The following is a 70499-nucleotide window of genomic DNA, read 5'->3' as shown; positions in this document are numbered from 1 at the left end:
AAATATACTGTTTTCTCTAAAAATGATTTTTTTCCTCAGAAATATTCAAATTAAAATGAAAAAAATGTACCACTTGCTCCCCTTTAAAATCGATTAATCATATACACATTTTTCTCAAAAATATACTACTTTCTTAGTTCAAAAATATCCAACTTTCTTCTCTACAATATACTACTTTTCCCCTGAAAATAAATACAAATTTCAGTTGAAAACGTACAATTTCATCTCCTATCCATCCATTTTCCTGACCGCTTCCCCTCACGCGGGTCGCGGGCATGCTGGAGCCTATCCCAGCCGTCTTCGGGCCGGAGGCGGGGCACACCCTGAACACGCCCGGTCCTCAGAACTGTGAGGCAGATGTGCGAACCAGTCGCCCATACAAATGCAAAAAATACAAATAAATAATAATAATAATACAAATAAAAATAATCAAAATAATCAATAAAATCAATCAATAAAAATCAATACAAAATATTAAATATATATATATATATATATATCAAATCCTCTCCAACTGAAAATATCCCACTGATATATTTGTCTTCTGGTTGTTGTTTTGTGCGAGTACAGCTCATTAGCAACGGACGCCAGGGGCAGATGGCGCTCCAATCTGCCTCATCGTCATCATGGTCGTCGTCATCATCGCACATCAGATGCTGTGCAACACATGCCTTTTGCCTCATTTTTAGTTCAATTACACAAAAGCGTACACGGGAAGTCTGCCTTTTTGGTTTGAAGCGGCCATTTCATCGCCATGTTGGACATTTCCGGGGGGGTCCTTCAAAGGCAAACTCGTCCGAGAGATTTCGTTTCACTTATCTGTCTATCGTGAGAAAACCCACCAAAAAAAAGTCATGCCCCAAAAGACACAGGAACCTCTGCCATTTTGGGTTGAAACGAAACAGGACAGTCGCAACACCACAATTTCAAAAATTCAGGCCCTAAGCCAGTTTCACTTGGCAGCAGGAAATTTGGTAGACCAGTCTAGCTTGAGTGGACACACAAAAAATGTCTCAAGAAAACACATTATTACGTGTCCGCGCCACCTACTTTTAAATGATACCCGAACTCGAAATATGTCAGAACGGACAACTACGGGTGTCCCCTTTTTTTTTTTTCTTTTGCCTGCGTGTAATTATTGCCGGCGTCAGCGTTGAATCCCTCGGACGCGACTGCGGTGTCTTCGGTACGTTGGCTGCGCTTTCGTCTTAATTATAAAGCTATTATTACGGCAAGGGTATCCTCCGCACTGAATCAATCAGAGTCGCCCACTTTGGACCGCTTTCCTTCTTTCCTGCTCTCTTGTGCAACTTTACTTGTGTCCTCCCTTAACTTATTCTCCTAATTACGCTCGCCCCCTTTGCTAATGAGACGAAAAGGTCCCACCTCCCCGAGCTGCCCAACCTAGAACATGTGACCTTATGCTAGGCTAATACTTCACCATGATTACAAAAGGGAGAAACAAAACAGCCCTGGCCAATGACGACAGTGAATAACGTAATAAAATATGTGGATGTTAATTATTTCCGAGTGTTAAGTTTAGCAGTTGTGTTGTGCTCATTGTTTGCGTTAAATGTATTTTTGGAATTCCTATTTTTTCAAGAAGGGTGTCATATTTTTTTTAATTGAAAAAATAAATAGTATTTTTAAAGTATCTTTTTCAGTAAAAATACATTTTTCAAGAAAGTGTTTGTAAAGAAAAAAAAGTTGATTGTACATATTTTTCAGTCTCAGTTTTCCCGAGAAAAAAAACTAAAAAAAAGTCTGTTTGTTTTTTTCAAGCGAAAGTGTATTTTTTAAAGAAAATACTAGAATTGGTTTAAAAGTACCTATTTATTAAGATATGATATTATTTTGTCAAAATAAAAAAAGTGGCTTAAGTCTTAGTTTTCCAAGAAAACAAACTTTTCAACAGAAAGTTGCATTTACTCAGTTGTTTTTTTTTTCTTCCTGAAATTATTATTATTTTTTAAAGTCACATTTTTTGAGAAGAGAAAAGCGGTAAACGTACAATAACTTTATTTTTTATTTTTAGATCAAGTAGTATTTTTTTTCTAAAAAAGTACAAGTACAGTACAAAAAAAAATAACATAAATAAATGTTTTAGTTATTCTCCTCCTCTGGTATGTCAGTACTATACATTTGTCATACAGTATAAACTACCTGAACAAATCCAATCTTATCTTATCTCATCTTATCTTAGCACTGATTGATTGACTAGCTCGTCAGTGGCTCTCGTTTATTTCTTTAGCGGAGCATAACTCCATTTGCCTGCCAAATTGCGAGTGCGTGCGACAAGGAAAAATTAGCCGGCGTCTGGCGGATTGTTGGGAAAGCTGGCGACAAAATGAGGCGTCTAACCCAAAGTGACGTTTACAAATTACCTGTTAATTCCCAGGAGGGGTGAGGGGAGGGGGGTCCGGTGGCGGTGGTGGTGCGCGGGGGGTGGGGGGGGGGTAAGTGAAGGATGATGGGACTGAGTCGCACCGACAGGAGGGCTAACCGGCTAATGGAAGTGGCTAAATAAGTAACACTTAAAAAAAGAGAGAAGAGAGTGAGGCTTTTTGGGCCATTGTTAGTCAGTGACGCCCACCTGAGAGTTTGCCCCCGACCCCCCCGGACCCCCCGACCAACCGTCAACTGGACTGCCATTAGGAGCGCCGGGCTGGATAATGACATGAAAATGAAATGAAACGACTTTTCACGCGAAATCAGCGATCGTGTGAGACCTTTTGAAGGCCTAGCGGAATGCAGCTTTGGTGGTCGCTGGGGCAAAAATTCGGGCACGGTAGGAGTTCGTTGAGGCCATGGAGAAAGACCTCCGGACGGCTTCGAGGAAATTCTTGTCCACCCTCCGGCGTCTCAGGATGGGCAAGCAGTGCACCGGCAACACTGTTTATAGTGGGGATGGGGCGCTGCTGACCTCGAGAATACTTCGAAGACCTCCTCAATTCCACCGACACGCCTTCCCATGAGGAAGCAGAGTCTGGGTTCTCTGAGGCAGGCTCTCCTATCTCTGGTGTTGAGGTCACCGAGGTGGTTAAAAAGCTTCGCAGTGGCAAGGCCCCGGGGGTGGATGAGATTTTCCCGGAGTTCCTCACGGCTCTGGATGTTGTGGGGCTGTCCTGCGTGACACGCCTCTGCAACATCGCGCGGACATCGGGGACAGTGCCTCTGGATTGGCAGACTGGGGTGGTGGTCCCCCTTTTTAAGTAGGGGGACCGGAGGGTGTGTTCCAACTACAGGGGGATCACACTCCTCAGCCTCCCTGGTAAGGTCTATTCAGGGGTGCTGGAGAGGAGGGTCCGTCGGGAAGTCGAATCTCAGATTCGGGAGGAGCAGTGTGGTTTTCGTCCTGGCCGTGGAACAGCGGACCAGCTCTACACCCTCGGCAGGGTCCTCGAGGGTGCACGGGAGTTCGCCCAACCAGTCTACATGTGTTTTGTGGACTTGGAGAAGGCGACCGTGTCCCTTGGGAGTCCTGGGGGGGGGGGGTGCTTCGGGAGTATGGAGTACCGAACCTCCTGATACGGGCTGTTAGGTCCCTGTACGACCGGAGTCAGAGTTTGGTCTGCGTATCCGGTAGTAAGTCGGACTCGTTCACGGTGAGGGTCGGACTCCGCCAAGGCTGCCCTTTGTCACCGATTCTGTTCATAACTTTTATGGACAGAATTTCTAGGCGCAGACGAGGCGTAGAGGGGGTCCGGTCTGTTGGGCTCAGTACTGCATCTCTGCTTTTTGCAGACGATGTGGCTCTGTTGGCTTCATCAAGCCGTGATCTCCAACTCTCACTGGAGCGGTTCGCAGCAGCTTGTGATGGGGCTGGGATGAGAATCGGCACCTCCAAATCTGAGACCGTGGTCCTCAGTCGGAAAAGGTCGGGGCTGAGATCCTGCCCCGAGTGGAGGAGTTCAAGTATCTTGGGGTCTTGTTCACGAGTGAGGGAAGAATGGAACGGGAGATCGACAGGCGGATCGGTGCGGCGTCTGCAGCGATGCGGACTTTGTATCGGCCCGTTGTGGTAAAGAAGGAGCTAAGCCGAAAGGCGACGCTCTCGATTTACCGGTCGATCTACGTCCCTACCCTCACGTACGGTCACGAGCTGTGGGTCACGTTAGTTAGTCGAAGCCTTGTAATCATCCTGTCAGCAAGCAGCTCATCGTCGCCTTAAGACGACTAAAATCATGGCGAAAAAGCGACACGTGTAAAGAAGGAGCTGGTTTGTTTTGACACGTACGTGCTTATTGTACTGGCCGTACCGGAGCAGCTTAATCCCGAGCGGATGCAAATTCCACTGTTTCTCTTGCGCCCTCCAGCTCGCTGGAGGATGAGGAGGGGGGCGGGGCACCAGAACACGCTCATGAATTATTCATGAGCTCCATGTCAGCCTCTCAACTACATGAAGGGAATTAAACTTGCACTTGTACAAGTGACTCATTAGTGAACACTTAAACCACAGAAAAGCATGGAATATTTTAGCATTTACAGTATCTTGTTTTATTTTTATGGATAATATGACAAAATTGAAAGATGCAGAAATTTAAAACCTGAGCGCCGGTTGGAAACCCTGATTTAAAACCATTACTGCTGTTTGAAAGCCTAATTTGAAACCCTACTACAGGCACGAAAAGGCTCAAAAACCTACTTCGAAAAAGGAAACCTGATTTGAATCCTTAATTTGAACACCACCCCTTGCTTGAAACCCTAACCATGGTTTTCAACCTGTTCCTGGCTTGAAACCTTCATTTGAAACCTTAACCCTGGGTTTGGAAGTCTACATGTAAACCCTAACCGTTGTTTGAAAACCTAATCCAGGCTTGAAAACCTCATTTGAAATATATTTTAGAACTTGAATAACGCTTTAATTATTTTAATTAATATAATAAGTGAATTATTATATTACTTCCTGTAGTTTTTCGAGTGCTCAAATGTGCTAGAATATTTATCACATTATTGTGACAGTTGCATATTTGTATATATTTTCCCATGATTTACAGAATGTAAATTGTATGTAATGTAAAGAAAAATGTGTTACTACACTCAATTTAAAGTTAATAGTTAATTATTATCAGAACGTACCACAATAAAAACAAAACAAAACAGTTAGATGTATAAGAGAAACCAACATTATCTTTGAAAAGAAAATGTTTGCATTGGCTCTCATTCCATGGGGTACCTAATGAAGTGTCTGTTGAGCGCGGTTGTCTAATTCCGCCGGATGCACCGAGATGCTCCCTAGTGGGGGGCGTGGGGGGGGGGGGGGGGGGGGGGGGGGGGCGAGACCATCTGGTCCCCGGCATGCCAGAGTCCCAGGATGGAGGAAGAAGCCGAGTCAGCAAAAAGAAAACGCAAAGAGCAGCAGGACGTTAACGTGTAGCACACGAGGAAGACGACTTTTCGAGATCATCCCCAACAACCGTCCGCCTCTTCTACGGATGGAATCATTCAAATGCGAAGAACATGTTCAAACACAACAACAACCAATTAGTTATTAGATTAGCTATTGTCCTCCTTCTTCGTCTTCTTCTTCTTCACTGTAAGCTATACTTGCAATTTGCCCGTAGTTTGAATCCAGAGGTTTTTGCCCGAGAATGTGGGTCGAATTCCCAATTGTACGATTAATTTGGGGCATTTGACTTGAGACCGGATGAATGATTTATGCCTTTACTGATTTACTGATGTGACCAACAACCTAAAAACGTGTCGCGATAGAAGCCAAAGTTGACATTATCGCGCTTCGTATAGAAACTTAGTTCAAAAACAACTTCTCTTCCTCATTATGCAAACGTGTGGCCTCAGGTAAGGCAACGCGGTGATCGCATCGGCCGATACGAACGTTTCGCGTCGACAATTAGCTCATCTTTTGGGAACATCAAAGCCACGTGAGATAAACCTGCTCTGGCTTTCATGTTTACACGCATTAGCCGCGCCGCTAAAGCCACGTAGATGAATCTGATAAGACCATTTGCCAAGCTCGTTGTGTCGCTAAAATGTTAGCAACAAGGTAAACTAGGCCAAGATGACTCTCTTCATCGTGGTTTGGCTAATGCTAACAGTGTACGTGAAATAGTGGAGCGCTGTGGTCGTGTGAGCTGGCTAATGCTAACATTGTCCTTAAACTGTTGGGACTATTTTCTCACGCACTTGTTCACAAAGAGGTGAACCTTGCCCCATCTATGCTTGTGAATGACTGAGCAATTCAGGGAAGCTCCTTTTCTACCCAATCACGGCACCCACCTGTTCCCAATGAGCCTGTTCACCTGTGGTATGTTCAAAGCAGGTGTTTGATGCGCATTCCTCAACTTTTTTGCCACCTGTCCCAGCTTTTTTGGAACGTGTTGCAGCCAGAAAATTCTAAGTTCATGATTATTTGCTAAAAACAATCAAGTTGATCCGTTTGAACATTAAATATCTTGTCTTTGTAGTGTATTCAATTAAATATAGGTTGAACATGATTTGCAAGTCATTGTATTCTGTTTTTATTTATGTTTAACACAACGTCCCAACTTCATTGGAATTGGGGTTGTATGTAAATGGGGGTGCATGTTGGTAGCGTCAGCTGACTCATGTTAATTAGTCAGTTAATAATTAGTCAAATGCTTTGTGATTGTGTTACTTTGCTAACTAACACTAACGTCATATGGAAAACAGCGGTGTGCTGTGGTTATGCTAGCATGCCAAAGCTAATGCTAACATATGAAAAATAAGAGGTGGGCTGAGGTGGTGACAACTGGCTTCATGCTAAAGATATATGTAAAATAGCGGTCCGCTGTTGTCGCGTTCGCTTGCCAAAGCTAACTCGAACAACTTCCAGTCCTGTGATTGCAAGCGTCTGCTGTTTAGGATTGTGGGTAATGTAGTCCTGACTGTCTTTGTCATCAAAACTCATCGCGATGATGGAATCCATCAGTTCACTTTGTTTTATTTCACCATCTGGACTCTATCAAGCGAACATCTTTTGATTTGATGGCAAACTCGTGGATTTCAACATCATTCGTGTCCAGTCAGCCATCTTGTGGCTAATACGATATGATGGCTTTTTAAAATCGTCAAATCCCGTCTCGATTGCATCATGGCCGAGTTTAAGAGGAGTGGAACATCTGTGAATCATTCCGCTAATTCTTTGGTAGCGAGCGCTCGTTAAGGAGCATTGTTAGCCGTGGTGAGCTCTTGTTGTGGTGCATTTAGGAAATGAGGCAAATAGAGAGCGAGGCATTAAGAGCACAATCAATAGCTCTTTTCATTTGGCTTTAATGCTCGTCTCCATTTTGTCACTCGTTGAGGAGTCGAGCTCGGCGTTACAAGACAGAATGTCTCCGTCATCCCCATTCTGGCACGTTCCGCCGACATTCAGCGCACAAATGAGTATGGATTTAACATCACCGGATGGCGTGATTCCTTTTTTTTTTTCCAAATGAGATATTGAAGTCGATATTTCAAGCTGCGGATATTTGAGGCGGTGCGGTCACATGATACGAGCTGGCGGGTAACACGGCGCTCCTTTAAAATGACACACTGGAGAAGCCTTAAAGGCCCACAGACTCCCAAAATATAGCCAATATTACCCAAATTATACAGCGGTTATGAATTGGACTAGCAAAGGATATACCCTAAAACTGATGCATAAACAAAATACCAACAAACCCTCTCTGGGGTATAAACCACGCTAGCCCAGGATGTGCCGTAACACAACATAATCCTGCAATATACCCTTACCATGTTGTACAAACTATGCTAATCTTGATGAAATATTCAGGGTACAAACAGCCCGGCCCAGATTTGAACCCATGACCTCGTAACAGTGAGGCAGATGTGCTAACCAGTCACCACCGTGCTGCCAAGACTATATCTCCTTGGTATAAACTGGACTAGTTTAGGATGTATCCTATCCAGGGTACATGCCAGACAATCCTAGAATATACCCACCGGCGTTTATCCCGTGTTCTTGCGTCCGTTTTACATTAGCAGCCGTCCAATTCGTCACGAGCTCCCTCATTTGCCGGACACAGATTATGCTTATTTTTCATTTGGACAGAGCGACGCGACGCCAGGTGTTTGGCAGCAGCCGAGTGTTCAGGTGTAACAGCGACGCTGACGGGACATGACGAGCGGCCTCACATGAAGGATGAGGCGTGCAGAAAGATAAGCCCCCCCCCGAGAATACACCCCGCCTGCCAACCTACTCGCCGTTGCTGTAACTTTTCAGCGTAGTAGCCGGAATCTGCTGCGGTTTGTTAATTAGCCGAGCCGGGAGCATATTGGAGATTCCAGCTGTTAACGCGCAAGATCGGCGCGCTTGTATTGGCAAAATTCATTCCCGATCCTCCTCGGGATAATGGCGGCGCGGAGCTGTAACAAGTCCATTAAGCCGCAGCGAGCGAGAGAAAATTAGCATCGAAAGCGTAACAACGAGTTGATTACGGAGCTTGTTTGGTCGCAATAAAGACGCTATGACGTCCTTTTAATCAAAGTTCAGCCGTTGCAAAATGCTGACTGCACACTTGAAATTCAGGGGCAACCTCCGCCAAGGAAAGCACGAAAAAAACATTTTATGATGCTGCGTTACCAGTCCGTTGTTGGTCAATACATGCCCTGCAATTGACCGGCCAGCAGTTTATTGTTGGTTGATATGCGCCCCTGCATTTGGCCGTCGACAATCTGGTGTTCAGATTCGGTAGCAATCGCACAAAATCTCTTGACGTTCGCCTTTAAAAAAAAAAACCTGGAAAAAGCCAAAATGACCACTTCAAACCAAAATGGCAGACTTCCTCTGTCTTTTCTGGCATGTTTTCTTGGGATTTTTTGGTGGGTCTACTTGGACATAGCTGCCAAATTTCACGTTGCTAAGTGAATTTCGCTTCGCGGGCTGAATTTTCAAATTTGGTAGCAATCGGACCAAATCTCTGGTACAAGTTTTGTTTTTGAAGGACCACAAGAAATGAACCAAAAAAGGTTGCGTCAAACCAAAATGTCAGACTTCCTGTGCCTTTTCGTGCATGGCTTCTTGTGACGTATTTGTGGGTCTACGCATGATGGACACGCCTACTAAATTCCATGAAGCTAAGTGAAACCGGCATTGCGGGCTGAATTCTCATATAATGCAAGGACCTGACTAAATGACTGAATTGGTCACATCAAAATAAAATGGCCGACTTCCTGTGTCTTTTCAGGCATGGCTTCTTAAGATTTTTTTGTGTGCTTGGTCAAACTGGTTTCCTGGGCTGCATTTTAAAAAATACAGAGCCAATTTGGAAGGCCAGTCAAAGCCCTAAAAAAATTCATTTTATTTAGACAAAGAAAAACAAAAAAATTAGCAACTTAATAGGATGAAAAAACATTATGCCAGGCTTTACTTTGGTTTGCTTTTCAGCTATTATTTGTGTTGTTTTCATTGCCATTTCCTCTGTCACATATGTGCATTTAGCACAGACAGTATATACAGCTTTAGACTTCTTCAAACGTCGCGTTAGTGCATACAAATAGTGGACGTTAACATATTTGTGTGTGCACTTTAAAGTCGCTTTGTGCGCATTAACCAGTTTGAACGGCATCTTTAATGGTCGGCAAGTAGAAAACACCGCCCGCCGCCCTCTCACTTAGCTCGTGTCCGATAGCACGAGTGCTAATGCGCATAAACAAAGAAAGCGTCGGCAAATGTAACAAACGAAAGGGGCCTCAAATCACAGAGCGCCGTTGACATATGAGCGGACATTTGCATAGTTTCCACCGAGGGGGGAGCGCAGGAATAATTTAATAGTCACGGCATTAAGGAACAAGAGGCTCGTGGCTAATTAGAATGTGCACATTTCCAAATGGGCCGTGATAGCGACGCAAATGATGAAATATCACCGCCGGTCACGTGACCGGTGGCGGGCCAATGGAGGAGCGCCGAGTCACAAGTCATCACGCCGCTAATGCGCACGGAAGCAGCCGCGTATTGATAGCTTCAAAGTACGAGGCGCTAGCTCATTGTGCGCGGCTCATTAGCCTCGCGTCCTTTCAAAGAAGAGCAGAAAAAGCAGGCAGAGTAAACGGCGGCTGTTGTTGTTGTTGTTGTTGCTGCGCTGCCGTTTATTGGATTAGGAACGGCCGGACGTGGACATTTATCAAACCTTAAAAGGACCGCTGATTTCAACTGCGCTTGTCAGAGAGAGAGCGAGACTAAAAGGCACATGAAGAAGCAAGGTGCATGATGGGAAATGTGCACTTTTTCCATGTAGGGGGGTCCCTTATTCAATACATGTAATCAACAATTAAATCAATAATAAATAATTACAACTAATTAATTACGTCATTAAATAATTGACATTTGTGTTTTGGAAATATTGTTAGATTTTTCTTTTATTTTACTTGTTCATTATACATGACAATATATATAATACATGTATTTTTTCTGAAATTGAAATTTATTAAATCATTTAATCCTAATCATTAAACTAATACTAGAATCAAACAACCATTAAACATTTGATATTTTTATCCATATAGGAAATATTTACAGCATTTAATGTATGAATATATTATTCTGTATGATTTTATACAGCTCTGTAAAATAATGATAATCATTTTCCTGACTCTAATCCATGAAATACCGAGAATTTGGGGGGCTTTGCTTTCAAGAAAAAAATAATATTTATTATATATTATAATATTAATATAGTAGTACTCGTAGTACAACTTTATTAACTAAAGTGAATCTAAGTTGTTGCACAAGCAGATTGGTGACATAATAGTGCCCTGGCGGAGGTCATTATTAAAAAAGTCGTCATCTCCGAAGCGTCACGAGTGGAGCGACGGCCCATCGGGGGATCAAAAGGCGACCTTTCGGCGTACGAATGTGTTGTGACGTTGTCAACCTTCATGTGCCGGCGCGCTGTGACGGCCCAGCGAGAGGAAGGAAGGAAGGAAGGAAGGAAGGAAGGAAGCAAGGAAGGAAAGGAAGGAAGGAAGGATTGGAAGACCCACTTTCAGCTCCGATACATTACGGACCTTGTCACGATAACGGCGAGCGACGCAGCATTTTCCACATTCCTCACAATGATATAAATTGGGGGTGGGGGGAGTTAACCACTGTTAATAATCAAATGGAATTCCAACAATATCAGTCTGGGTTTAAAAGGGAGATATTATGGGCTTGTGTTTGGAATCATTGAATAATGCCCTACTCCCTAATTACCATAAAGAGCTTTTCATAAGGTTTGGAAAGGCGCCGGGCTACTTCTGGGTTACCGAAAAATGATTGGCTCGCCCTGACTCGAACTGAAACAATGACAAAAACTCCTTTTGTTTGGGGTTGCACCGCCAGATATACCCTAAAAGGTTAAGGTTCCCCCCCCACTCACCGTTTCCTGAGTTTTTATTTATTTATTTATTTATTTTTAATTAAACTAGCGTAATCTCCGGGTGAAGACAAAAAAAATCGAGTGCATGTGGTCGATAGTTGTCCAGAAAAGGTCGCAAGACTGCCTGGTGGCGAAGTTGACAGGAACAGACTGGGAACCAAACCTCCATGATCGGTTTGTGGAAGACGTTTTCTCACCATCTGTGCCATTAATCCGAGCAATCGAAAAGTCCCTTAACTAGCCAGTACCTTATGATCACTTTAACTACAGTGGAACTTGTTTTTTGGTGATTAATCCATTTCAGAAAGTCTGACTGAAATCGAATTGTACGAAATCCAAAGCAAAATTTCCCATAGTAAATCATGTAAATCCAATTAATCTGTTCCAGACAGAATTATTATTATTATTATTATTTTTTAAATAGACAATAACTATATCTTAACGTGCAAAAGCAGTATGAAATAAAGATAAATGACTAATGTAGTGGATAAATGAACGTTTAGCATCACTTTTACCTTTATTGAAGACTCTTGATGACATGTAAAGCGAGGAGGGGAGCGAGGGGAAGCCGTTGTCCGACTTCTCACTTAAATGTTATAGTGTTTCTTCAGTGCAAGCTTTTATCGAGAAAACCAAGGCAATAACAAGCCTCCTGCTCTGCTAGGCAACACTGCCAAGTTGCTGCGACATCGGCATAACATCCTGGGAAAAATCAGGCCTAAAAAAAGATGTTTTCATGAAAACCGAGCCGATGTACAAAAACTATCGGGCATAGTATGCACCTGATGAAGTTTTAACACATTTTTGTTTACCAGTGGTGCCATCCGAGAACGCTAAGGCTTGTGCCACCCGGAAGTACAAGTGGCATCAAACAAAAACGGGGAGCGACGGCGCAAACTTTGGCAGAAACGAGACGGAGAAGAAAGCATCGAGACCAACGATCTGTAATGGAGGCACCATACGAGAGGCTTTTTAATTATGCGACTCAATCAGCTAAAGACGGCGAGGACGGATCGATGTCCGCTCCATTACGCTCGGCGGGCCTTGGCCTCGCACGGCTTCCAGCCGCCAAGTGACGGATTACGGCCGGCGGGTAATCTAATGGAGCGGCTCCATCCTGAATTCAGCCGGCGCGCTGCTTCCTTGTTGCCTGCATGTCACTTAACTGCGACAAACTCTTGACGGGAACATGTGACAACACCCCCGAAACCTGCCAAAAAGTACTGGAAGGTGCACCTTTTCTTCGGAACAAACGTTACGGCTAAATATCCCACTTCTGACACTCTTTTTGCTATCTTCTACCCTGATTGGAATATAGTTTTTCAGACTTCAAACAAGGATTTTCTGGCTGCCACAGAGCCAGACACTTCTGACACCATTCGTCTCACTTCTGACACCATTCGTCACAAACACATACTCGCGACCTCGATTTGAACCAGAGTTTATTTGGTTGGAAAAATGTTGTCAGGAATTGTTTCTTGGTGCCAAAGCAAAACTCTTATTGATTTTTAATTCTTTGGCAGATTGCAGACACCACTGGCGTCTTACTTCTGACACCATTCGTTACATCAGAGTACCCTGAACCCGGATTTCAATCAGTCTGTTGGGTTGAAAAAATGTCAGTTATCTTTCAAGAATTATTTCTTGGTGGCAAAGCAAGAGAACTACTATTGCATTTTCATTTTTTAATATATTAGCCACGTCGCGCACGTGACTGGCACCTCGCTTTTGACACCATTTGACATAGAAAAATACCCTTAACCCAGTTTTGAACCATTTGATTTTTTATATCTAACCCACAGATGACCAAAGTGACAAAGTTCATCATAGGTCTGTTTATGTCAATTGACAGGAATTATTTATTGGCGTCACAGCAAGTGGAATGATTGTTTGATGTCATGTCAAGAATGCCGCTGATTGACATCCCACTTCTGACACCATTTGTCACCAAACCCTATTTGACTTTCTAATGAGTTGAAATGCCTGGCTTAAGGGTACTTCAAGTTACGCGCGCCGCAGACAGTCTCACGGCAAGGCATCCCACTTCTGACACCACCCGTCACCCCCATCTATGAGACCCGATTCCCACTTCTGACACCAGGACTCTCAATGTTGAAGCAAGACGGTTATTGATAGCGGCGAGAGCTAAAGTACACAAAGTGCGTATACTGAGTGTGCTTGAAAACAAATTAGATGGCAGACGTCTGTTGACAGATCGGACGACTTCGGTGAGTTTGAGTTTCCGTCGCGGCCGCATGAGACAAAACACGTCGATCATGTCTGGACTGCGTCGTGTCGACGGTGTCACGGCAAAGACTCGCTAGCGGACGGGTGTAGACACGCCACGACTAACCCTTCAGAAGAATGACAAAGCAGAGTTGGCGTTTTATTTCTATTCTTTTGAGAGCTGCCGATCGAGGGGTCGGATCGCTGTGATTTCGGGAGATTCATTTCTCCGCAAACAAAGTGGGGCTCGCTTCCAGGAAGACGCGCAGTAAGCCGATCGCACCGCCGGACCTCGAATACCTCGCGACGCATCGATCCGCTGTCATCCTAACGACACCCGACACGGCCGGCGTACAGAAACAAGCAATTTATTGTGGGGAGGAAATAACAATAATAATAAGTCCACATGTGAAGAGAATGGACTCGGAGTGACAGTGCACGTTTGTCTAAATGGAATTTTACATTCGCTCTCTTGGTGGAGGAATTTGTCACTTAACACCGAAAAACACAACATACAGTCTGTAAGTGCATTTTATAGTCGACTGATTTTTTTTTTCCAGGTCTGAACTTTTAACCCATCTGCTATCACTCGTTTCGTAACAGCGCTTAAGCGGAGGCCGCAACTTCTTTTGGAATGACTGAATCCAATCGAGTTTCCAACTAAACAGGCTGTCGTAGGAATTCATCGTTTGGTGTCGCAGGGGGCGCGATGAATCCAAGTAGGCTTTCTGCTAAACCGGCTGCTGTCGAAATGTACCAAGTTCAGGCTTTAAAGCTTAGTTTCGAAGCCCAACCCGAACCCTGGTTCCAAACCCTAACCCTGCAGAGTCTGCCGATCGCGCCACGTGCTTTAGTCTGCCTTTGTTTCTCGCCGTTTTGCTGCAATTGTCCATATAATCCTTCTGTTGTTTTATGCTATGGGACATATCTGGGGTCAAACTGTAACCGAAGAGCCCAAAAATGATGTTTTGAATTATCGGCGCGCAAACCTTTCCAGTGACTCTTTAAAAGGCGACCGAGGCGTCACCACCGTGACCTGACAGCAATTATTTTTTTTCTCGTCGGAGATAAATTTGTGTTTCTCCTCCCATTAGCCGAGCTTTAAATAATAACGTCAAATAAATAGCCTCCATTAGCGCCATCACATTGTGCTAACTCACACGCTGTTTATTATGCTAATGGAACTCGAAATTAAGAAAAAGACCTCTGATGCCAGAGGATTTAATTAATGGGCTTGGGGAGAGAGGAAAAAAAAGGGCGTATAATTCATTTGTGAGTAAGTATGTCTCATTTGCACTTTGTACCGCTGATTGCCTCTGACTTCTTCTTTTTTGCCTCCATTAGATGCGAACACCTCATTATAGCAACGGGCTAATTACAGCTAATACGGCGGTGAGTCATACGAGCCCAACCTCCTTTCACTCTCGAGGAGACAACGTGCTGTTGTCGGGGCAAGCTCACAGCGAATGTTTGAAACCCGTGACCCTCGTTTGAAACCTGAACCCGAGCTTGAAAACCCTACATTGAAATCCTTAACCGTTGTTCCAAAGTGGAACATGGGCTAGAAAACCCTGATTTGAAATCCACGACCCTTGTTTGAAACCAGAATACACGCCGGAAACACTCATTTGAAACACTAACTCAAGCGCACAAACCTAATTTGAAACCCTAACACTTATTTGAAACACAGGCTATCATAAACAAGTCTACATTGCCACCTAGTATAATAACCATAGCCTAAAACGACCGGCTGACATACAATAAACATGTCGACAGTACTAGTTAGTACATTGGCCATATGCTAAAAACACAGGCTAACATAAACATGTCTATATTATTAGCTAGCATAATGAGCGTAGGCTAACATAAAAATTTCCATGTTGCGAGCTAGTATCATGTCCAGAAGCTTACATGAACATGTCTATGTTAGTAGCGGTATAATGAACACACACTTAAATCACCGGGGAACATAAACATGTCTTCAGCGCAAGCTAGCTGGGCGGTAATGGAATGTAAAGAAGAAACGAGGGATATGCAATAAGAGGTAAAAAAGAGGCCGGAACCACTTCCCCCAGACACCAACACACACAAACGGTTTCGGGGCCGCACGGTCATCAGTCGCTGACGTGGTGCATCGTTCTTTTGTCTTCCTTACGTGGAATATGCAACGTATGCTTTATGTATGATAGAAACCCGTTTCCTCAAACTTGAATGACCGGTCCTGAGTGCTTAAGACGATTTAGGTCACCCAAAAAAGATGCTACCACCACAATGTCTGTAACCGTCACACCTTGATAGCAGTAACTGGAGGTTTGCTCGATGTTACCAATACGAACTGAACGAACTTCAGATGGTTGGAACCAAAGTGATCATCAGAAATCATCCATCCCGGTCTGGACGTGAGAGGCCCAGACTTCCCCGTCTCCAGCCATTGCCTCCAGCTCCAACAGGAGGCCACGTTTGGGCTTAAACTGAACTGTAGCTGGTTGAAAATCAACAGAAATCATCTGAAATCATCCATTTAGGTCGGGACAGGGCGGTCCAGTCTTCCAGGATCTCCAGCTGCAACAGAACGACATGTTTCAGCCCCTTACCGCAGGTGAGGGGAGAATCGGTAGACCGACGGGTCAATTGAGAGCCCCGTCATGGATGGAAAACACACTCCGGCTCTCCTTAAAAGTGGAAGACCACCAGACCCGACGTGTCCATGACTTGCATGCAATTGTCAAAAAGACGTCCACCGAGCCACAATGCTCTTTTTCAGAATGAAGGAATAGGGAGTGGTAAATTACAAGGCCAAAAGGGAACGGGCAAAAAAATACAGTCAGGCCAAAGTTTTATATAAACGCAGAAAAAACAAGAGAGTCATTCCAGAGATTAGTCCAATAGATTAGAGCGAAACAACAACTTTCAAAACTTTATGTGAAGTGAATCAAACTAAATGTTTTCTTTCCATTCCTTTTCTTCCAGCCTTGGTCGTAACGACTTGTTTAAGTGCAGCGCATATTTCCACAAGGATGGAGGATTAAAAGATTATTTGCCTCACAAACACACACGCACACACACACACACACACACACGGAGTCATATTTGATAAGTAGCATTAATTAGCCAAAGATAAAAGTAAACAGAAAATGAAAAACATGGCAATTGATGGCAGGGGCTATTAAGAATTTACCTTCTTAATTAAGCCAAGCTTGAGCTTCACAGTGTGTGCGTGCGTGTGCGTGTGTGTGTGTGTGTTGCCGGATGCAAACAACAAGTCATCCCAAGACCATAAAGTGCACATTAGACTCTCTCGGCGTAATCACGAAGGTAATTCACAGCCGCCGCAAATGCGGATAATTAGTCTGCTATTGGTAGAAATGAGGCCATTATTAAAGCCTTCCCCGCGTGATTAACTGTTAATAATGTCGCCTCTTAGGACGGCTTGCGCTGCATCGCGCACGCATTAGCGCCGTCCCGGAAAGGACGTCAGCGACGCCTTTGACCCTCCACACGGGGGCGCGGTCCAGCAAGGCAGGTTTCTCTTTGCCCCGAGGGACTCGCTCTCTTCTATTCTCGAAAATGACGGCGTCCGGCACCACTCTGGCCGCGAGGAACAGCTGCGCGGCGCTAACGAGGCGGGGCCCTGGCTCGGCCTCGCCGAGGCCCCCCCCCCCCCCCGGGGTACATAAACAATGACTTAATGAGAATGGCTGCCATTACTGTAATTAACACAGAGCACGTCAAAGCACTGTCAAGAGTTTCAGGAAGGTCTCGTGTTAGTGGGGGGGGCTGGCGTGCGATGACCAGCGCCCCCCCAACGCCACCGCTACATCGTTCGCCACCACCCAGGACATAAATAGAATTAATGAACACACAAAACCCACAGCAATGAAACCAGCCAACCTCACACTCAAACATTAAATATTCTCACTCATTTGTCCCCAACCCCAACAATGGTCAGCTATAAAAGCGAATATAATTGTTGCTGACTAAAAAAATCGATTTCCCGAAATGAAAGACAGCATATGCCTCATAATTCATGTAAAGACAATCTTATTGAACAAAGAGTCTAACTTCCTAAAACAACTTTTTCGTGAATGTTTTGACCAGTGAAAGATTATAAACTCACAACCATAAATTTCAGTCAAAATAGCACCCAAAAAAATACAAGAAAATGATTCCTATTCTATGAATCACCTGACCTTAACCCCATTAAGAACCTGTGGGGAAAAACAAAATTAATTCCAGATTAGTATGGAAGCCAATACACTCGTTGATGATTACAAATTGTCTTCACTGTAAATTGCTTTGACTATTTAGGAAAATGAGTAAAATCAACATAGGCCTAAAAAAGTTGTGTACAAACATTGTGATTGGAACAATATTTATTAGAACTTTTTGTCAGGCGAACTATAATAAACTCACCATAATACATTTTCCCAACAAAAAAAAAAATTAAAATGTTGATGGCCAAAAACTGATTGTCAAACTAATGCGGATTAGCATAGAAGCTAATATACTGTAATTGTTGATGATCAAAGGCGATTTACAGAGTATTTAGCAAAATGACGCAAAACAGCATATGCCTACTAATTTTTGCAAATCTTAAAAATCTTACTTAGAGGAGTCCAATTTATTTAAACAATGTTTTCAACAACTTTTCTAAAGATTCTAAACACCCCATAATGAATTCCTCTTAAAAATAACGAATCTTTTTTTTTTTTTTTAAAGAAAATAGCATATGTTGAAAGGGATTTTTTGCGAATCGCCTGATCTCAACCCCATAAAGAACCTGTGGATTTGGTTTTTAAAGAATCCAGATTAGCATGAATTTGTTTTATTTTCTGTAAATTCTCAATTTAGGAAAATTACTAAATAGCTCAACATAAAAACAGCATATAGTAAATTATAAAAAAAATGTTTTCGGGAACTTCTTGCCAGGAGAAAGGTGATAAACCCACCGTAATGAAATCTTTCTAAAAGTAGCAAATCCATTTTTTTTTTTTTTTAATTTAACGAAATGAAAAGAGCAATATGCAGAAAAAGATTCATGTTCTTATCATCCCGCGAGAAAGATAGCAACTGAAGCGTCTTAACAAGAAAACAGTGCCGATAAAAGCTTTTCATTTCCTATCGCGGTCCGAGATCTGAACATCAATCTGTGCGTTCTTTATTTGGGCCCCGAAAACCTTTCAACAGCCCAGTTCCTTGAAATGAAAGGCAGCAGATTAAAATATCATTAGGTGCCCCCTAATTGAAATCAACTTGAATTCAATTCTCGGGGCGGTTCAACACGGCCTTGTCTGTTCTTTCTCTCTCCGTGCGTCTGGTTTGTGCCAGTTTGAAGCGCTTCAATGGAGTTTGTGCACCGCTTTGATTGCAGCAGATGGGCCGCATAAAAAAAAAAAAAAAAAAAAAAAAAAAAGCGTAATAATATTTAATAATCAAAACCCTCGCAAACAACAGCCGCCGAGTGAAGTAATCTGCAAAATGTGCGGCGTCATTTGCATAATTGACGCATGTGTAAAGCCCCCCCCCCCCCCCCCCCTGCTGCCCCCCACCCCCTGCCGATGAGTGATGAAGGCAATAAAAGATGTTGCTAAAATTGGGAACAATAACAGCAAAATTTCATCAGGGCCTGCGCACGCTCTGATTAATCTGCTCTTGCAAATCAGCGCCGCGGGGGGGTGCGACAAAGGTGTGTGTGTGTGGGGGGTGGGGGGGGGGGGGCGGGCGGGGGGGTTGCAAGATTCGCAAGGGAGACAGGTGATTAACCCCCCAGCTTGAAGACCGCCTTCCCCCCCAATTAGACGTCTCCCACAATCAGAAAGAAAACTGGTAATAAATGTTGTCCACAGATTTACCCAGCTAAACTCTGTTGCTAACCAAAAACAGCAGCACATACAGAGGTACGTAAACACATTTCAGAGTGCGGATTCCTGTTGGCAACGAGGTCCTGCCACAGCGAGAAAGACGACCTGAATGTGTTCTCATCACAGCGTTGATCACCACACCATCCTGCTTCTTCGTGCCAACACCTGGAGAATCTGATAGCTGACCAAGACAGACAAACCGCGGACCAGCGCAGGCATCGCCGCCACTGACCGAAGCAACCTCTTCTCTCCCTCGGATGACATCGATGAAGCAGGCGAATGGAGCCTCATCAACATCTGGCACCGTCTTCGGCTACAAGAAACCCTTGGTCACCAAACTGAGCGATCACCAAAGAATGATCATCAAGAACTGTGTCTTGTTCTCCGGGTCTGAGATGTAGAAGAAGGCGATCAATAAAGATGTCGTAAGAGCCATCGAGATCACCAAGATGAACGTCAAGAACAAAGTGGAGGAGATATGTTCTCATGGGAACCTCTGAGCAGCTTGGCCAGTGTCCACATCACTGGACACTCAACTCCTTCTACACCACATTTACAACTCCATCCGGCTTGCCAAAACCAGATCTCAACTTAGGCCTGCTGACTTTCGGCACCGAGGATGTGGTGAGGGCCCTCAACAACAGCAAGATGAACAGCACACCTGGCGCCGACAACACTGCGTTGAACAGCTTCGGTGTGCTTTCCAGAGCTCCAGAAGTCATGGTACTGCCCTCAAGCTGTGGAAACACTCCCGCATCCCCAAGAGGAAGCCTCCCAGGACCATGAGTGACCTCTGCCTAGTGGCCCTCACACCCATACATACACAGTGTAAACCTTCACCGTTCTGGAATTGCCCCTTCAGATGAGTCATCTCATTTTCGAGGGCGTCCATGAGAAGAAAGCCGTGGAGGTGTTCATCAAACAGAACATTCTCTCCCAGACCAGTTGGCAGCTCGGTCCCCTCCAACTTGCATACCAGGCAGGCAGAGGTGACACCAAGAACGAAACCTTCACTGACTTCGCTGACACCATCCACAAACACCTGCAGAATATCAACACCTTGGCCACTCTTGTGTTTGCAGACTTCTCCTCAACATTTAACACCCTGAAGCCCCACCTCCCGCCAGAGCGACTCCACCAGAACTTCGACCTGGATGACCGACTCGTTCTCCGGCTCCTGGACCTCCTCACTCACAGAACATACAGAGAGTCCAGATCAACAGCAACCTGTGTGACCTCTTCACGAACTTTGGAGTTTTCCCAATCGCGCGTGTGTGTCAATATTTACACTACTTATTAGTTACGCCAGGTCTTTGGCTATTCTTGCCATTTTGCTTAATTTGTCCAAAATAGTCCCCCCACCCGGGAGGTTCTTGCCGCATGTCGGCGTCTACCCGATGGTAATTAGCGTTGTAATTCATCAAACTTACTGTCTTCGGTGGCCCACTAGGTTCTGGCGTTTTGGTTAACACACACAACATTGTGGAGCGAGCAACCACACGCATGCCAGAGTCCACCACAGTGGTGCTGCTTGTTTTGATTGAACTCAGCAGATAACTGTTCAATATGTACCACTTCTAACCAACCCCCCCCCCCCCCCCTTAAAAGACTACAACAGGTCACGTGACACCCCCAAATGCCATTAAACTAATTATTCATTATTATTATTATTATTTGCTATCTGTAATCACCCGCTATGGCGGTGTCAAATTAAACGTATTAATGTAAGACAATGAGGGTGCCTCGTTTATATTCATCTTTTCTAATTAAGAATTTATCTCACCCATCACCCGGATAAATTTCATCACTGATGCCGCGACAAAAAAATAACCCCAAAAAAAAATCATCAGAATGATAAAGCAAGCCTCCATTTGCATTCACACCATGTCATTTTTTCCTCAAATTTACGAGTCAAGTGTTCACTTTTTGATTTTTGACCTAATTTATAATATAACCTAACATGAAAATGCATTATGAGACTTATAGCTGTCTTTTTTTTTTTTTTTTTTTTTTTTAAACCATAACAGACCTGAGATTGGCTGTGCTTGATCCCCCTCTGGTGGCATTGAGACGTACTGCAAGTAGATGACTGGAAGATACCCTGCAAATACGCTTTTTTTTTTTTATATATAGTCCAAGCTTCTAGGGGGGTATTTAGTCCGAAAAACGTGTCTGTGTGAAAGTGAATTGCAGAAAATCAAGGACAGGCGCACCCGTCACTAACTTCCGACGACTATTCGACTAGTGATGATGTCATCGAATTATCCAATTGCAGGATGCCACCTCAGCTGTGTGAAATCAGAAACGGAGGTGTGAAGTTTTAACACACCCGATACTCACTTCTCCAACCCCGTTATGTCACACCCGATGCTGGTGTCATCAAGATTGCACGATTCTCTCTTGACTGCGTGAAAGCGCGCGCATGATCTGCAATATTCCAACTTTGCTGGGTCCCGTGTGAAAGACACAAGCGAATAAATGTCGGGTCTGCTTATCCGGTTCTGGTTTCCAAATGTTCTGGAAATTTCATGTGGAGGGGTGGGGGGCTACAGGCCCGACAGTGGAACAGCAGAAATCTTGGGACGGGGGTGCAGTAGTATTCCAACTCGCTGAGTGTTGTGTGAAAGGCAAAGACACATTTTCCAGCTCTGATTTGCCAATTTTTGCGAAACTCCGTAGGAAAGGGGCTCGAGGCCTAGCAGGCAAAACGGCATCTGTGTGAAAAGGAAATAATGGAATGCTGGGCATAGGGTGTGAGTGTTAACATCTGAAACTCGCATTTCGTATTTTATTGTGTTGAAAGCAATTGTCGCAGTGCAACATTTAGTTTATAAACCACACCAGACACTGTCGTCGTCTGATTGCGGGATTGCGTAGAGTCGGGGTAATATCCTGCCTTTGCTGGATTGTGTGTGAAAGGCACAGGCAGATAAATACCAGGTTGTCAAAGTTCTTTGAAAGCCAATTTTCTAGAAACTACGTGTGAAACGGGCAAGAAGCATGACAAAATGGCTCCTGTGTGAAACGGAATACTAGAAATCGGGAGACGAGGGTACGAAGTTTAACCCAAACTGCTCAGTCTGTTACGTTCCATTCTAATTTTCACTGAAACTCTGTGTGAAACCATTCCACGTTCCAAGATTTCACATCTCACCCAACGATGCATTCTTCTCAAAACGACGGTCAGGTATTTTCCACCCCGTGAGTGGAAAAACTCTAACAAGTTTCTAACGTCCCGGCTGTCACCCCCTAAACCGCCAAATTGTCGCGTAAATCCCGTCTGCGCCGGCACGACATCGTTTTTGAGTTGAACCTCGTCGGCGTAATTAGGGAAATGTAGGTTGGGAAATAAACAGGCAGACGCCGCAGCAAATTAATTATGCGTGGCGCAAGCTGTCAGGCCGGGGGCCATATGGCCAGTGTGGGAGCATGTATTATTGGGGGGCTTTATGGGGGGGGGGGGGGGCGTGTAGGCCTGCCGCCCTCGAATTCTCACACATATTTGAGGGTGGGGTCTTCTCACCACAGATAGGCCACGCATGTTGTCGAAGCTGGATGGACTTGCTGTAAGAACTTCCTATTGGTGGTCCATTCCCGAGAAACTAAGGCTTGAAGTCTGACTTTGAAACCCAGACCCTCTTTTGTAAACCTAACCTGGGGTTGAAACCCTAATGTGAAACCCAAAAACCCAGACTAGAAATCATACTTTGAGAATCCGAAATTGAAGCTCTAACAACTTAGTTGAAACCCTAACCTTACTCTGAAAACATAACACCGTGTTGAAACCCTACTCTAAAAGCCATAAAACCCTAACCCAGCCTTGAAACCTTGACTCCCTCACCCCTGTCTTGAAACTCTACTGTACTTTGAAAGCCAAACCCAAGCTTAAAACCTAACTTGAAAAACCCTAACCCTTGCTTGGAACCATAAACCTGGTTTCAAATAATAACCCAGGTTTACAAACCTGAGCCTTGTCTTGAAACCTTACCTTGCAAAAGCCCAAAACCCAGACTTGAAGCCCTAACCCTGTCATCAAGCCCTACTTTTCCTTGTCAACGTAAAGTTTAGTTTGAAGGACTCGATTGGATGTGAATTGTTAATTCGATGAAGTACAAGCATGACAAATAAGGTGGGCCAAGTTGAGCTCCTGGAGGACAACGTGCGGGCGGGCGGGCGTGCGTGCGTGCGTGCGGGTGGCGCCGGGTTTCAGGGCCCGCGCCATTAACCTCATTGACAGTGAGAGCAGATTATTGGCATAATAATTTGCATAAACGTTGGCGGGATTATTACGGTGGCAGACGACTAATCCGTGAGCATGTGACGACTGCACGCTGCGTGCGTCTGAGAAATACGCGGATAATCTCCACGGAAAAATTGCATGACAACACATCATCATCATCATCATTATATTGATACCCTAACCCTTGTGTGAAAACGACTAAATTAGTCGAAACCACATGCCTAGTTGAAAACGCTTACACAGGCCTGAAACCTTACTTTCAAATCGTCACGTGTCTAGAAAACCTCCATTGGAACCCCATCCTTGACTTGAAACCCTACTGTGAAGACCCTAACCCGGTTTCCAAACCCAAGTTTGAAACATTTACTCTTGTTGTTTGAAAGCCTGGCACTGTCTTGAAACTCAATTCCTAGTTTGAAATGCTAACCTTACTTTCAAACCCTAATGCTTGTTTTTGGAACGCTAACCCTGTCTTGAAGCCCTACTTCGGAACCTTGTAACCCAGTTCCTTGTTTGAAAAACTAACCCTGGCTTGAAACCCTAATTCCTAATGTGAAAACCTTATTCTCTCTCCAAAGCCTTCTTTGAAAGCCTAACCCAGTCTTAAAACCATACTGTGAAGTCCTTACCAGGCTTTAAAGCTCTGATTTCAAGCCCTCACCGTGTACTGAAACCCTAACTTGAAAGTCCAATAGCATATTTGGGCAAATAGTCATTTAGAGCAGTTTCAAAATTTGCGTGAAGTGGAAGGAGGCCACCGGTCCACGCTGGGCGCTCCCATTACAACCAACATGATTACGCAACACCCTCTGCGCAACACGGGCGAGCTCAAAATGGACACCGCGAACAAATCACTTCGCTATTTCCGGTAATGTTGACATTTACAGTGGTTACTGCAAGCCCTGAACGGCCACCATTTTAGGCAAAAAAAAAAAAACAAAGCACTAAGCCAACAATGTTTATGCAGCGCGAGAAAAATCACAAACGCAATCATATTGCACGTGATGCCTTAAAATTAGCATTAGCTTAGCAGGTGACATGGGGACTTTCATTTTTGTAGTTGAAATAAATACAACCATCAACCGAGGAGGTTTTTAACTTTTATTGGTTTTATTTATATTCTATCGTATGATTTAAAAATATGCATGTTTTACATTTATGTATTCCAAGTTTTACATTTAAATTTGGTACGCCTGCTCAAATGAGATTCACTGTGCAAATAAAGTAAAATTTCTAAAGCTATAAATGCCGTTCATATTGCACGTGATTTATTTGCCATTGTGTTGTGCTTTGTCTCCCTCTACTGGTCCGATGGGTTCCTTGCAGGAAAAAAAAAAAAACTACCACCAGATTCAAACCGAACAAAGATAAGCAAGAAAGTACAAGAAATGTGATTGAATGTTTTATTCAAATGTTGTTGGGACACAGCAGACTTTATACTGGACAATATGTAAAATGTAATATATAGTCATACTGAACCATTTGAAAAATGACAAGTGCATCTCAATACACTTGAAATTGGAGAATACATTTATTTCAGTCGTTCAATTACTAAAAACATCCAAATTAGAATAAATAAAGCGAGAAATATCACTCTGGGTGTCATGAATCCATATAACCTCTGAGTTTCACCTTTTGAATATAACTCCAGAATTTTCCACAATGTTCAAATTCATTCAAATGTGGTGACTGTACACAAGCGTTTTGGGGAATGTGAAAATAGCAGGAGTCATTATTATTACTCCTTGGCCAAAGGGAAGCAATAGAGGTCTGAAACGGGATGGGGCAACGTATCAACCCTTGAGGCACTCCAGTGGTTTCCAATAGAGATACAAAATGATGTTTGATGTTTTACCTCCTATGTGGGGGTTGAAAAAAAACAACAACTCTTCAGCCGCTGCTTCCCGACGACTTCCACTTCTTGAGGATGAGCTCTGCCGCGTCCAGAGTTTCGTCTCGCTGTCGTCATAGATACAAAAAAATAATAAAATCATACATACCACTTGTGTTGTGTTTTAACACACTTTCGATCTGCTTTGATGTTTACCTTGATGAAGCAAAGACGGATATATTTCTCAAAAGCCTTGGTGGATTCCTCCCCTACAAACGCCGTGACAGGAATGGCCGCCAGTTTCTGCATCAAATATGACATGATTTAAAAATACTACTAATTAAACGTTGACATGGTCACGCCGCTTGGAATATTTTAAAATTCAGCCCCTGAAGCCAGTTTCACTTAGCAGCATGAAATTTGCAAGGTGTGTCTTTCGACGCCTGACAAGATGGAGGAAGTACACCATTTTGGTTTGAAGCGGCCATTTTAGGCTCGATTTGGCCATTTCCAGGGGTCCTTCAGAGGCAAACGCACTCAGATTTTGTTTGATTTCTATCCTTTGAGGCGCATATCCTGGCAGAAATGTACAAAAGTAACAACTCATTTAATTTACCTTTTCTTTAATCATCCACTTGACAAACTTGTAGTCGTAGGCTTCGTCGCTTCCCATGTGTGAGAGGTTCTGATCTACGAGTCAAAAAACACAGACCATCTGTTAAAAATGTCGACATCCACCAAGACCTCCACCTCAAAAGAAGTCAGAATACTCCGAAAGCAAATCCTTCCTTCCTTAAAAATATCAATAAATTGATTTATTCATCATTCAGTTTGGCAGAAATGTAGTCAAACGCCCACTCCCACTACTGGTTAGCAGTTAGCCAAACTCGGCTGCTACATCTTGAATACCAAGTATTTGTTCATCCCGTGAAAATAAAAAAATAATCAAACTAATTGTTAATTTTTCCCATGTCGAGGAAATTCTGTCAAACACCTACCCCGAGCGATGACGTGAGCAGTTAGCATTTAGCCTAGCTTGGCTGCGACATCTTGAACATTGTTTCTTTTTGGAAACGCAACACGAGAAGCAGCTCAACTTGACTGGCCAGCGTTAGCGCAAGAGCTCACTTAGCGCTGTGACGTCAGCCAGCATGAAGTAACCTCCCTCAGGGACGACGGGCGACAGTCCGACGTCCCGCAGGATGGCCGCCAGGCGGTCCCTCTTCCCCTCTAGCTCCTCGGCCAGCGACGTGAAGTAGCACTCGGGCTGACCCATCAGCTCGTAGTTCAGGAGTAAACTTTGCGCCACGGCCTCCTGTCGGGAAACCGACTCGTCGTTACAATCCAAACTTATCCTGGGTTACGTTGCGGTATTTTCCTTCCACTTGCCTGTAGTGGTGTCGGGCAGGTGTACAGCGTGTTCTGCATGACGGTCTGAAGATGGCGGATCAGGTGCTCAGGTCCGATGGACCAACCGAGCTAGGTGGGTGGGGAGAGGGTATGGTCGAGGGGTTGGGAGAACAATTCCAATATTACTTAAAGAGACAGGAAGTCCAACACTCTGACCAAGTGATGATGTTAGCAGTTCGCAATTTAACAGTTAGCATTTACGTCTTGAAAACTGAAAATTCCTTCATCCCTTAAAGATATAGTTCACACAAAAAATAACTACTCAACGGAAAATTGTCAAACATGCATCCCTCGCGGTGACGTACAAGGATCAGGAATTGATTCTTGAATATTGATTCCCTATCAGTGACGTGAGCAGTTAGCATTAAGCCAGTCTCGACTGCTGCATCTTGAATATTAAAAATTCCTTTATCCGTTAAATATAACATTTACAAAAAAAATAATCAGTTCATTGATAGTTACCTTTCCCCATCATGGATGAATTTAGTCGAACGCAGATCCCTGGCGATGATGTTAGCATTTAGCCTAGCTCAGCTGCTACGTCTTTAACATTAAAAATTCCTTGATCCCAAAATAATGAAAAAACAAAAAAAACTATCAATTGATTGTTAATCCTCCCAAGAACCGATCAAGGAAATGAAAACAGGCGGCCATTTTAGGGTCAAACTCAAATGACGTCAGTGTGGATGTGCATTGGATGGTTCAAAATAGCACGTCACCTTCCATCCGGTGATGCTGAAAGTCTTCCCCGCACTGCCGATGGTGATGGTTCGCTCCCACATTCCGGGCAGAGTCGCTGCAGAGACGCCAACATTTTCCATCAATCAATTAGCTCTAGCCTGCTAGCCTGCTCATAATGCCCCTCTAGTTCACATTCGCCGTTAGCTTTAGCCAGCTAACATGCTATTGCGCTATAGGACGTTCTGCAAACTTGCTTTTTGACGAGTGAGGCCGCATATCAGCAGCTGCGAGGACCCAAACACAGGGTGACATTTGAGTTCTAAAACAGACAGATGAACCAGGTCATTGGGAGATGAGATCTTGTACAAAAAGAATTTAACATTTAAAAAAAAAAAAAAAAAAAAATCTATTTTAATAATAATTCATTTTTTGTTATTTTGATACTGCAGTTATAATTAATAAAATTATAGTTAACCAACTATTGAATTCAACAATTATACATAATTTTTACAATATTTTAATTCCATTATAATAAATTTTAAAAATCGTTAAATAGAAGAAATGAAGGATTGTTAAATGCAAATGTGAATTTTTTTTCTTTTCTTTTTTATTATCAATAAATGTCCTCAACAGTTACTAAACAAATAATTCGATTTTAGAAATGAACAACTACTTTTAAAATATTCGTAGGTTTATTTTAGTAAAAGCAATTTATCCCAATTATTATAACTATAATGAAATAATTATTTCCCACATTCCAAAAACATAAGTTATTTGAGGACTAAATTGCCCGTAGGTGTGAATGTGAATGGTTGTTTGTTAATGTGTTGTTAGTCTTTGTGTGCCCGGTTCAGGGTGTACCCCGCCTCTCGCCCGAAGTCAGCTGGGTTAGGCTCCAGCACACCCGCGACCCTAGTGAGGATAAGCGGTACAGAAAATGGATGGATGGAAAAAAACGATTAAAAAACTAATTTTAGGAAAAATACAGCTAAATTAACGCAACAAAAATTACAGGACTCTCGGTAATGTATATGGTTTGTGGGCCAGATTAAATGTGCCCGCGGCCCATACTTTGCCCACCCCCTTCCTGAAAAACAAATTAGCGCCTCAAGTACCAATTTTGTGGTGCTGGTGTCCACGGTACACCATCCACTCGTAGACCTCGTCGCTGAAGCAGAGCGTGTCGTGATTGACGCACAAGTCCGCGATCATCTGCAGCTCCTCCATGGTGAAAACCTGCCGGACGAACCACCTTGTCAGAAGGGGGACCCATACTGGTTTTATGGGGGTTTTTTTTGTCTACGTGCCTTCCCGATGGGGTTGTGGGGGGTGTTGATGAGGATGGCCTTGGTCTTGGAGTTGAATTTACTGGCAAGCTCCTCAGGGTCCAGGAACCAGTCGGCGCTGGAGGCGGTCTTCTGGCCAGATTTCTGCCACGTGGCGAAAATATCGTAATGAAGGCGCTAAATGTAGGGCTGGGCGATATGGCCTTAAAATAAGAATATATCATATGCAGTAAAATCTTCCCTTATAAACATGAAATTCCTTCAGGAATTTTCTTTTATTTCTCCTGATACCAAACAAGTTTTGAAATTATTTTTTCCCCAGCAATTAACTTGAATCAACTTCCACAGAATTGATTGAATTTGTATTGCTAATAATGCGAAAATAATTTGTAAATTTTTGCTTGGTTTTAAATTGAAATTAAATAATCTGTAAACTATTTATTTTTAAGGGTAATGTTGTAAAATTAGTTTGATAAAGTGTTTTGGGATCATAGTTGGTGGTATATTCACAGTTGAAACTATCAATATCAGTAGAAAAAATAAACGTTTTTGGGGGGGATATAAATTACTTCCCCCCCCCCCCCCCCCGCTATATGCGGCAATACTTGGTCCCCATTATTACTGTAGTCAGTGGAAAGGGTTTGAAAAGTCACGATATTGTAAACCTTTTCACCATGACGTCACACTTAATTCCGGGTGGCAATACTCCGATGGCACCACGAGTAAACAAACCCTTCAATGTCATTTAACCAAGGCAGAGCCATCGAGATAACAGGGGAAATTGTTTGAACGTAGCCTTGTTTTCTACCACCGTAGTTGAAATGTATGAAATGTCAGCCAAGACGATGTTACATGATGTTAATTGCTAAGAAGGGAGATGAAATGCCAGCTGTAATTTACATTACAACAGGTACGTTGATTCAAACAGATGTGGTGTAAAGTCAGACATTGATCATTGAGGGACTGGCTAATTAAATCTATCCTATTGATTAATGGCACAGAGTGCTCTTTTGACGCTGAAATGGATAGTGTGCTGTCAACCTGATGTTTGCTAGCAGACTGTGAACTACAGAAGCAGAAAAAAAAAAAAAACATCCTGCCAAATAAAATGGATTACTCGCACAGCACTATCTAAAAATGACTGATTGATGCTTACAGGTCGTAGTGGTATCAGCACAGGTTTGCCCCCCGCCATGAGCACCATGGGCACGTAGCAGTCGAAGAAGGGTTCTATGATGATGACCTCGTCGCCGTCCTCCACCAGAGCCTGCATGGTGCTGAACAAGGAGCCGTAGCCGCCCACCGTCACCAGGACTTCCTTGAGTGGGTCGATGGAACGCCCGCACACTTTGCCGTAAACCTGAGAGAGCGCCTTCACCAACGTCGGGTGTCCCTACAGCATCAAGTCAACACGAGATGGACAGACCGTGTTTGCGAAAGCTAATGCTAGTGCGAATGTAAAATAGAAGTTCTGGCTAAAGATAGCATACATAACATAAGTGTGTGATGTGGTCACGCTAGTTGACTAAAACTAACATTATTGGTATATGTAAAATAAAGGTTTTGTTGTGGTTGTGTTAGCGAGATAAAGATAACAGTGTGTAAACGAGTAATGTGATCGTGTTACCTGCAGAAATCTACCAGTGAATGTAAAATAAAAGTTGCGCTGTGGTAGCTGGTTACAGCTAACGGTTAATGTAAAATAGAAGTTGCACTGTTGCCATGTTACGTGGCTAATGTTAGTCTATGTAAAATATAGTATTTTGGTCTTGCTAGCAAACTAAACCTAACAGTGTATGTAAACCAGAGGTTCAGTGTAGTCGTGCTAGCTCTCAAAAGCTAACACTAACGGTGTATGTAAAGTATGTATCTATGATATAGTCTATGTATATACTGTATGTATAGAGGTGCACTGTGGTTGTGCTAGCTGGCTAAAGCTAAGAGTGTCTGTAAAACAGTGATATGACCATGTTAGCTGGAAAAAGCTAATAGTGAATGTAAAACAGAAGTGTGCTACAGTTGTGTTAGGCGGCTTAAGCTAACAGTAGCAGTGCATGTAAAATAGAGGTACGCTGCATTCATGCTAGGTGGCGAAGGAGAACGGCGTATGTAAAATAGGTGGATTATGGTGCGGCTAGGTGGATAAAGTGAAAAGTGTATGTAAATCAGAGGTGCTACTCACAAAGCCTCGTGTGTACTGGTTCATTTTGTCCACTGACACCGCCTGCACCAGCGAATCCTTGATGTAGGGCGGCAGTGAAATATCCGGGAAGCCTTGACCCAGGTTGACTACGGAAGGGTCCGCCGCCAGCGATGTAAACGCCACCCTGGGTTTTACCACCACAAACTTAGGTTAACGTGCTAGCCTGTCAAATAAATAGGAAAAAGACCAACGCTCACTCACCACACGTTCTTGTCCAGTCCTTGGATCCTCTTGGTGTTGCCGTGTCGGGATGCCATTGTCGCACACTGCAACACACTAGCGGCTTAAGCATCCAAAACGTTTTTTTGTTGTTTTTGGATAGCATCTAGCCAAGCTAAGCATTAACGCCTTGGTTAGCGACTTACCTGCGAGGTACAAAAACGTCTTTGGAAAGAAAACCTAGAGCAGAGCCGGAGATGCCTGGCCACACTCATTCTGCAATTGTATGTTTAAGTTAACCACTGTGGGATAAAACTACAATAAGGCAAAACTACTCAGCATTGGAAGATGGCTAGCATGATGCAAAAGAAACAAGATGGCGTTTGCAGCGTGTCACCTAGTGGTCGTCTGTGACTAAAATTGTGTTTCTAATATTGTAATGAGCAGCACTTCCTGTACTATGGTTTTTGTCACACATGACCTCAGCAACGCCCCCCCCCCCAAAAAAAAACGCATATCCTGCTCTTTAATGAATGATATACCAGATGGTGCAGTTTTCATACCCAATACAAATGTATATATATAAAATACAGACTACAGCAGTGATTCATTAAGAAAATTACTTGAAATAAAAAATTTAAATGGTCAAACATTTCTCAGTGTTTGAAGAGTATTCATTTGGCGTAGCAACAAGTGACCAATAAAAAAAATAAAAAATAAAAAAAAGAGATTCTGCCTGGCAACCGGCAAAGGAAAATCATGTTTCTATATCAGCAATGCATCAGGGATGAATTTGATTTTTTTAGTGAGCACAAACGCATTTCCAACACAGTCGCTATATGAAATTTATATTTTTAGGTTGTTTTCCATCCTGCATAGTATGCAAACAATCTGAAATTTGATGGGTAACAAATAAAAAAACTATTTAAAAAGGGATATTTTATACTAACGATAACAACTGATTTTAGTTAAACTCTTTTCTGTAGTAAAAGAAGCACAAAACAATAATACAAAACCGGCTTGAGTGGTGTCGCTTGAGTGCTTTCAATCGTCAGTTGCAGTAACATGGCGGTCCACTTGGAAGCGCTGATGCACAGCAAATGCTCCAAACGACGGCGAAGAAGAAGAAACCAGGAAGCAGCCAGCGGCTAGTAGTTTCACTTTGCTAAGTCAAATGTGTCACGTTACTAGCTCAACGTTGCCATTAATCCATCATGCTGTCATATGCATGATGGATTAATGGCACCGTTAAGATGCTTTCACCGCTAAACAAGAGATTTGTTAAGGCGTTTAGCAAAACCATGTGCACGCAGCCAAACAGCCCGCCAGGAAACTTTTGTGTCTTTTATGGCGTGTTATCGTAATTGTCGCAATGCAGGCACCTCTCGAGTTTCAACAAAACAAACCCCAAAGCCTGCAAAAGTCATTAAAAACCGAGGAAACAACTCTGCTGCGACACTTACCTACAGGGCAAAAGGATGCGTTCGCGTGCAAGCGAGGAAGAAGCGGAAGCACGGTAACTTATTTGTTCCGCTCGTGGGAACCTGTTTATATCGCTTTTATAATAGATGTTTAAAAAAACGGTGTGATAAACTTTTATAACAGAACACCGTATGATTAAATCATTTTTGTTTCAAAAAGCGAGTCACTCCTTCTCCGGCGAAGGATAATGATTGTGGATGCTCTCTGTTCTGTTTTTATAAGAGCGCATGAAGGCGTCGCCGCTGGACCACATGACCAAGAGAAGTCCTGTTTGTCAGGTCTTTTGGCTTATTTTAATGCCAAGACAAACAATTTCATACTTAATAATGATTAATAACGGGTTTGGTGATACTGCTAACACCCCATATGAGTGATTCTCTTCCCAGAAGGGCATTTTTATTTGCTGAATGTGATGCAATACGTTTACAGTCGTGTTGTGTCGCGCATGGCATCACACAAAACTGCTTGGAATATTTTTATTGCCTTATTAATATTGATTTCCATCCAAAATGAGCTTTAAATAGCATTTAAAGTCGTCTTCAGTCACTGCTTCCCGCCGACTTCCACTTCTTCAGGATGCGTTCAGCCGCATCCAGTGTCTCATCACGCTGTCGAGAAGAAATGTTTGTGTGGTTTGTTTTGTTTACATATGTAAAGTATGAATATATGTTTGTGGTTTGCAGGTGGCCGGCGTTTACCTTGAAGAAGCAAAATCGAATATACTTGTCAAAGGCTTTGTTGGATTCCTCTCCGACAAACGCAGTCACAGGAAGGCCCCCCAGTTTCTAGAGAAATGTGGGTTAGTTAAGTGGTTGGTTGGTTAGTTAAGTGTTGTGGTGTAACGAATTACACGGAATGACATTTCATTACAAAATTGACGTAAGCCGTTACATTACTGGGAGAAAATGCGTAATTAAATTACAGTTGCTATTGGAGATTTCAATCTTGGTTCTGTTTGAAAAATTGGCACAATGTTCCCCCCCCCCCAGATCACTTCCTCCTTCCAAAGCCGACGCACGTGATTGGCTCTCTCTGGTCATGTGCCATTTTGCCGTAGTCTCAAACATGACTGTGGTACAATCTATTAGTTCATCTGCGATTTTGAAAAGGTTAGACCCATGGTGTATAATTAAACTTCTGAACACATAAAAGAACAGTTTCATCTTTATAATTTGGGACTTTTTTTTATGAGTTGTCTTATCTGAGTTGTCATATGAAACGCTATTGGGTCCACATGCTGTGCACAAATAATGCAACAAACACATTTTTCATAATTTATTTGCATTTCATCAAGTTTTTTTTATCAGTTTATAATTTGTGGAAAGAAAAAAATAAATGGTTAGTTCCAAAATAATGACCTATGGTTTTAATCGTGTTTTTTTTTTTTTTTTTTGACGAAACATCCAAGGGTCCTGTTGACGCATTCATTCAAAAGTAAGAAAAGTCATCAGAATGTAATCAAATGCAATTAGTTATATTACTTTGTGAAAGTAATTGAGGTAGTTACACTACTATTGAATTTTTCAACAGGGTAACTTGTAATTGTTTATTGTAACCAACTACATTTCCAAAGTCGTCTTCTCAGCACTGTTGGTTAGTTAAGTTGGCTAGTTAATTTGTCTTTATTTGGTAGTAAGTACGCTAGTTGGTTGCTGAGTTAATTTTTGGCTGGCTTCTTTTTTAGTTGTTAGATTGTTGATAGGTTAGAAGTTAGTTGTAGAGTTAGTTGGCTACTTGGCTTGTTAGTTTTTGGGTTGTTTTTTTTGTTTCTACGTTGTTGGTTGGTTAATTAGTAAGTTTTACCAGGTGGTTAGTTAGGTAATTAGTTACCTTAGTATGGTATTTAGTTGGTTTGTTAGTTGTTTGGTTGTTTAGTTAGTTAGGTGGGTAGTTAGATGCTAGGTATGCTATTAGGAAGTTGTTTGGTTATTAGGGGTAGAAGCCATTCATTTTTGGTGCAGGATTGAGGAGGAGTAAATTTATTGTCACTTTTGCCCGTTAATATAAACTAAATAACTCTGTGTTTGGATAAAAACCAGCTCGACTTCCTCTGAGAAGTGGTGTTGACACGTGGTGACCATCCACCCCGAGGTCATAGTTAACATACAGCAACGCTAATGCTGCGGCACAGGCCGGCTCGGTTGTTGTCTCACATCGCGTCACTTCCTTTACCTTTTCCCGGCTCATCCACTTGGCAAACTTGAAGTCGTAGGCTTCGTCCTCGTCATCGTCATGGTGAAGGTCCTTATCTAGAAACGGGGAAGTAATGTGCATCTTGACCCTAGCTCTCCAACCAGCCGCATAAAAAAAAACGCGGTAAACGACGGAGGACCTCACCGAGCGCCGACACGTCCGCTATCATGAAGAAACTTCCCTCGGGGATGATAGGCGAGAACCCGGCCTCGCGTAGCATGGCCGCCAGCCGGTCCCTCTTCCCCTCCAGCTCCCGGGCCAGCGCCTCGAAGAAGCACCCGGGACGACCCATCAGCCCGGAATACCGCAGTAACGCTTGCGCCAGGGCCTCCTGCCGGGAAACCCGATGTCACAGTCCCTTTTTTTTTCCCGTGACGGTTCGGGACACTTGCCTGCAACGGGGTGGGGCAGGCGTGCACCGTGTTACTGGTGACAGTCTGAAGATGCTTGATCAGGTGCTCTGGTCCGATGGACCACCCGAGCTAGAAGCCGATAGTTCTGTTAGTTGCAGCAGTGTTTCACATGCAATTAAGGTACAATAACGCCCTCGCATGTGGGCAAGGAGAGCCGATGCACTTTCAGACACCAATTGATTTGCTGTGCTGTAAGAGTAAATTCTGTTCACAGAACAAATGAAACTTACACTGAAATAACGATGATCTCGTCTCAATTGACTCACAAATGTACTTCGTGTGAAATGCGGGCCTTTTTAGTTGCGCATAAAGCGGTTACCGCATTCTGTTGTTTGAATAGCAGCAGGTGGACACAAGTTGATTGGAAATTCTGCCAACGAATGAAGGAGCGTTTCATTATTCTGCCTGTCACTACATGTTGCTGGCTTAGCTAATATGAACAAAGATGCTTAAAAATAAAACTTTTTTTTGTTTTTTTTTTTATCCTGAAAAATTTGAAGTATGACTCCTAAAAATATATATTCTTTTGTTGTTGTAATATTATAACTTACTTTGAAATAAATCCAACATTAGTCTGAAAACATTACCACTTTATTTTCATAATATTGTAACTTTTTAATCTGGAAAAAAATACAACTTTATTCTAAAAAAATATAAGACAATATAATAAGATTCTTCGAAAAAATATCCCAATTTTTATCTAAAAAAAAATGACTACATTATTCTTGAAAAATATGATTCTCAAAATTCAACAATTTATCTAAAGAAATGACAATTCTTTCAGAATATGACTTTTTGTCATTAAAAAAAAAACAGGTGGCACAAAGGTTAATTGTACCTTCTGCCTGTCACTATATGTCACTGGCATAGATAGATAAAGATTCTTTCAAAAAATATAGATATATCCTTTTTTTTTCCCCTCGAAAAAGCTGACTTTTCATCTAGAATAACTGGACTTTTTGCAGACGATGTGGTTCTGTTGGCTTCATCAAGCCGTGATTTCCAACGCTCACTGGAGCGGTTCGCAGCCGAGTGCGAAGCGGCTGCAATGGGAATCGGCACCTCCAAATCTGAGATCGTGGTCCTCAGTGGGAAAAGGGCGGCGTGCCCTCTCCGGGTCGGGGATGAGATCCTGCCCCGAGTGGAGGAGTTCAAGTATCTTGGGGTCTTGTTCACGAGTGAGGGAAGAATGGAACGGGAGATCGACAGGCGGATCGCTGCGGCGTCTGCAGTGATGCGGACTTTGTATCGGTCCGTTGTGGTAAGGAGCTAAGCCGAAAGGCGAAGCTCTCGATTTACCGGTCGATCTACGTTCCTACCCTCACCTCCTCGTGACCGGAAGAACGAGATCCCGGATACAAGCGGCCGAAATGAGTTTCCTCCGCAGGGTGTCCGGGCTCTCCCTTAGAGGTAGGGTGAGAAGCTCGGTCATCCGGGAGGATCTCAGAGTAGAGCCGCTGCTCCTCCGCATCGAGAGGAGCCAGATGAGGTGGCTGGGGCATCTGATTCGGATGCCTCTCGGACGCCTCCCCGGTGAGGTGTTCCGGGCACGTCCCGCCGGCAGGAGATCCCGGGGACGACCCGGGACACGTTGGAGAGACTACGTCTTTCGGCTGGCCCGGGAACGCCTCGGGATCCCCCCGGAAGAGCTGGATGAAGTGGCTGGGGAGAGGGAAGTCTGGGCGTCCCTGCTAAAGCTGCTGCCCCCGCGACCCGACCTCGGATAAGCGCTAGAAAATGAATGGATGGATGGATAATTGGACTTTACGTCTAGAAAAAAAGACCATTTAATATAAAAATATTCTTGTAAAATTGCAACTTTTCTTGGATAAGTACAACTTTATTCTGAAATACATTACCACTTTCTTTTTCAACACTTGACTACATTTGGAAACTACTGTTTGGACTTTCTAGTTGAAAATCTCTTCTGTGTAACGTCGGAGCAGGTATTTGTGAATATCAGCTCGCACCTCGGCAACATTGATAGCCGGGGGAATATTGAAAAAAAAATCTGTTTTTGAAAAAATATGACCGCTAAAAAAAAAAATTAAAAAAATCTGATTTCTCAGAATTTATATTAAAAAAAAATAAATAAATTGTAGAAAAAAAATATGATTATTAAAAAAGAAACAGTTTATCTAAAAGAAATTCAGTGACACTGGATAATATCCGCTGACGATCTCTCGCGGCACACCGATGACCGATTCCCCCACGAGGGGCTGCGTTTGGTCAAGTGGGATCGGAGCCGGCGTAGTCTCACCCTCCATCCGGTGATGCTGAAGGTCTTCCCGGCGCTGCTGATGGTGACGGTTCGCTCCCACATTCCGGGCAAAGTCGCTGCAAAGGCCGGACGCAGCGAAACCGCAACATAGGAGATCGAAGAAGAAGCTGATCTCTAATTCTTTTCAGTGTAAGTGCTTTTCATTGGTATTTGTGAACTACACCAGTCACCAGAACTAAACCCTCGTTTAAAACCCTAACCCTAGCTTGAAATACTCCTTTAAAACCCCAAGTACAAACCTAAATCCTTACTTGAAACCCTAACGCGGACTTGAAACTAATTTCACACCCTGACCCTAGTTTGAAACCGTAACCCTGACATTAAAAACTACTTTTTGAGACCCACTGCCCAAATTTGAAATCCCATCCCTGCCTCTAAACCCAACTGTAAATCATTAAGTCTGGCTTTAAACCGATCATTAAAAACCCTAACCTTAGTTTGAGTCCCAATCGGAAAACTGAACCGTTCTGCAGGCACCGACGTACCGATTTTAAGGTGCCGGCGTCCGTCATAGACGAAAACTTCGTAGACCTCGTCGGTGAAGCACAACGTGTCGTGTTTGACGCACAAGTCGGCGATCATCTGCAGCTCCTCCCTGGTGAAAACCTGCCGGAAGAACCACCTTGTCAGAAGTTGGACCCATACTGGTTTTGGGTGGGTTTTTTTTGTCCCACGTGCCTTCCCGATGGGGTTGTGGGGGGTGTTGATGAGGATGGCCTTGGTCTTGGAGTTGAATTTACTGGCAAGCTCCTCAGGGTCCAGAAACCAGTCGGCGCTGGAGGCGATCTTCTGGGTGGGTTTCTGCCACGTGGACATTTTTGTAAATATTTTATTAGTACCTGTCGCATTAGTAAAAAATGACACTGCTACGATGTAAAAGTAGTGTACAGTTTGTCTTAACTGTGTAAATGTATTTCCCCTCCCAAAAACTCAATGCATAGCCATGATGTCTAAACTGCTGGCAACAAAAGGAAAACGTTTAGGGCTGCAACTATCCAGTATTTTTAGAATCAAGTTCAGTAATCCCTCACTTTAGCACAGATTTTTTTTTTTTTTTTTAGATGATCATATTTACTACCCAAACTCTTTGGTTCAGTTAGCATTGCTGGCTATTTGACTATATTGTGGCGGCAGTGACTCGCGGAAGGACAAAAGGACAATTTTTTACTTGGCAGAAAGAGAAACTTCAACCCACACATATCTGTATTCTACCGCTTATCCCATTGATTATTTGACTACTCGCATAAAAATTGATTTTGGATGAATAAACATGTACACGTGACATGCAAGTATTAGTTTTGTCCCCTTGGGGTCGCCAATCTCAGGTTGCACTGTAGTATCTGTGACTGAGTGTGTGTGGCGTTAAAAGGCAGGGCGAACGTGGGCGTCAGCGAATGAGCATTTAGAGTTGGCTGGCTGTTAGCCAATCAGCGTGTTGAGTGACTCGATGAATGAATGCGCTTGTTACGTTTGTTTTTGTGTTTTTTTTTTTTTTTTTACCATTTGTTCAGTAAAGCAATTGAAAGTGCACCGGCTTGACCTTCCAGTGACCTGTATGAAGAGTGTGAAACCAAATTTACCGCACCTGCTTCCCATTCACACCTGAGACCTTGCAACACTAACAAATCACATGACACCGTGCAAGGAATGTGAATAATTGGGCCCATTTTGGTTATTTACACTTCTCAGTCGCGGGACTTGTTTACAACTCTTAAGGTCCTACGTCATCATGTGGTCTCTCTCGGGTGGAAATAATGAAGATAAAGCCGTGAAGAATACCGGCAACTTGTCCGAGACTGGCCGGGACAAGGGGGCGGACGACATGGCTGACGACGGTGGACGTCAGCCATGTCGAGGATTCCCAGCTCGATCTGTGTGGAATCTAGTGACAAAGGTTGAACTGAGAGGCCACTTGGGGAAAGTAGCCCTTCGTAGGCTGGGAGAAGAAGCGTCAGCCAGAGCCTCGGGGGTGGGGTGGGGGAAGTCAGTTTGAGAACCATTGCGCTAACTAATCGAAATGGGATTCTTATTGAGGCTTACGTATCGTAGCGGTATCAGCACAGGTTTGCCCCCCGCCATGCGCACCATGGGCACGTAGCAGTCGAAGAAAGGTTCTACGATGATGACCTCGTCGCCGTCCTCCACCAGAGCCTGCATGGTGCTGAACAAGGAGCCGTAGGCGCCCACCGTCACCAGGACTTCCTTGAGTGGGTCGATGGGACGCCCGTAAAATTTGCCGTAAACCCGAGAGACGGCCTCCACCAACTTTGCGTGTCCCTACAATGTCAGACAGACAGGACGAGTTAAGGCTAACAAGAAGGGGTTAGGGGTTGGGGGTCTAAATTTAGGGATAAGGCTTTAGGAGTAGGATCAGGGGTAAAGGGTTGGATTCGGGATTCAGGTTTGGGGGTTAGGGTTTGGCCTATGGGCAAGGGGTTAGGTTAGGGATCAATTGTTAGGATTACAGATAAAGGGAGAGAGTTATTGTTGGTCATTTGAAACACTAGCCTGGATTTGAAACTAAATCTGACTTCAAACCCTACTTTGATATCCTCACCCTAATTTGAAACACTAACGAAACCTTGAAACCTACTTGGAATCTTAACTCCGCCTTGAAACCTTAATGGAGACAAATTCCTTGTGTTTTTAGTTTTACATACTTGACAAATAAAGATGATTCTGATTCTGATTTGGACTGGTTTTGGTAGATGCTAGTCCTAGGAGCCAGTACTGTTACTCCTTGGGACCCGTATTTGAAACCATAACCCAGATGAAAACCCTAACCCGGGCTCGAGAAGCCTTACCCTTGTTTGCAATCCTACTTGTACTTTGAAACCGTCGCCCTGGCTTGAACCCCAACACTCACGAATCCTCTGGTGTACTGGTTCATCATGCTCTCGGACACGGTCTTCACCAGGGCCTCCGTGATCTCCGCCGGCACCTGCGTGTCCGGGAATCCATCGCGCAGGTTGACCACCGAAGAGTCTGTCTTCAACCAGCTTTGCGACCTGAGACAGGAAAGACCGGAACGTTCTTCAACATCAACTCGGAAAATCAAAAATCAAACCCTTTTTTTTTTTTTTTTTTTTTTAAATCCTTATGGCGACTTTGAAACGCCAACCCTAATTTGAAATCTTAACTCAGGCTTGAAATCCTAATCATCTCACTCACCAGATGGTCTTCTCATGTCCTCGGATCCTCTTGGAGTCTGCGTGTCGGGACGCCATCGTCGTAAACCGGGCAACGCACGTCAATCCGATCGTGAGACGCATACGCAAGCACACTACTCGACACACACGCCGCTTGACATCAGTGGAAATGATATTGCCACGAGTAAATATAAAGGGAGGTGTCCAAATATTACTAACTGCACAATTCCAACTAAACCGGATTATGTCTTCTCGTTCCTGCAAGCTAATTTTAGTGTATTTTAATATGTTGAAATATGTTTTTTAAGCATGTGGGGGGGGGGGGGGGGGGGGGGGGGTGAAACAAGCCACCCATTTTTGTATATGGTCTGTATTTCACAGGTGGCTCCGGACCGTTTCCAAATCCACATTTGATCCATCCATCCTTAATAACTGATATTATTGCGAATTCATTGATAGGATCATTATTGATACAAAATAATAATCAATAACCAGAAAAGCCAACAATAAAATTGTTTGTTTAATGGAAAATTATTAATGTCGCTGCTGACTATTATATTATCTATTCTTAGATAATATTTGATGTATACTAATGATATTAGTTTTATGGATGAATACAAATTCCTTTTCGATTTTTGGACTAAACGAATCATAATTGAATATATTAGACCCATGAAATGATAATGCCAAACAAGAAATGTGCTTTTGTAGCATTGACCTCGGACAGTTCGCATTTTGGAGTCTCCCCCTGCAGACTCGGCTCGGTTCGGCTCGTCTCGGGTTTCCAGTCCACGCCCCGGTCCGCGTCTTCCCCGCCTCCGCGCATCCACGCCCGACCGCTCTGCTCGTGCACGGCGGAACCCCCCCCCCCCCCCCCCCCCCCCGAAGGCGACGGGCAGGCGGGCAGCGCGATCCGAGACTGGACGCAGCAGAATCGGAACCGCCGCATCGCGACGATGACGACGAGACAAAACCTGGTCGCCGCTTGAGCCCATATAGAGAAAAAACCCCCCAAAAAACCGAGACCCTCGAAAGGAAGGTAAACACACACACACACACTGACTCACTGAGGTGACCGTTACTTTGTTGTTGTTGTTGTTGTTGATGTTGATGATGATTCACTGCATCCTCGTCTCGAGTGCACATTCAACTCAAAGCGAGTCTGCACTGCGGTTCTTCTTTTTTTTGGGCCCCCCTTTACCTCCCCCAAGGACATACGGACGTGTTTGCTTTGTAGTAAGAAGTCTGGGTGTGTTCCCGACATGTCTTTATTTGGATTCATCGGGGGGACCAATTTCCTGTCAGGAAAGGGATGAGGTGGAGGATGCCGGCTCAGGGGCTGACTCATCCGGCCCGAATGGGAACTTGCCTTTACAAAAGTGCTCCTTATTGTGCCGATAACTCTTCTGGCCGTCATAACCGGCTGGAAGGGAGCAAAACAAAGAATTCATTCTTCGTGTACACGTGCAAGCCATGTCTACTCAAATGGATTTGCTCACGCAAAGGAAACGGTGTTAATGTTGGGAATCTTGCAAGCGTCCACGCCGTATCTGTGTATCGAATGGGACAGTGCTAACAGTGTCTCGAAACTGTTTGCACCAAAGAAACACGTACCTGTGGGTCTTTATCGGGTCACGGGCGAACTGATATAGTTATTGTTTTAGTTGAAACTTTATCCAGGTCCGGTAATAAGAGCACATTGTCATTTGCATCGATCAACCTGGGAATCTTGACAACGATATTTTTATGGAACAGTGGGGGCGGTGTTCACGGGCGAGTTTCCCCCCCGGGAACTGTCTGTGTTCCCGCCACTTTTGCACCTTTCCACAGAAACGCGCACCTGTTGATCTTTGGGGAATGTCGAAACCGTGAAAAAGTAAAACATCACGCGGCCGCAAATAAATCGGACATGACATTGTTTGCTAGTAGATGTTTTTCTCAAAAAAAAAAGAGTGGTGTCAAACATAAAAAGACACGTTCCGTTTAAGGATTGTTCATGTATTTATTAATGTCAGACAGGCGATTACCAGTAATATGTTTTCAAAAGATGTGTAGTTCATAATTTGATGTAGACATTTCTGAGGATATTCTTGGCACGGTTCAAGATTGACTAGGAACAAACATACTGTGTGTGCATGGACATTCAACAGTATGTAGCGCTTGATAAATTAATTACGGTCACCAAAATTGTCAAACCAGGTCTCACTTTGATATAGCGCCACTTAAAAGGAAGAGTATCAAATCAGTTAAGGGGCAGTCCTCGGACTGTCACTGCAAGCCGCTTTGTCTACTCGAGCCATCTTTAATAGAACCAGCGAGGACGCGTGTTAGCATTAGCGTCAGTGCTAAAGTTACAGTGAAGAGTCATGGTCATAGTCAATTTGAACCAATCAATAAAGACATCCTGTGCTAAGCTATATGACCTCCTGCAAGGGTTTTTAGCAAGCGCTCCAATTTTCTGACTGCTGTCATCTGTCATTGCAGGCATCATGATCCCCGTGATGGAATTCCGCCAGTTCTCGGAGCAACAGCCGGCCTTCCGGGTCCTGAAGCCGTGGTGGGACGTGTTCACCGACTACCTATCCGTCATTATGCTCATGATCGGTGTGTTCGGATGCACCCTCCAGGTCGGTCTCCTTCGTCCGTCATTCTCGAGTTGGCAAACACACAGGTGTGCTACTTTTCCCCGGCTTGTCATTTTCCCCCCAACCTGGATCTGGCATCAAAGGTGGCATTCAGCAGCGGAAAAATTCCCCCCGTCCGGCCCCTTCTAGTAAACATTCGGCTGCAAACTGCAGATGCTTGACCTTTTTTTCCTGCGTGCCTTTTCTTGTTATTTTTAGCAGAAACTTGGCACCAATCAAAATAACACTTCGTCGCTTTTTTACACGCAGCGAAAGATGCGGTGTAAAAGGGACCCAAAATTTCCGTGTTGGTCTTTTTCACACTGAAAAGGGACATGGGAAGAACATGGGGGAAAAAATCTGGCTTTATAGGACAGTTTGAAAGAAGCTGTGAAATCCACGGTTCAACCATTCACAGAGAACAGAGACACAGGGGGAAAAAAACACACAACCACCGAAGCCAGTAAATTCACTGGAGGTGGGAGGAAATCGGAGTGCCCGGAGAAAACCCACGCAGGCACGGGGAGAACATGCAAACTCCACACAGGCGGGGCCGGGGATTAAACCCGGGTCCTCAGAACTGTGAGGCTGACGCTCTAACCAGTCGTCCACCGTGCCGCCCCCGGGAAAAGAAAAATCCAGAATTCGTGGCTAGACGTGTTCACCGATTAACTGTCCTTAAAGACCTAACCCTAACCCTTACCCAGCACCACTTCCAACTGCCATTGATTGACTGATATCCTGGTGACACTGGATATTGTGTTTATATTTGATTGTAGGTGATGCAAGACAAGATCATCTGCCTCCCGCACAGAACATCATCGTCCCCCGACAACACCAGCGAAGTGGCCGTGAAGCCTTTGCAGCTGCGTTACAACCTCTCGTCCGGGCCGAGAGAAATGAGCGGCCTGAAGACGGACCTGGATCTCCAGCAGTACAGCTTCATCAACCAGATGTGCTACGAAAAGGCCCTGCACTGGTACGCCAAGTACTTCCCTTACTTGGTGCTGATCCACACGCTCGTTTTCATGGTGTGCAGCAACTTCTGGTTCAAGTTCCCCGGGTCCAGCTCCAAAATTGAGCACTTCATCTCCATGCTGGGCAAATGCTTTGACTCCCCTTGGACCACCCGGGCTCTGTCCGAGGTGTCCGGAGAGAACCCAGAGGACACAGACCACAAAAAGAGCGGCACTGTGGCGTCCCCCGGAGGAGTTGGTTTGGAGAAGACTCAGTCGCTCCGTTCCATCCCAGAAAAAATTGTTGCAGACAAACCATCGGCAAGCGTTCTGGATAAAAAGGAGGGGGAGCAAGCCAAGGCGCTCTTTGAGAAGGTGAAGAAGTTCCGTTTGCATGTGGAGGAGGGTGACATCCTCTACCTCATGTATGTGCGGCAGACGGTTTTCAAGGTGTTCAAGTTCCTGCTGATTGTTATCTACAACAGTTCCCTGGTGGACCAGGTGCGCAACAGGGTGCCCTGTGAGGTGGAGATCCAGGACATGACCGGCTACAAAGAGTTTGAGTGCAACCACACCATGGCGCACCTCTTCTCTAAGCTCTCCTACTGCTACCTATGCCTGGTGGCGGTCTATGGACTCACCAGCCTGTACACGTCCTACTGGCTGTTTTACCGCTCCCTGAAGGAGTACTCGTTTGAGTATGTGCGTCAAGAAACGGGTATCAGCGACATCCCGGACGTGAAGAACGACTTCGCCTTCATGCTGCACATGATCGACCAGTACGACCCGCTGTACTCCAAGAGGTTTGCCGTCTTCCTGTCTGAGGTCAGCGAGAACAAGCTGAAGCAGCTCAACCTCAACCACGAATGGACGGTGGAGAAGCTGCGGCAGAGGCTGCAGGTCAACGCCAACAACCGGCTGGAGCTGCAGCTCTTCATGCTGCCCGGCCTGCCTGATACCGTCTTCGAGCTAAGCGAGCTGCAGTCACTCAAGTTGGAGATCATCAACAACGTGAGCGTCACCGCCTCCGTCTCACAGCTGGAGAACCTTCAAGAGCTCTCGTTGTATCAGTGCTCCATCAAGCTACACACCACAGCCATGTCCTTCCTCAAGGAGAACCTCAAGGTGCTCCGTGTCAAGTTCGACGATGGCAGGGAATTCCCCAGCTGGCTGTACGGCCTCAAGAACCTGGAGGAGCTTCATCTCACTGGGTCGCTGTGCTCGGATGCCTCCAAAAACATCATCCTGGAGTCGCTGCGGGAGATGAAGTGCCTGAAGACGCTGTCGCTGAAGAGCAATCTGACCAAGATACCGCAGTCCATCGTGGACGTGTCCAACCACCTGCAGCGACTCTACCTCCACAACGATGGCACCAAGCTGGTGATGCTAGGCAACCTGAAGAAGATGACCAACCTGACTGAGCTGGAGATGGTACGCTGCGACCTCGAGCGCATCCCGCACGCCATCTTCAGCCTGACCGGCCTGCAAGAGCTGGACCTGAAGGAGAACAATTTGCGTTCCATCGAGGAGATCGTTAGCTTCCAGCACCTGCGCAAGCTCACTTGCCTGAAGCTGTGGTACAACGGCGTCATGTACATCCCCGAGCATATCAAGAAGCTGGGCAGCCTTGAGCGCCTCTACTTCAGCCACAACAAGATTGAGATCTTGCCCTCGCACCTGTTCCTGTGCAACAAGCTGCGCTATCTGGACCTGTGTCACAACGACATCCGCTTCATCCCACCGGAGATCGGCGTCCTGCAGAGCCTGCAGTACTTCTCGGTGGCTTGCAACAAAATTGAGAACCTGCCCGACGAGCTCTTCTTCTGCAAGAAGCTTAAGACACTGAAACTAGGCAAAAACTCGCTGTCCGTCCTATCGCCAAAGATCTCCTACCTCGCCCAGCTGCTGCACCTGGAGCTGAAGGGGAACCATTTTGAGCTCCTACCGCTGGAGTTGGGCTGCTGCCGGGCGCTCAAGCGCAGTGGTCTGGTGGTCGAGGACGCCCTGTTTGAGACTCTGCCGTCAGATGTCAGGGACCAGATGAAGGCGGAGTGAAGATGCCTTAATGTCACCACAGTGCCTGCTGTTTGCTTCCTCGCTTATTTTGTAGGATCAGGATCTTATGATCCCACCTACAGTACATGGGACTTACACTAGTTTCACTGAATCTGTTTTACAGTTTCCTGTACTGATTTTCGAAATTCAGCCCCTTAAACATGAAATTTGGTAGACATTTTTGTTTTAAATAGACCATGAAACCATACACCCAAACACACAGGAAGTCTGCTATATAAGCCTCCTTTTGGCCGTTTCTAAAGGACCTCCATAGATGGACTCATCCTAGAGATTTTGCCCAAATGCTACCAAATTTGAACCACATTACGAGACATAAGGATGATACTGAAACGCAAAGCATGTTTATCTTCATCACTGCGCGTGGGCGGAGAATGGCGGTGACGATTGATGATTTCCCAAACAACACCAAAAGGTTGATTCCACATGGTCTGAGCTTGACTAAACGTCTTCCCCGATTAAAATCAATCATCCATCCATCCATTTTCAACACTGCTTATCATGGTCAGGGTCGCGGGGAGCTGGAGCCCATCCCAGCTGACTTCGGGCGAAAGGCGGACTACACCCCGAACTGGTCGCCAGTCAGTCACAGGGCACATATAGACACGGACGACCATTCGCACTCACATTCCCACCGTAACTGAGTGGGAACTGAACCCACGCCGCCCGCACCAAAGTCAGGCGAGTGTACCACGACACCATCAGTGACTAAAAACAATCAAAATAGAAAAATACCAAAGACAACCTAATACGTAGTACCACATCTATTCCTATTCTTGTCAAACAGCTTTCTGAGGAGATGCCCCACTGCATATCATAGTTATCTCCTGGGGTTTTGAATCCGGGCCTACTTGACTTTTACCGCAGCTAATTAAAGACATGAAGGACGACTTGACCTTATTCAAGCCTCATTTACATGTATGTTCATTGGCCGCAACATTAGGTACACCTCCACGATCAACAATGCAATCCAAGATAAAAGCTGTATTGAAAGACACATTTATTTTTCAGAGGTATTAATTTAGCAAACTGCCATGTGGCATATGCATATATATATATATATATTACAGTATGTTTCTATATATATAAAAAATATGATCAAATAAAATAAAAAAAATATTTGACATAATGTCATAGGCATTTTGTGCATTACATTAAAAAAATCCCAGTAAAATGTATTTTTTAAAATTGTATTTTATAATGTGTTTTTTTTATATAACAATACAGTTGTATACAATTGTATCGGTCCTTGTTAGATTGTGCAAATGCAGTTCATAAAATGCATAAATACTTTTGTATGCGGTCGGTGACAACAAGGAACGTAGCGTATCTGCGAATGTTGAATCAAGTGAACTGTTCTTGTTTGTTTGTTAAACGGCTTTTCTTGTTAAACTACAAAAGGGAGGAGTGGATGACTGAAAAGCTACCCAGACAAAGGACAGCATATATCTTACAAAGAACTATGCCTTAATTGAAGCCCTGTACATAACATAAAGATTATTTTACAAGTTTAAATAAAACTTTTGGAACTTTTGTCTTGACTGCTATTGTTGATTTATACTTGTGACTCAAATTTTACAACTTAGTTACTGTTGAACACAAAATAGCGCAGGTAATGTGCAAAAATACACAACAAATAATTTACTTTTACTTGACTTCTTCTTCTTTGCCTTTGGGCTTGTCCGGTTGGGGGTCGCCACAGCGCGTCATCCTTTTCCAAGTCAGCCTATCTCCTGCACTTGGTCAAAAACCCCACAGCCACCTCTCCTAGATGCTTCCATACCTCCACAGGAATGTCATCAGGACCAACTGCGTTTCCATTTTTCATCCTCTAATGCCTTTCTAACTTCCGCCTTACTAATCATTGCCACTTTCTGGTCCACCACACTTGCCTCTTGTACTCGCCCTTCTCTGTCATTTTCCTCATTCAACAACTCCTTGAAGTATTCTTTCCATCTAGCTAGCACACTGCTGGCACCAGTCAACATATTTCCATCTCTGTCCTTAATCACCCTAACCTGCTGCACATCCTTCCCATCTCTATCCCTCTGTCTGGCCAACCTATATAGATCCTTTTCTCCTTCTTTCGTGTCCAACCTGGCATACATGTCATCATATGCCTCTTGTTTGGCCTGAGCCACCTCTACCTTTGCCCTGTGTCGCATCTCAATGTATTGCTTTCGCCTCTCCTCGGTCCTCTCAGTGTCCCACTTCGTCTTAGTTAATCTTTTTCCTTGTATGATTTCCTGTACTGTGAGGTTCCACCACCAAGTCTCCTTCTCTCCTTTCCTGCCAGAAGATACACCAAGTACTCGCCTGCCTGCCTCTCTGATCACCTTGGGTGCAGCGGTCCAGTCTTCTGGAAGCTCCTCCCGTCCACCGAGAGCCTGTTTCACATCTTCCCGAAAAGCTGCCCAAAACTCGTCCTGTCTCAGCTTCCACCACATGGTTCTCTGCTCTGCCTTTGTCTTCCTAATCTTCCTCCCCACCACCAGAGTCATCTTACACATAACCATCCTTTGCTGTCTAGCCACACTCTCCCCTACCACTACCTTACAGTCGGTGACCTCCTTCAGATGACATCGTCTGCACAAGATGTAATCCACCTGCATGCTTCTACCTCCGCTCTTGTGGGTCACCCTATGTTCCTGGCTCTTCTGGAAAAAAGTGTTCACTACAGCCATTTGCATCCTTTTTGAAAAGTCTACCACCATCTGTCCCTCCAAGTTCCTTTCCTGGATGCCGTAGTCCCTGTCATAGTACCAACATTCAAAGCCCTCACATTCAGTTCTAGGCTCTGTGCTTTCCGCTTCTCTTTCTGCCGAAGAACCTGTTTTCCACCTCTTCTTCTTCTTCGATGTTCTCTCCGTGCCTGCGTGTGTTTTCTCCGGGCACTCTGGTTTCCTCCCACATCCCAAAAAACATGCATGGTAGGCTAATTGACAACTCTAAATTGCCCGTAGGTGTGAATGTGAGTGTGAATGGTTGTTTGTTTGTATGTGCCCTGCGATTGGCTGGCGACCAGTTCAGGGTGTAGCCCGCCTCCTGCCCGATCATAGCTGGGATAGGCTCCAGCACGATGATTATTTGCTAAAAACAATCAAGTTGATCAGTTTGAACATTAAATATCTTGTCTTTGTAGCGTATTCAATTAAATATAGGTTGAACGTAATTTGAAAATCATTGTATTCTGTTTTTAACACAACGTCCCAACTTCATTGGAATTGGGATTGTACTTCCCTTACTGTTTGAAAATATGTTTAAAACAAGAGAGAGATATGTGTGTGTGTGTATATATATATATATATATATATATATATATATATATATATATATATATACTGTTATCCATTCATTTATTTTATTTGTTTGTTTGTTTGTAAAGTGTTGGGGTAAGTTGAATTTTCCGTTTTGCACTTGTTGGATAGCCCCTTACTGTTATGTGCTTATCGAGCGGCCGACAGGCGTTGCTCGACACTCCCTGCAGCTTCCGTGTGGCGGGCTTTGGTCGTCACGCGACACGCGGCTTCCACCTGCCGTCCACAGGCGGAAAGCAGCAGCTGTCGGAGGAAGACCCGCGCATAGACACACCGTCGCCACCATCGCGTTAACTTCCACCGAGCCGGGCGAGAGGCCACTTCGGCAGCCGCCCACCGCCACCCGTGACCGGCGGCGGCGGCGGAACAAACCGGACCGGACCATCCAAGGCTGGGCGAGGCGGGACAGTGGCGAGGTGGGGAGGGGAGTAGTAGCCGCCCTAAGCCGCTTAGAGGCGGCCCGAGCAACGCCACAGGCAGCACCGACCCGACCGGCAAGAATGGACGGCTTCAACATGGCTGCTGACCGGCGACCAGCTTCGGTTCTGGCGTAACGGGACGACACTGCACGTCGGGCAGACCTCCGTGAAGGTTCGTGCGACTATTTTCTGTCGAATGGAAGCCCATTAGTTTCCAGCTTGCGGCTGTTTAAAGCGGATAGTTGAGTGCTTTTGTTTGTTTTAAATGCACTGGAGCAAATGTGCTGAATAGGACGGTGTTTTTTCCCCCTTTTTCTTAAAAAAAATAAAATAAAATCCCCGACAAATGCGGAAGCGGCCGTGCGGCGTTTAGTGACGACTCGGACACGAGGAAACTATTTCCTCATTGTCCCGTGAATGCGTCAACAGCCAAGATAATTAGATCATAATGTCATGTTTGTCGTATTACAGTCATGTTACACATTCTACATTATTATACACTTTATTAGGTACACTATTCAACAGAAACCAATCAAGGTTGTTGCAGCTAGATAGCTAGAGTAGCACTCGTTTTAGTACAATTGAACAACTAACAAAGTACAAATAAAAACAACGAGTAGTGAGGAAAATTTTAAAAACAGTTAAGTCGAATCCAAAAAGAAAAACATAGCCCTAAAAATGTTGCATGTTGGTATGTGGTAAGTAATGCATTTAGTCTAATTGTCCTACGATAAACTTTGTACAATTAGTGCAAAGTGGGGTGTAAAAGTGTATTATGCACAACCGACCATCACATTCGTCAAAACAGGATGAACCATTTCCTTCCGGTTCAGGTCAATGGCGGAGCCCTATGGCAGGAGACTGGGACAAAACACCTGTAGAAGAAATATGAAATGTCTTTTGATGTCTTCAAGTGCTACCAAAGACACTTTTTTTTGGGGAGGGGGGCACAATAATACCCATTCTGACAGTGTCTTGTTTTGAATGCAGCTTCTTTCATGCACGGAATGTTTAGACCCAAGAATGTATGCAGAAATAGGGTGTCTGTGGCTTTTAATAAAGCCAAACGTAAAACGTTTAACGAAACGATACTATTAAAATTGTCGCTAAAAGTGGGTTTTGTATTAGGATATCGCAATGTTTTCTGATATGGCGCAATTATATTTGTGATAATCTGTATGAATTTTTCGACCTTAGACCACATGAAGTGTCACGTTTAAGGATAGTTGTAAAATCCAGTTTTTAAGGCCCCACGGATGCCCTGATGATCACGCCATCGTGGCCAGCTTTATTTACAGTCAACAGGCATGGGCTCATTAACATTAGCCTGTGCGTACGGGACTTGATGGAATGAGTCAGCGATCTGGTTTGGATAACCTTTGTAAACGTGACAACTTGTACTGCCTGGTTAATATGCTGCAAAAAAGAAGACCTTCGGATGCACACAAAACCCAGCGAAGCAGGATATTGCAGGGACAAGTGTAGGCCTGTCACAATGACAAAATTTTTTAGGACGATATTTTTTCCCCCAAAACTATCACCATGAACAATAGTATTGTCGTTTTTTAAATTATGCCTCTGAAATCATGACAAAATAAGGGCCACACTCGAGCCGCAGGACTGTGCGGTTGGTCCGCTGGAGAAGAGCCCTTCACTTGTCAATCAAATACGTTCGCTGTTGTCGACTACTGGCTGAATAATGTGTGCCGCTGAGGTTATGCTTGATGAACCGTTAACTTTCTGGTGCGTGTGGGTTAATTGTGGATGAACACGCACGACAACTCTGAGCGAGGCGCTGACATTTTAAACGTCGCCGCGGTCTTGCGAGTATATTAGACGGTTAACTTTCCCTCAAGTGTCTCTGTTGTGTGGATCCACACGGCGCGCATAGAGCAAGACTTTGGCGTATCTGACCGCGCCAACACCGGTCTGCCGACGTTCAGCTCGCGCCGGCTCACTACAACAATGAGAATTTATCGAGTCTGGAAAAACTATCGTGCCCATTTTATTTGTTAAATGATAACTCGAAATAGTAATTATCGTGACAGGCCTAGATAAGTGAGTATTGGGTGTTAAAGGGGAAAAGGGCGTATTAAACGCCCTGTTCCGGTGTTGCCGAATACGTTTACACGGGTGGCGTCCTGCTTGATATGGACCTACCTCCCAAGCCAGGACATTGTTCCGTGTCTGTGGCTGACCGGCAGCGTAAAAGGCGTGTCGTCTTCATGTGAAGCAGACAACAGAAAACGGATTGTAACCTGCATATCCTGACTGCGAGGCTGACGTGCAATCCACTAATTCACCGTCACGGTGTTTTGTTTTCTTGTTAGGTAGGAATGTTCACCCTCACCGAAGTCGCCTCCCTGAACGACATCCAGCCGACTTATCGCATCCTGAAACCATGGTGGGACGTATTCATGGACTACCTTGGCATCGTCATGCTCATGCTAGCCATCTTCGCCGGGACCATGCAGCTGACGCGAGACCAGGTGGTCTGCCTGCCCATCCTGGACTCTGCCCCGGTCGAGGTGGCTCCCGTGCCGACGGAGGCGTCCGGCAGGTTGTCGAGTAAGGCGAGCGCCACGGTGGAGCGAGCGGCGCCCCTGATGGCGGCCCCCGATAAGCAGCCTCCGCCGCAGCAGCCGCCCCCCACCGGGATCCCAACCAAGCTAGACTTTCAGCAGTATGTCTTTGTCAACCAGATGTGTTACCATGTCGCACTTCCGTGGTACTCTAAGTATTTCCCCTACCTGGCGCTGATCCACACTCTGATCCTGATGGTGAGCAGCAACTTCTGGTTCAAGTATCCCCGCACCAGCTCCAAGATTGAGCACTTTGTGTCCATCCTGGGCAAGTGTTTTGAGTCTCCATGGACTACCAAGGCGCTATCTGAGACCGCGTGCGAGGACTCTGAGGAGAACAAGCAGCGTCTGGTGGGGGCCTCCGCCCAGCACAAGCACTTCTCAACCAGCAGTGAGGAGGGCAGCCCCAACCAGTCGGCACCCATGCTGACCAAATCCGGCGTTACCTTCTCTGCCGAGAAGCTGGTGAGCGAGGCGCCTTCCATGACCATCCTGGACAAGAAGGACGGCGAGCAAGCCAAGGCGCTCTTCGAGAAGGTCCGCAAGTTCCGCGCCCACGTGGAGGACAGCGACCTGATCTACCGCCTGTACGCCCTGCAGACGCTCATTAAGACTGTAAAGTTCATCCTCATCCTGTGCTACACCATGACATTTGTGGCCTCTATTGACTTCCACCATATATGTGAGCCGGAAATCAAGCACTTGACGGGATACAGGAAGTTCCACTGCACGCACAACATGGCGTTCATGCTGAAGAAGCTGCTGGTGAGCTACATCGCACTCATCTGCGTCTATGGCGTCATCTGTATCTACACGCTCTTCTGGCTCTTCCGCCGTCCCCTCAAGGAGTACTCGTTCGAGAAGGTCCGCGAGGAGAGCAGCTTTAGCGACATCCCCGACGTGAAGAACGACTTCGCCTTCCTGCTGCACATGGTAGACCAGTACGACCAGCTCTACTCCAAGCGCTTCGGTGTCTTCCTGTCTGAGGTCAGCGAGAACAAACTGCGGGAGATCAGCCTGAACCACGAGTGGACCTTCGAGAAGCTCCGGCAGCATGTGGCCCGCAACGTTCAGGAGAAACTGGAGCTGCACCTTTTCATGCTGTCGGGTGTGCCGGACGCAGTGTTTGACCTCACCGACTTGGAGATCCTCAAGCTGGAGCTCATCCCCGAGGCCAGGATCACAGCCAAGATCTCGCAGATGATCAACTTACAGGAGCTCCACTTCTACCACTGCCCCGCCAAGGTGGAGCAGACGGCGTTCATCTTCCTGCGGGACCACCTACGGTGCCTTCATGTCAAGTTCACAGATGTGGCCGAGATCCCCAGCTGGTTGTACCTGTTGAAGAACTTGCAGGAGCTGTACCTGGTGGGCAACCTGAACTCGGAGAACAACAAAATGATTGGACTGGAGTCTCTGCGCGACCTGCGACACCTGAAGGTCCTCCATCTTAAGAGTAACCTCACCAAGATCCCCACCAACATCACAGATTTGTCGCCGCACCTCGTCAAGCTGGTGGTGCACAACGACGGCACCAAGCTCCTGGTGCTAAACAGCCTGAAGAAAATGATGAACCTATCCGAGCTGGAGCTGCACAACTGCGAGCTGGAGCGCATCCCGCACGCCATCTTTAGCCTCAACAACCTCCAGGAGCTGGACCTGAAGTCCAACCACATCCGGACCATCGAGGAGGTCATCAGCTTCCAACACCTCAAGCGGCTAACGTGCCTCAAGCTCTGGCACAACAAGATCATTTCCATCCCGCTGTCCATCAGCCACGTCAAGAACCTCGAGTCGCTCTACCTGTCTCACAACAAGCTGGAGTGTCTGCCCAGCTCGCTGTTCACTCTGCTCAAGCTGCGGCACTTGGACGTGAGCCACAACTCCATCGCCGCCATACCACCGGAGGTGGGCTTCTTGCAGAACCTCCAGTACTTCGCCATCACCGACAACAAATTGGAGGTTGTTCCCAAGCAGCTCTTCAAGTGCACCAAACTGCGGACGCTGTGCCTCGGCCACAACAGCGTTACCGCCCTGCCGGAGAGGGTCGGCCAACTGGCGCAGTTGAGCCACCTGGAGCTGAAGAGCAACTGCCTGGACCGTCTGCCGGTGCAGCTGGGCCAGTGCCCCCTGCTGCGCCGGGGCTGCCTGTTGGTGGAGGACCACCTCTTTGACTCGCTGCCCTTGGAGGTCAAGGAGAGTATCAACCAGGAGTCCGGTGCCACTTTCGCGAATGGGTGCAAGTGTCTGATGGACGGGCGGTAGTGTGTCAGAGCACCAGTTTTTTATTTTATTTTATTTTTTTAATGCAGCAGATCACAGACCAAGTAAGACTTCCCTGGTACTCCTTTCACATTGAGCCGGTGCTGGCAAAAGTGGTGCCAGACTCTAGCAACTCTTTGCAGGTCCAAAGGGAAGGTTCCTCAGTCAGGGGTGCCTCGGCGCTCCATGGGGGAAAAAAAACTCTCGGGGTGCCAACACTTTAGTGCTGCAAATTGAAAATGCTATATTCCAAGGCCACCCTTACGGTGCCCCCTACCAGTGACTACATGTTCCCAGCCCCTTTTTGCGCCAAGAAGCGAGGCAACCGTAGTCCAAAGTGACTTGGTAAACCAGAGACTTCACTAGAGTCAAATGCTAACCGCTAAATGCTATGACCGGCACCATCTTGCTCGGAAAGTGGTACGAGTACGTTTGATAGTGAAAGTATTTTAGCATAGGAAAAAGCGTCTGATGGAAGGGCTGCCGTGCGTTAGGTAACATTTTTTGTTTGTTTGTTTTGATGCAGATGCTCACAGGGCAAGTAGAACTCTGCTCGCACCTCTTTCACAGCGAACTGGAGCTGGGTTACAGCGTGAGACAAAATTAGTGATGGTTCTCGGCAGCACCAGTGACAGACTAGCAACTCTTTGCCGGTTCAGAGGGAAGCTTTCTGTTAGGTTGCCAGCTAGGAGCGGTGACCACGGGTGCAGCCGGGGGTACCGTCAGGGGTGCCGCTACGGGTACTGTAAATAGGTGTCTGGGGCGCCGTGGAAACAGAATATCACTTTGGATGCCACCGACCCATACTGCAAATAGAAATATACTATATTCTATGGCCCCTGTGGGTCAAGGTTTGCCCTTCTTTACGGCGCCCCCTGCTGGTTACCACAGCTCCCCGGCCCCAAGATTCAACCGCCATATTATGCGTCGCTGGCTCACTGCGAAAGGGAGCGGTGAGCAGGGGTGCAGCAGAGTACAGTGACAAAGTGAAAGTATTTTAGCACAGGAAAAAAAAAAGGTCGGAAGCCACTGGAAAACAAACAAAAAAGTCTCATCACCGTCTTATGTTTGTCCTCGTGTTGAAACGTAGGAACTTAGCATTAGCACTAGTGTCCCAAAGTCCGTACGGAGCGAATTCTGCCACGTTAGTTATAAATTGGCGGACATTTGACGTCAAATTTTGTTGAGTCGGTGTTTTGCACACCGTTTCGTTCCCGTTGGCGCTCTTGCACTTCCTTTTCAGCACAAAAATGAGCGAAGCGGCTCTTTGTTGTACAAATCCCGACACAGCCACAACATTAGGGACACTTGCGTTTTCCTTCTAATATTATCGCTTATGTCCTGTAATATTTCAAATGTATTCTTGTAATGCGTAGTCTTCCAAAATGCTATCTTTCGTTCTCATAGGGCTATGACTTCATCCTTGAAGTTTTGTTTTTTTTCCTAATGCGACTTTATTTTTGTATAAGAAAATTGACTCAAAGTATTATGAATTTATAAAAACAATTTGTTTTTCTAGTACAACCTTTTTTGTAATATGACTTTAATATCTGAAAATGCCTTTTTTTTTCCAGAAAATTGAATATTCTTGAAATATTACCTTTCCTTGAAATATTCACTAACACTCACTAAATGGCAACATTTGTCACATTACTTCATTTGCGAAAAAACATCTTCGTAAACATAACTTTGGTCGTAAAATGACTTTTTTTCAGAATATTGAAACTTTATTTTTGTCTTATCACTTTTTTTTCTTTAATAAAACAAAAACAAATTATTACTAACTATTAGCTTTTGGGGAAAGTTTTTTTTTTTTTTTTTCTTCTGTTCATTGTGACTTAATTTTTTTCCGCAAAATATTTTGACTTAATTCCCATGAAATGTTAAAATGATATTCTTGTAATGCCACGCCCTCCAGAAAAAACAGGTTTCATGTAAAAGAATCAGTTTTGTGGAATTGTTTTTTTTTTTTCTTTTCACCATTGTGGCTTTCTTTGTTTTTCTCTGTAAAATTTTGAATGCATGAAAATGACACCTTTTTTTAATATTTAAATCTTATTCTTTTAATATTACGAGTGGAGAACTACTCAATATTAAGAAAAGACCATTCCATTATGGGAAAATAAACACTCAGAATCCGACTTCATTCTTGTAATATTATTCGTTTTCTTTGATTTTTTTTTTTTGGGGGGGGGGTACGATTTCAGCTTCTTTTTTGTTACATTATGACATTGTTTATGATATGTATTATGATTTCTAATATTGCACTTTTTTTTTGCTTGTCAATTTAACCATGCCTTTTATTGTTCTTGTCGCTACGTGAGTGGGTCCAAATATTAGAAACGCTGCCTAGTTCTAGCACAATAACAAACATACAGTATTTAATTTTTGTTAGGTTTGCCAGAAGTCAACCTTGTTGGAGATCTTGGCTGGTTCTGGTGTACCTAATGTTGTGGCTCGTGTGTGTTTAGTGCTTTCGACACACATGTACACATTGAACTCCTCTTATTTTCAGTGTGTGTCAACAGCTGGAAATCATAAAGACCATAAGCGAGGGAACAAGAAGAATGACTGGAACAGTACAGTTAGTTTTTTTGTGTGTGTGTGTGTGTGTTTTGGGAAGAGGTGAATAGGTTTGTTTGTGTAAACTTACACATTCCACTGTGTTCTATGTCGTCAAACATTGACGAAAGGGACCAACCATCCAAATCTATGTGATGATTACAACACAAAAAACAAGTTTTTTTGTTTTAGTCTGATAAACATCTTGTTCTTTGTGTGCTATTTAAATAAATGTTAGCTTGTTTTAAAAAAAGCTGCAAAAGATATTGCGTTGTATTTTGTTTATTATTTTAGTAGTAAACTCACGAGATGTAACGTACAAGAAAAAAAAAAAGGCACTTCCAGGTACAAGTCAATGTGTTCCATGAAAAATGCTCCCCTCTAGTGGGAGATAGGGGTTACTACGATTTAAAAAAAAAAAAAAAAAAAAAAGCATTTGTAGCAATATGAGAATTGATTTCATCCATCCCATCCATTTTCTGAGCCGCTTCTCCTCACTAGGGTCGCGGGCGTGCTGGAGCCTATCCCAGCTGTCATCGGGCAGGAGGCGGGGTACACCCAGGACTGGTTGCCAGCCAATCGCAGGGCACATACAAACAAACAACCATTCACACTCACAGTCACACCTACGGGCAATTTAGAGTCACCAATTAATGCATGTTTTTGGGATGTGGGAGGAAACCAGAGTGACCGGAGAAAACCCACGCAGGCACGGGGAGAACATGCAAACTCCACTCAGGCGGGGCCGGGGATTGAACCCGGGTCCACAGAACTGTGAGGCTGACGCTCTAACCAGTCGCCCACCGTGCCGCCAGAATTGATTTCACATAAAAGTAAAAAAATGGACCTAAATACGGGTTTAAAAGCAAACACTTCAAAGTTAAAAACAACTGAACTGGACGTCAGCAGTGGTTCTTTTGCGTACCACTCGGAGGAGCCCGCATACCACACTTTGATAATCACGGAAATATGTTTTAAGTGTGAACAAGTATTGGGGTCACACTGAAAGGAGCAAATTTAGCTAAGAGAATCACGTCATTAAATTAGGAGGGGGAAATTGTAGTTTTTGAGAAGAAAATAAACGAGAAGTCTTTTTTTGTTTTTCTTTTTTTTTTCCCAGAATAATACCACTTTACATTTTTCTATCAGTGTTACGACTGTATTTTCATAATAATGAACTTGTAAAAATGAGTCTTGTAAAAGTACAACTTAATTTACATGAACCACGATGACATCATAGTACATTTACTTTGCCCAAATATGTTCTACTTTGTCCATTTTCACATTTCCCAACACTTTGTCTTGTACACTAGTTGAATGATGTTTTTTTTTTTGCAAAGATATTGGGATACTTGGTCCAAATATGACCTTTTTCTTTTAAAACTTGTTTTGTCTTCACTATTCACGTGTTCCAATACTTTTGTTAATACATGACATGTTTTCGGCAAATGTATGGGGACACCTGGGCAAATGTTTATTTTCACGTGTCCCAATAATTTTGCACATATCAAGTTGGATACCATGACATGTTTTGGGCAAAAGTATTGGGTCACTTTGCCCAACTATGTTTAGCATGAGTAGTTTTCGTTTTCAGCTCCCATACGATAAAGCCCAACGATATTTCTTTTTCTTTAATTTCAACTTCTTTTGCTCATATTCTAGTTGGATGACATCGCTGGACCAAACTCCTCCAAGCATGCGTGCATTTAACAACCGTGCTTGTCTGCACTGTGATCGAAAACCGATTGATTAATGGACGCATTGATGAGGTCCCAAAAGTTTTATCTCCCAAGGATGCCGCTTTGCTTGATTCCTCCTTTTCGGGAACCATCGAGTCTGCAAACAAGCTCCACTGCCCTCGGCCTCCATCTTGTTTCTTGCCGGAATCCTCCTCCATTTTGGCTGGGCACGCGGGACGACGGGGTCCAGGGTTCTGGGGAGCGCGGCCCGGACTCCCTTGCCCCGGCCTCCCTCGGGATACTCGGGATCCTTTTAGCTTCTTCTTCTTCTTCTCTCAGGTAGGATTGCCAAGGACCCAGCGAGCCCCCCCCCAGGACCCCAGACCCCATAACCCCCCCTCCCTCCCCGCCGGAGGTAAAATCTATACCAAGTGTTTGATGGAGGCCTTGAAATGAACGCTTTTAAGGAGGTTACGGGCGCTCCGGGTGGACGCAAATGTGTCAGAGAGATGGAGAAGAAAAAAAAAAAGAAGAAGAGTTTGACGCGGGAGCAAAATAGTGTACTGAAGACACTGGGAGTGTGTGTGATCTTGAAGCTTTTATGCAGAAGATCAGCGTGTGCTAGAAGTCGGATGAACGGTAGGGGGCGGCAGAGAATCACATTTGGAATACAAATGTGTTGGAGGCAATGTGAGAACAAGTTCCAGACTGCCAGCAGTCTGCTGACAAGACAAATACAAGTTCAGAGTAAGGTTTCAAACAAGGGTTAGGGTTCCAAAGTTAGGCTTGAAGCCAAGGCTCGGGTTTCAAATTAGGAACGGATCCAAGTTAGGGTTCCAGACAAGGGTTACAGGTTTAAATTAGGCTTTCAAGGCAGTTGATTCAAATTAGGGTGTCAAGTCAGAGCGAGGATTTACCAAAAGGCTAAGGGATACAAAGTAGGGTTTCAAACCAAGGTTAGTGTTTCAGATGAGGGTTACAGTTTCAAGTTAGGGTTTCAAGTTCAGGTTTCAAATAAGGGTCTGAAGCTAGGGTTAGGGTTTCAGGACGGGTTGGGTTGTGAACACGGGTTACAGTTACAAGTAGGGTTTTCACGACAGGCTGGGTTTTGAAGTTACAGTTTCAAGTAGGGTTTTAAGACAAGGTTAGCGTTTCAAACCAGGAGTTCTATTTAGGATGTGTTGCCAGGATTTGGGTTTCAGACAAGGGTTACGGTTGTAAGTTAACATTTCAAGTCAGGGTTAAGAAAAAAGGGTTTGCGTTACAAATTGGGGTTTCAGGTTGGGGTTAGGGCTTCAAATCTGGGTTTGTGTTTGGAACAAGGGTTAGGGTCTCAAGCGCAGGGTTTCCAGTTAGGATTTGGGCTTTGAAGCCTGCATTAGGGTTTCAAATGTCAGTGGGGTTTCAAACTAGGGTTAAGGTTTCAAGCCAGGATTTCAAATTAGGGTGTTATGTTAAGGTTTCATACAAGGGTTACAATTTGAAGTTGGGTTTTCAAGACAGCTGCTTTTGATGTTAGGGTGTCAAATTAGGATTTCAAGTCAGAGTTAGGATTTTCAAAAAGGCCAAGGGATCTAAAGTAGGGCTTTAAACGAAGGGTCGGGTTTCAAGTAAGGATTTAAAATTAGGGTTTGAAACCTGGGTTAGGTTTGCAAATTAGAGATTCAAGTCAGGATTAGGGTTTCAATTTTGGGTGTCATATAAGAGTTTGAAGCCAGGGTTAGGGTTTCAAGATGAGGTTTGGGCTTCAACCATCAAAGTCCGGGTTTCAAACTAGGGTATGGTTTCAAGTTGGGTTTTCTACACATGCTGGTTTTGGAAGATAGGGTTATAAATTTGGGTTTAAAACCAGGGTTAGGGCTCCAAAGGAGGGTTTCAGGCTAAGCTTCAAGGTTTTTAAGGCAGAGTTTATTTTGAAGATAGGGTTTCAAATTAGGGTTCCAAGTCCGGGTTCTAATTTTCAACAAGCTAGTTAGGGCTCCAAAATAGGATTACAGGCCAGGGTTAGGGTTTCAAGACTGGTTTAGGCTTTCATCCAATGGTTCGGATTGGAATTTAAGTTTTCAAGACAGGGTTGGTTTCAAGCTAACATTTCAAACTGGCGTGACGCTAGCGGTAAGGTTTCCAGCAGTCTTCGAATGCAACACATGACCAACCAACACGATACAACATGGCTGCTGTCCAACGTTTGACCTTTTCACCTCTGAAGCCGTTAGCGTTAGCTTTGAGCGTTTTCCGCGGTGAGTTGGGATTAAAATAAATAAAAAACTTGCTGTTCCCGTGCGGCGGCGATGCATTCGCACGTCTTCGCGCAGCTTTTGCGTTTGTTCTCCGAGGGCCATCGCCGAGTACTTTGGCGGCGTCACGGCGTTCGGAATTGTCGAAACGCCGCGACCGAACACGCAGGTGAGCGGGGCCGGCGGGCTCCAGGGAGGCACCGCCCACCACCGGTCGCGACCGCCACGTCCATCAGCGGCGTCTCGCGGGTACACGCCGGCACACAAACAAAAAAAACACACACACACACCTGGGGAAGTGCTTGATGGATTGTGTGTGTGTGTGTGTGTGTGTGTGTGTGTGTGTGTGAGGGCAAACACGTCCTCTTTCCACCTCGAACGCACTGAAATATTGAAGCCGTCCAATATTGATGCAACCGTATGTGAGAATGGTCAAACACACAAATGGCAAACAAAAGCACACGCACGCAAAGAGAGAAAGGAGGCCAATTAATATTTCAGCGGCAGGCGATTAAACGTGGGGAATTAAAGGCCTTGGAGGCGGCGGACTCATCCCGGGAACGCCGTCTTATCGATCCGACCGCTGCGTCGGCGCGCATCTATCAGCGTCGCCTTTGATGGGGAAAATCGCGGCCGACTCGGGGATTTCCCGCGCTCCGTGCTAATGAATGTGCGCCCGATGCTAAATTCGCCCTCGGAGGAGCCGCAAGCTACCTCGGCGTATTTATGCAAGTCAAACGGGAGAATGACGAGTGCAATTGTGCCCACGTGGCGGGGAAATATTCACGCTGATATTTTGGCGTGTGCTGTCGTCGGACGGGTAGTGCACTATCCTGTGTAGGACTGTAATTTACTAGAAATTGTACTCTTTCCCAAGTAGTACTGGATTCTACTGTAATTAATACTGTAGTATTCTAAGTACCTGTATGTTATGTAGTACTTTATTACAAGTAATTCTGCACACTATGTAGTACTGTACTCTGTGTGGCACCGTATCCTAAGGCAGTGGTTCTCAACTGTTGTCACCTAGCGGGTCCCGCATTTTCTTTATTTGCAACATCGGGACCCGCTTTTACAGAAGAACAATAAATAATGTTTTGCCTAAAAAAAAAAAAAAAAAAGCCTCTGACCACGGATGTATTGTATATTTCCAAAAGCTATTTCAAATGAGTTTCATGGCCTGCCAAACACAAAACCTTTACCGCTCGCTACGACGTCCGCTAGCCGCAGGCCGAGTTGCACTGTTTTTGTTTTCGGAGGAAACTGCAGTTTTGGCGAAAGCGGGAGGCAGCGACACTTCCTGTCGCTTACGTAATATGTTCCACGTGGGAACTGAGTACACCTCTGTCCTGTATGGAAAACAATCTAAAAATGAATTTTTTTTTTTTTACGAGATGTCTGCGACCCACCAGTTGAGAATTACTGTCCTAAGGTATTCCACGTAGTACTGTATTCTATGCAGTAATGTATCCTATATACTACACTATCCTTAGTAGTCCTTGGTTATGTATTCTAAATTGTAAACAATCCTAAACAGTACTGCATCCTATGAGCGCGGTACATGGAAAAGCTGAAAGTTGTTACTTCTTCTATCCTAAGTACCGTATTATCCTATGCCGTACTTTAATCCAAGTAATCGTGTATCCTATGCAGTATCCTACGAGGGCCGTTCCCCCCCCCGGCCCGGTTGTTGCTGAAAGCTCCTTTTAGCGGGCGTGGTGGTGTGTTTTGCTTTTAGCGGTCTATGGGTTATTCTGGTCATTTTTGCTTGTGTAAAGAGTCTAAATGCTTGAGTCTGGCCGAGCTTGTTGGCTCCTTTTCCCCTCCGTTTGCCTTCTGAATTTGTGATGGGCGCGCTCTCACGCTGAAGTAAAAAGGTTGAAGCCGCGGATGATCCACTCCACTCCACTCCGCTCGGCGAGCGAGCGTGCGTGCGTGCGTGCGAGTTAGCCGCTTAGCGCGAGTGTCGATGGCCGTCTTGATGCCCGGACGCGCTACAGCGCGGCTCGGCTTGTTAACAGCGTGTATGTTAATGACTCCATTTAGGAGATGATCGATGTTCTCGGCGCTTTGAAGGAGCAACCGCTGATCGATACACAATATCGCTCGCTTCGACCGCGTTAGTCACGTGGCCAGCGCGAGCACACCCTTGAGCTCGCTAGCACTTCCTCAATACACTGAAAATATACAAGCTGTAGATCAACTAACATAGGATACAGAGGACTATTTAGGATACAAAACTATGTAGGTTAGAAGACTACTGTAAATAAAATACTGTAAAGTCAAATTTCATTTGAATGCTAATTAAATTTTAGGATTATCCTAATTACAGTAACAGGGTAGCAAATCAATTCAAATGTTCGAGTTTTTGCACAAGAGTACATGCTAGCTAAGTTAGCGACTACGCTAACTAGCGAGGAACAAACCTAGCTATATAATAAAAAGGAAAACTTCGATATTAATGTCTTAATGTGACACACTACATTATGGCTGAAAACATTGATAAAATAGGAACAATCGAAGACATAGCTTTATTATTTTCTCTTCCTCTAGATGGCTAATAATGTTTTCGTAAAAGGGTTGCGTGTTTTTGGAGAGACACAAACGGAGCATTGTTACTAGTATTTAAAATAAATTACAAGGAAGACAAAAACAAAATTGTACCCCAAAAGCGGATTTAAAACTTATTTTATCTGTCAGGTCAATGGTTCTCAATGCGTGGTACGCGGGCTCCCTCAAGTGGTACGTGAATGTATCACTCAATTAAATGTTCAAACTGTGCATAATGTTACAGCGGCTTACAGTAATATTAAATATACCTTTAAGGGATAAAACCAAAAAAAAAAAAAGAAACTTCTACCTCGTTTTGATGAACAAAGTAGTAGGCCCTACCTACTACGCTATTTTATTTTAATGTTGATCATTGTGGTGGTACTTGATGTGAGCTATTGGGTATTTATTTTGGAATCAACTCAGGACAACTATCTTTTCCACAACGAGAGCACGTTTCTGCATTTTGTGGAAAATGTCGTCGAATTCTGGCGTCAATTATTTCTCTTTCTATGTTTGTTTGATGAGATCTAGTTGAGGAAAAGGGGCGGATCGATATTGCATCAAGTCATTTATTGCGTATTCACGGCGTAATTAAAGACCGCATCAATGTTTCAGCGCTGCCTCGCTTCTATCAGCGACAAGAAATATTTCTGCGGGTCATGGATGAATTTTTCATGCGCGAGTGCAGGAAGACGAAAGGCCGAGCGGAGATGCCGGCGATGCTAGCTCACATGCTAGTTTGGATGCTAGCTGACACGCAGAGGTGGCAAAAGTACTCCGTATTTAAACGGGAGTACCGATACAGCAATAAGAAGAAGTACTGAATCAACTCCTTTACTCAAGATTTAAACAAGATTTTAGCTTTTTCATCATGATGACAACAAGACAGAAAGGCGGGGTAGGCTAGTTGCTAGCATGGTGCTAGCCGCGAAATATATATATAGAATACTGTTTGTACATTCAAAAAAACATTTTTTCTGAGCGACAGTCAAACTCGGGTTTCGTGTCAGCGTTAGGGTTTAAAAGTTGGGTTGTAACTTGGGTTAGGGTTTCGAGTTTGCGATTTTTGGGTGGGTTAGGGTTTCAAATGAGCCCTAGGGTTTCAAGCCAGGGCCAGGGGTTTATGCTTGGGTTTCATGGGAGGGCTAGGGTTTCAAGCAAGGGATAAGGTTTCATGTTAATTTTCCAAATAAAGGTTTCAGGTCTGGGTTATGGCTTCAAAGAAGTGACAGGGTTTCAAGTTTGGGTTTCATGGGAAGCATAGGGTTTCAAATTAGGGCTTCAAGTCAGTGTTAAGGAGTCAAGTTATAATTTCAAATAAGGGTTTGACAAGCCTGGTTAATGTTTGCTTAGATTGGAAAAAAAAAAAAAAAATAGGACTGGAAAAAAAATTATCCGGAACGATCCCAATTTGTTCTCAAAATACCTTTTTTGTTCAAAATGTAAGATGTTTTTATGAAAAATATTGTTTTTCTTGAAAAAATTAGATTTTTTTTTTCAATAATTATGGTAATGAATTGTATTTATGAATTCATTACATTGAATAAACAATCTCAAAGTGCTACAATATAAAAGTAGATAAAGCTTGGAGGAATATGAGTTTTTAGAAAAATTTTCTTGAAAAAGTTATGAGTCATCTTGATTTAAAAAAAAAATCAGACTCTGAAATTTCTAAAGCATTACTTTTTTTCTTAGAAGAAAATGACTTTTTTGAAAGTTTCTTGAAAAAAATAACTCCTTAAAAAAAAAAATATCTGACTATCTTCTTTTACCCTGAAAGTTGAAAATCTTTCCTTTAATCAACTACCCGACATGAAAACATTTTTTCCCCCTGGAAAACAAATTAAGATGACATTTTTCTTGGAACAATATGATTTAAGGATTTTTATTATTATTTTTTACATGAGATTTTTTGAAAAATTTAATCTAAAAAAAATATATATTCCTCCCAAAATACTTTTTTTTTCGAGTTGGGGTTGTTCTCGGAATCCATCCATCTTGTGCACGTATATACACAAACAAATGAGCTGTTTTTTTTATGGGGGGGGGGGGGGGGCGTTATTGTTGGGGGTGTGCTCGTAGGTAGGTTTGTTGTAGTGCGGGGCGGGGGGCGCGTTTCACACGTGATTTGCAATTCCGACAGATTCGCTGATCAAACGAAGTCTCGCAATCTGGCAGCTGTTCAAAGCCACCGGCAGCCAACAAATGTCATGTGACCAGCCTAGCGCGGGCTCATTAGCCGCTAACGATGCTAACGACAGGTAAGCTCCCACTTGCCCCCCTTCGTCGCTGCTGAACAGGCATTTGTTTGCTTTAGGTTGTGTATTTCTTTTAGATTTCTGGGTAGCGTTTGATTCTGAACGGGAGTAAAGGTACACGGGGGGTTTTGAGGTGGGTTTCACACGCCGCCTTCCTGCTTTTTTGTCACAAACGGTTGTCTTCACGTTCAACGTTCTCCGCGTTCTCCACATCCTGCATTCTTTGTTTGCGGGTTAAAAACATTTTTTTTTTTCAAATGAAAACATAAAGAAAAAAAATTCACAAAAAAAGTACAACTTTATTCTTGCGATATTACGACTTTGTTTCTAAATTAAAATGTTTTTCTTGAATGGATGGCATTTAAAAAAATATAGAAATCTGAAAAATCAATTCTCGCGAGATTACGACTAAAAAGAGTTTTCAAGGCTTATACAACTTTTTTTGTCGATAAGAATTATTGCACAAGAAAAGCACAGAAAAAAATAAAACTTTTTATTCTTGAAAGGTTGTAACTTTTTTTTTAAATGACTTTCAATTGAGAAAATTTGAGGGAATTTTCATAAATATAATACTTATTTTTATAAATATAATACTTTTTACTCCTAGAACAAATATATATATATATATATACGTTTTATATAATATATATATATAATTATTTTTAAAATAATATTTGACTTTTTTTCATGGGAAATCTGATTTAAAAAAATACAAAATATAACCCCACCCAAACAAAATGCAATTTTGTCTGCAAGAAGACTTTGCCCCAAAACTAAAACATTTTATTTAGAAAGAATGATATTTCAAAATTTGATCTAAAAAACACAACTCTTTCTAGGCAAAAGTGTTTTTTTTTCCACTTAAAACTTTTTTTTTTCAGAAAAAGTGGATTTTATTAAATCTAAAAAACACGGTCTTTATTTGAGAAAAAACATATTGGAAAGAATTTGACAAAGTTGTCAAAAGATTACCAATTGTTTTCTTTAAGAAATATGACTTATCTCGAACAAGTATTATTATTATTTTTTCAAACCGCCAAATTTTTTGGAGGCAAAAATGTTATTTTCGTACAATTGAAAAATATTCTCAGCAAAAGTTTTTTTTTTTTTCTTAAAGGTTATCTAAAAAATCTGATCTTTTTAAATCTCAGAATTGCCAGTTTTTTTTCCTCAGGAAAATAAATTTTTCGTGTCTTAAAAATGTGTGTTTTTAAAATATAAATAAATTGTCTTTCTATGCTAAATTTGATTTTCCTTTTAAAAATTACTTGTATTAAGGAAAATGATCTAAAACCACCCCAACTTTTTTTGAAAAAAAATCAGATTTTTTTTTTTTTCATTTACACAAAGAATAAAAACAATCTGACTATTTTCAAAAGATTACCACTTTTTTTTCCCGAAGCGGGATATGACTTAAATCTGGCAAAATTCTGCCTCCATTCTCTCTTTTTTATTTATTTACTTATTTATTTGAATTCCCCCCCCCCCCCTCCCCCCCCCAGAGGGCCTGCTTGTCTCCCAGTTGTCGCTGCAAAGTGTAGCGCACGTCGCCATGTTATCTCCAACCGTGCAGTTCACGAAGGAGAGCAACCTTTGAATGCGTTTTCCCAGAAGGCTTTGCGTGACCTTCAGCGAGCGTCGGCCCGCAAACGAGCTCGGGTGACTTTTGTAATCATCTTGTGCTCGGAGGGGGCCATGAAATATTCAAAAAGATAACCCCGCCCGGCCGCGCCTCCCACCGCAACCGCAACCCTTTCCACTGATGTGGTGGCGGTCCGGTCCAGAGTGCGCCCCCCTTCCAATCCGAGGGGGGTTTGCACACGTGTTGTCAATTCATGTCCAGTGGCGAGGTCGTGCATTATACACCAGTAAGCCGAGCGGTTTGTATTATTCACAAGACAGCGGTGGTGGTGGTGGTGGGGGGGGGGCAGATTTGGGAATTGGCAATACGGTAGCGGTCCGAGAAAACAGGTAGAAATAAACTATGTATAAAAGCGGCGCTAAGCTACAGCCCCGGGCCAAGCTCGGCGGGCGAGCATAACCCCCCCGCCCCTTCCCGCCGCCCTCGCCCGAAGACTCGCAATCAATTCTTGGCTTGGCACTCGACAAATGTTTATTTTTGCTCGGCTCAACGCGATGACACGTCGCTTTTAGGCGCTTTGCTCCACTTTTTCTCTTGCAGCCGTGATACCGACGCCTCGGCAGCCAGGCTCAGGCGTTCTCATGCGCTCAAAATCTGGAACGGAGGAACGTCGCAGATTACAAGTGAGCAGTAACGTTCATTTGACTTCAACGCAGTCCCGATCACGCTGATCCGCTGTTTCTGATTCCAACTTTTTGATTTCTTGGAAAAAAAAAAAAAAAAGTTTTTTTATTTTTCGTCAAAAACAGTAACTTTTTTTTCTGAAAATATCTGAGTTTTACCTCAAAGGATTAGCAACTTTCCCCCCCAAAAATCTGATTATTATACCAAACGATTTTTATAAAAAAAAAACGGATTTATCACAGCCTGAAAATTTATGTTCAGAAAAACTGATCTGCAAAGAATTTGATGTTTTATCTCCCAAAATTGTTACTTTTCTCAACTTTTGTTTTTCAACGTATGTATTTTTATCTTGAAAAAACCCACCTTTTTCCCCCAATACATTTTCCTCCCCAAAAATCAGATTGACCTTTTTTTATTTTTAATTTCTCAAAATACTTTTTTTTATTAACAAAAAAAGACCATCTTTGGGGAGAAAAATGCCCTGACTCATAGCGCTAAATATCTTTTTTTTTTCATGCCCACCAACTTACAAAAATAAAATAAAATTACTCCCCCACCCCAAAAAAATTAATAAATATATATTTCAGATCTCTGACTTTTTTGTTGTTGGAAGAAAAACTTTTTATCTTGGAAAAAATTTTACTTATTAGCTAGAAATATTATGTTTTTGTCTGAAAAAGAACACCACTATCTCCCAAAAATAAGATTGACTGCCAAAGAATACAACTTTTTTTGTGTGGTGAAAAAAAAGATTTTCCTAAAAGATTGTGACTTACAACACACAACGCAACCCCAAGACCTTTTAGCTCAAAAGATGGCAACATTTCTTTTAATTTTTTTTAATAAAACTGTTTCCTTACTGCCCCAAATATAATTTGTTCATCTCTAAACATGAATTTTTTTTCTTAAAAAAACCCAAACTTATTATCCCAAAAAACTTAATGTTTTTACCAAAAAAAAACTCAAAAAATGAGGTGACAACTTTCTTTCGCTAAAATGGATACTTTTTATCTTGAAAGATTGCAACTTTTTTTCTAACCCTAACCCAACTACCAGAACTTAATCTTGAAAAAAAGACTCAGCTCAAAAGATTAACTTTTTTCAAATTTAGAATTTGATTTAAATTTCTTTATAGATGAAATGTTGACATTTAAATCTTGAACTCAATCTAAACGGGTTTCCATTGCCATATTGCGAATGTATAAATAGCGAGCGTACACGACGTTCCCACAATTCCGATCACGGACGTCACAGCTAACAGGCGTAACGTATTACGTCTCCATCCCATAATGCCGCGTCCCGTCCGGAAACATTAGCATCTCATTCCCATTCAGAAGCCTTGACGAGCGCCTTTTCGAGCAGCGCAATTCGTTTTGGCGGGAATTCCACCCCAATCAGGAAGTCCATTAACCCGCCCGGATGTGAGCCGAACCCCCTGAGACGCACCGCGTGACCGTGCGTCTCGCAAAACGGCAAATTTCGCTCGCTTCGTATTTCAGTCGGAAGTACGGGAATGAGGGCCTCCAAACACGCGCACGCGCACACACACGCACGCTATGTGAAAATGACTCCTTTCGATTGAGGGACATAAATTTCAGTTAGCGTCCCAAGATTTAAGCACACAATTTCTCATTTTTCACTTTTCAATACAATGAAATACATTCATTTAAATTCTTAAAACTTTTTTTTTTTTTCTCCCCACGTCTTCAAAATTTCCAGAAGTCTAAAAAACATCACTCGTCTTAAAAACATTCCCTGATTTCTTAAAAATATTCCACAATGTCTTAGAAGCCTCCCGTGATGTCTTAAAAACATTCAACGACATCATGAACATTTTTCATCGTGTCTCAGAAAAAAAAAAAAAAAAATCAGTGATGTATTTTAAAAACATTCTCAAAAATATTCACGATGTCTAAAAAAAACATTCTCAAGCACTCTGGATGCAGTGATTTTT

The 70499-nt window shown here is 43.9% G+C and overlaps 4 protein-coding genes and 1 long non-coding RNA gene across 12 annotated transcripts; 3 read left to right on the top strand and 2 right to left on the bottom strand.

Annotated features, from left to right (window-relative positions):
• Positions 1–25058: 25058 nt before the first annotated feature.
• Positions 25059–32913, bottom strand: LOC133480685 (kynurenine--oxoglutarate transaminase 3-like). 6 transcript variants are annotated; one of them, XM_061779152.1, is made up of 13 exons: positions 32703–32911; positions 31446–31515; positions 31282–31346; positions 31060–31204; positions 30034–30270; positions 28899–29021; positions 28707–28827; positions 27630–27706; positions 26890–26979; positions 26629–26815; positions 26117–26190; positions 25717–25803; positions 25059–25628 (listed from the first exon to the last, which is right to left on the bottom strand). In XM_061779152.1, the coding sequence occupies exons 2-13, from the start codon at positions 31512–31514 to the stop codon at positions 25560–25562; spliced, it is 1344 nt and encodes a 447-aa protein (XP_061635136.1). In that variant the 5' UTR covers position 31515; positions 32703–32911; the 3' UTR covers positions 25059–25559. The 6 variants fall into 6 exon arrangements, 5 of the variants coding, with proteins under 5 accessions (XP_061635136.1, XP_061635138.1, XP_061635139.1 ...); XM_061779154.1 differs by lacking the exon at positions 32703–32911 and adding an exon at positions 32256–32517; XM_061779155.1 differs by lacking the exon at positions 31446–31515.
• Positions 32619–34664, top strand: LOC133480687 (uncharacterized). The gene is made up of 2 exons (XR_009789341.1): positions 32619–32755; positions 33405–34664. It is a non-coding gene; the product is annotated as an uncharacterized LOC133480687 (long non-coding RNA).
• Positions 33121–43193, bottom strand: LOC133480684 (kynurenine--oxoglutarate transaminase 3-like). 2 transcript variants are annotated; one of them, XM_061779151.1, is made up of 12 exons: positions 41825–43193; positions 40780–40891; positions 40475–40616; positions 39649–39885; positions 38287–38409; positions 38094–38214; positions 37588–37664; positions 35307–35396; positions 35059–35245; positions 34894–34970; positions 33420–33506; positions 33121–33329 (listed from the first exon to the last, which is right to left on the bottom strand). In XM_061779151.1, the coding sequence occupies exons 1-12, from the start codon at positions 41901–41903 to the stop codon at positions 33261–33263; spliced, it is 1401 nt and encodes a 466-aa protein (XP_061635135.1). In that variant the 5' UTR covers positions 41904–43193; the 3' UTR covers positions 33121–33260. The 2 variants fall into 2 exon arrangements, 1 of the variants encoding a protein (XP_061635135.1); XR_009789339.1 differs by lacking the exons at positions 33121–33329; positions 35307–35396 and having other exon boundaries at positions 33445–33506; positions 35059–35306; positions 41825–43185.
• lrrc8c (leucine rich repeat containing 8 VRAC subunit C) lies at positions 40766–47943 on the top strand. 2 transcript variants are annotated; one of them, XM_061779149.1, is made up of 3 exons: positions 40766–41796; positions 43242–43384; positions 44161–47943. In XM_061779149.1, exons 2-3 carry the CDS (start codon positions 43247–43249, stop codon positions 46390–46392), a joined length of 2370 nt encoding a protein of 789 aa, XP_061635133.1. In that variant the 5' UTR covers positions 40766–41796; positions 43242–43246; the 3' UTR covers positions 46393–47943. The 2 variants fall into 2 exon arrangements, with proteins under 2 accessions (XP_061635133.1, XP_061635134.1); XM_061779150.1 differs by lacking the exon at positions 40766–41796 and having other exon boundaries at positions 43242–43428.
• Positions 47944–49876: 1933 nt separating this feature from the next.
• Positions 49877–57818, top strand: lrrc8db (leucine rich repeat containing 8 VRAC subunit Db). The gene is made up of 2 exons (XM_061779862.1): positions 49877–50318; positions 52477–57818. Exon 2 carries the CDS (start codon positions 52483–52485, stop codon positions 54991–54993), a length of 2511 nt encoding a protein of 836 aa, XP_061635846.1. The 5' UTR covers positions 49877–50318; positions 52477–52482; the 3' UTR covers positions 54994–57818.
• Positions 57819–70499: the final 12681 nt, after the last annotated feature.

Source organism: Phyllopteryx taeniolatus, chromosome 7 (assembly GCF_024500385.1).
Source record: "Phyllopteryx taeniolatus isolate TA_2022b chromosome 7, UOR_Ptae_1.2, whole genome shotgun sequence".
NCBI classification, from domain to species: Eukaryota; Metazoa; Chordata; class Actinopteri; order Syngnathiformes; family Syngnathidae; genus Phyllopteryx; species Phyllopteryx taeniolatus.
Note: the sequence above shows the minus strand (reverse complement) of the source record. Positions and strands in the feature narration are given on the sequence as shown.

Excerpts from the sequence above, each read along its gene's own strand:
- LOC133480685 (XM_061779152.1), bottom strand. The coding sequence starts at position 31,514 with ATGAGTGTGGCCAGGCATCTCCGGCTCTGCTCTAGGTTTTCTTTCCAA. Across the intron at positions 30,271-31,059 it reads ACCAGTACACACGAGGCTTT|GGACACCCGACGTTGGTGAA; the intron begins GTGAGTAGCACC and ends TTGATGCTGTAG. Across the intron at positions 26,816-26,889 it reads CCTGCCCGACACCACTACAG|GAGGCCGTGGCGCAAAGTTT; the intron begins GCAAGTGGAAGG and ends GTTTCCCGACAG.
- LOC133480684 (XM_061779151.1), bottom strand. The coding sequence starts at position 41,903 with ATGTGCACTCGAGACGAGGATGCAGTGAATCATCATCAACATCAACAA. Across the intron at positions 40,617-40,779 it reads GGACATGAGAAGACCATCTG|GTCGCAAAGCTGGTTGAAGA; the intron begins GTGAGTGAGATG and ends TTCCTGTCTCAG. Across the intron at positions 34,971-35,058 it reads AGCGGACGTGTCGGCGCTCG|ATAAGGACCTTCACCATGAC; the intron begins GTGAGGTCCTCC and ends CCCCGTTTCTAG.
- lrrc8c (XM_061779149.1), top strand. The coding sequence starts at position 43,247 with ATGATCCCCGTGATGGAATTCCGCCAGTTCTCGGAGCAACAGCCGGCC. Across the intron at positions 43,385-44,160 it reads TGTTCGGATGCACCCTCCAG|GTGATGCAAGACAAGATCAT; the intron begins GTCGGTCTCCTT and ends ATTTGATTGTAG.
- lrrc8db (XM_061779862.1), top strand. The coding sequence starts at position 52,483 with ATGTTCACCCTCACCGAAGTCGCCTCCCTGAACGACATCCAGCCGACT.